General features: G+C 56.2%; 2 protein-coding genes across 2 annotated transcripts; one reads left to right on the forward strand and one right to left on the reverse strand.

Annotated features, from left to right (window-relative positions):
• Nucleotides 1-9,792: 9,792 nt before the first annotated feature.
• ENG (endoglin) lies at nucleotides 9,793-43,153 on the forward strand. Its single transcript, XM_075560748.1, is given in 17 exon segments — nucleotides 9,793-9,880; nucleotides 9,883-9,996; nucleotides 9,999-10,214; nucleotides 20,526-20,677; nucleotides 31,182-31,322; nucleotides 35,715-35,880; nucleotides 36,485-36,653; nucleotides 36,955-37,081; nucleotides 37,304-37,478; nucleotides 37,690-37,832; nucleotides 39,669-39,806; nucleotides 40,015-40,050; nucleotides 40,522-40,638; nucleotides 40,954-41,205; nucleotides 41,357-41,411; nucleotides 42,219-42,320; nucleotides 42,416-43,153. Coding segments are annotated over 17 exon segments (2,301 nt in total). The 5' UTR covers nucleotides 9,793-9,807; the 3' UTR covers nucleotides 42,541-43,153.
• A 752-nt stretch (nucleotides 43,154-43,905) lies between these two features.
• On the reverse strand, nucleotides 43,906-52,383 carry FPGS (folylpolyglutamate synthase). The gene is made up of 15 exons (XM_075560749.1): nucleotides 52,207-52,383; nucleotides 51,126-51,254; nucleotides 50,963-51,016; nucleotides 50,816-50,880; nucleotides 49,562-49,676; nucleotides 49,370-49,447; nucleotides 49,212-49,273; nucleotides 49,019-49,121; nucleotides 48,631-48,708; nucleotides 48,316-48,463; nucleotides 48,155-48,244; nucleotides 47,316-47,466; nucleotides 46,305-46,380; nucleotides 45,617-45,683; nucleotides 43,906-44,799 (listed from the first exon to the last, which is right to left on the reverse strand). Exons 1-15 carry the CDS (start codon nucleotides 52,342-52,344, stop codon nucleotides 44,390-44,392), a joined length of 1,764 nt encoding a protein of 587 aa, XP_075416864.1. The 5' UTR covers nucleotides 52,345-52,383; the 3' UTR covers nucleotides 43,906-44,389.
• Nucleotides 52,384-56,593: the final 4,210 nt, after the last annotated feature.

A 56,593-nucleotide genomic window follows, 5' to 3' on the forward strand; every position in this document is an offset into this window, starting at 1 on the left:
TTGCGGTTTCAACCCGGACCCCTCTCCTCTCTGAGTCCGTGTTCTCATCATTGGTTCCAGAGCGGTTCCGTCTGTAGCGGCCTCTCCTCTCGCCCTTGGGCCTTGCTGGGCTGAGTGGGCCAGGCATGGGTGTCCTCTTAGCCTGGGTTCAGGATGCTCCAAGGGTCTTGGAAAGGTAATGGTGATGGAGTGGCGGGGTCATGGCCAGGGGTGAGACCAGGAGGAGTCCACTCACTGTCTGGCCGCACAGTAACAACAGGATTCCTCCGAGCCATTTCCAGACCTGCTCGTGTCGGCCTCAAAGATCGCCCCATCTGCTCTTCAAGGTTGGAGCGGGAACTCCCCCAGCGAGGACTGGGCTGTCTGTCCGCTCGCCCACTGGGAGCTGGAGGCGAGGGTTGGGGCCAGGGATGTCTCAGGGTTGCCGCGAGTCCCCTGGTGGCCCTGGTGAGAACGAGCTTCCTCTTCTTCCTCGTGGGCCTCATCCTGGGGCAGGGGGAGCCCCTGGGTGCTGCTCATGTGTCCTTCACACCGCTCCAGGGCTCCCGTTACAGCTCAGGACCCAGCCTTGTCCTCCACGCCGCCCCTCAGCGGCACCAACTCCCGAGATTTGTAGGTGATTAGACTCCTTTTGTGCTTGCTTCTATTCTGACAGGTGGGACTGGTTTTCTATTTCCATTAGTGATCAGAAATCTCCTTTAAAATAAATCTACTTATGTTATATGAGGTGAGTCAATTGGACACGGATCATGGAAGCAATAAATTAAGTCCAGGAAGCTAGGAGAAGACAGGCACCGTGGTGTGGGCGGTAGGGAGTGGCCACGGCCGGGTCCTGCCTGATCCACCTGACCCTGTGAGCAATCTGTCCTGGGAAGCTGTCACCCACTTGCTCTGCAGCTGATGTGTCTGCTCCTCACCGAAGCCTGGGGCAGGGTGAGGGTGGAGTGCAGAGGTGCAGCAAACTCAGGAGCCACTCTGAGTTTCCATGTGTGAGCTGGGCGAGCGCACACACACACACACACACACACCATGCACACACCTCCTAGCTCAGGCTCAGGATGGGGACTAGTGGAGGCGGAGGTCCAAGGTTAGGAAGAATGAGAGAGATTCACCTGGCCAAACGACTCTGATTTTACTTTTCATGTATGAATTCAGGCATATTCAGTGTGTGAAAAACCTGAGCTAATCCAAACTATTCCCTGCAGTGTAACTTTCTCTATTTTGCTAAATACGAAGAGCATCCGGTGATGGTATCACTCCACTTTCCCGTGATGTTTTGGAAGCCCCTTTACATCGATGCTAAACTCACTGCCATCGGCTCTGTTCTGGCCAGAGCAACCCTCTACGGAAAGGAACCCCTTGGCATCACGTGGAGGCTGTTGGAGAGAGGAGAACCCCCCCTGGGGTCTCTGAGGTGGTCAGTATTTATGGGGGAGACCGCTGCTGCTTCCCAGGGAGACCGCTGCACTTCAATGGACCACTTTGTGCTAGCAGCCAAGTGGGCAGCCTGTCATGCCACCAGGACTCTCCAGTGATATACAGGGTAGACTTGTTCCCCCAGGTTCCCGAGGTGGCAAATCAATCTGGAAGCAGACAGCCTCGTCTTTCTCCCCCAGAGTGACTGATGGGTTCAACCCGCTGTCCCCCAGAGCTCCCGAGAAAGCAGGTGAATGTATAGGTATGCACACACTCAGCATCTTTGCTGAAAAGCTGCACGAGGTCTGAAAGTGTGAGGAAACCCTTGCTCCATCCTGGCCACCACAAACCTCCCTCTGAAAGTTCCCTTCCTGAGCAGTTCTGGAGGACCCACCGTGCGCCTGGCCCCTGTTGGTGAGACCCGGGAGCACAGCCCGCAGCTCTCTGTGATTCGGCTCCCGCTGGCATACACGACACAGTCCCGGTGCTCAGAGCAGATGCTGCCAGATGGGAGCCGCTTGCCCTGCGGCTCTGAAATGGGGTCTTGAAGATACCCAGGGGCTTGCCACCAGACAGCGCGCGCAGGGGACAGCTCGGCCGAGCTGTGGAGGCAGAGAGTACCTCCTTGGGACAGGCAAGGTGGAGATGACCTGGGTGTTGACACGCAGGCCGGGAGCTGCAGCAGCAAGTGGCCAAAAAGCGGCAGGAGGTAGGGGCCTGAGTGCCAGTCCAAGGAGGTGCCCTTTCTCCTGAAAGCAGCGTGAGACTCAGAAAGAAGCTTAAAAAAATCATGAACATTTTCAAACAAGCTGAATGCTGGAGAGAGTACTCTGCCCATATATATCCATCAGTAACACCCATATTCCCATCAGTAACATCTAGCAATTGCTATATTTCCTTCATAATTGCTTTTCTCTTGCCTGTCATTTATCTATCTATCCCAAGTATTTTAAAGTCATGAGTGTGAAGAAATTTCACCCTAACTCTCAGCAACAGGGCACTTCCCTATATCACAGCTGTAACTCCGTGGCTCAGTGATACAGCCAACAAAATTAACAATAACATCATAGTAGCTGATACCCAGCTCACATGCAGACTTTCCCCAGTTTCCCCCAATGGGCCGTGACCTATGGCGATCTGTGACCACACTTTGCATGTGGTTGTATTTCCATATGCACCACTTCCCTCCTCCTCGTCCCCCTCCCCCTTTGTGGGACATCCGGCTGTGAAGGAACCCATTTTCCTAGAGAAAGTTCCTCCTTCCGGATCTCCTGGTGTCCTTTAACTTGACCCTCCCATCTCCTAAATCACTGATAAGCTGGGAAGTTATTGGAGGGGCTTCATCCATGTTGGTTGAGCCTTTGGGGCAAGAATACCTGGTAGGTAATAGTCCTGAGTGCTTTAACCCTGGTGGGCGAGGCCCCCCTGCAGTGTTTCAGCGTGAAGGCACTTAATTGCCTGGGCAATTCTGATTCAGCAGGGCCAGGCTAGGCCAGCGAGCAGTGCCCAGGCTGAACCATACTTTGGGTAGCTCACGGAGAGAGCCTCTGGTGTGGAGAGAAGTGTGTGTGTGTGTGTGTGTGTGTGTGTGTGTGTGTGTGTGTGTGTGTGTCCGTGCACAGCAGGGATGGGAGGAGGGGCTGAGCATAGGATGGTGGGGCCATCTGTAGGGTCCTCTCCCACTAGTGGTCTGAGAACTGAGCACAGCATAGAGTGGTCGTGCTGTCGCTTCTTCCTCTCTAGGGACACTCCAGGCAGTGGCTATGTCCCAGGGGTGGCGCTTTCTATCTAGGAGATTAGTGCCTCTCCAATTTAGGGCTCTAGAAAGGGAGTGCTCCCTGGCAGCCCCCCCCAGTGGTGGCCTCAGCTGCCCCCTTTACTGTGCCCCATGTCTTGGCCCCGGGGGGCCCCCAGGGGCTGGGGCTGGAGGCACTGAAGTGGGAGAGGAAGGAAGCGGGGAGCAGAGGAGGCCAAGGCTGCTGCTTCCCAGCCAGGAGAGGGGCTGTGAGTAAACAGGAAGGTCTGGCGGCTCCACTGTGGGGGGGGCTTCAAGGAGCTGGGAGGCAGGAGCCCTGCAGGACATGCACAGGGGAGAGCATGGGGCTCTGTCTCTGGGGAAACAGGCCCAGAGAGGTTGTGAGTTTTGACCTGGGTCACACAGCCTCCTTTCCTGGACTCCGGTGCCACCTTTGGCTGAGTCTCTTCTCAACAGAGGCTGCAGTTTGCCCCTCTAAGTGCTTGAAGCTCTGCCAGCTTAGAGACAGGAGAACCGGGGCCCAGGCAAAGGCCGCCTAAGTGGCTTTCGGGGCTCTGTAGTCTTTGGGAGGCAGGTTTCATCAGGAAGACCAACATGATCAGCTCTCAGAGCCCTTTCCATGAGGAAAGAGAGGGCGGCCTTCCCTTCCAGAGGAAGAAGGAATAGGCTATCGGCTCCACAGGAACTGGCCACGCAAACCCTTGCGGATAGCCACGGGCCCTGCCAAGCACTGAAACTCAAATGTAAGAACATGCTGGTGAGACTGGTACAGGAAACCCCGAGTGTGTGTGTGTGTGTGTGTGTGTGTTTTGTTCTATGGTATGTCATCCAACTCGCCAGCACCTACCAACTACCTTTCTAGAACAGAGCAGTGATCAGTGGAGCCACTGGCCTCTGTGCCCACTCTCTGTCCTTGAAAGGTCATTTCCATTCCTCAAAGGCTCTAGGATCAGCATACCCCAGAACCCACGCCCTGGGGATTCAGAATCACTCGAATTCTCGAGTCACATTGCCCACGGATCAAGTCCACCCTCTCTCCCACAAGCGTTGATTGTACCAGGCTAGGATGCAATATTCAGCAGCCCCAGGGCCAAGGGGGTCGGCAGTCTGCACCTACCAACCACTCCACCTGGGGAAAACAAGGCTTTCTGCTCCCCTAAAGAGCGACAGGCTTCGTCTCATGCACTTTGGACATGTACTCGGGAGAGAGCAGTCCCTGGAGAAGGACATCGTGCTCGGTCAAGTCAAGGGGGAGAGAACCAGAGGGAGGCCCTCGAGGGGATGGACTGACACCTTGACGGCAGCAATAAGGTCGATTGTGGGGCTGGCACAAGGCCGAGCAGTGTGGCCTTCAGTTGCCGATCAGGCCGCTAGGCGTGGGAGCCACCTTGACCTCCTCGGACCACCTGGGGGCTGCGCCACCCTGTCTGGTAGAGCCACCAAGCCTTGGGATGGAGGAGAGGTACCTAGAGAGACAGAGAGAGAGAGAGAGAGAGAGAGAGAGAGAGAGAGAGAGAGAGAGAGAGAGAGAGAGAGAGAGAGAGAGAAGAGGGGGAGGAGGAGGGGAGGGAGAATCAAAGCAAAAGCCTGGACCTCGCAGAGCTCCCATGCCAGAGAGGAGTACAGACAAATGATGGAGCAAGCAGCAAAGCTGCTGTCTAGAGCCCTGGACAAGCCCCCGGGTTACGGAGTTGAACTGCTCCCTGAGGGGGGGCCCTGGGAGCAAACCTTCACCACCCAACTCTTCCCGCGCGTGAAGGCTGCTGGTGGCCTTCAACCCATCATCTCCAGCGTCCCCGCCCCCGGGAGCAGATCGAGGATGCTGAGGTACCCTATTTCCTGGCCAGGAGTGGCCACTGGGAAACCGACAGAGGGACTTGGGCTGGGCATTTGAGAGCAAGGGCGGCAAGGTAGACGTTCTCAGCTGACATGCGCACACGAGTGGGCTTCAGAAAGACCCTGGACAAGTGGACTAGGGCGGGAATGGGACGTTCCCAGACACTCACTCGTCACAGCCCCTTCCCACTGCTGGGTCTGCTCCTGTGGAGACAGGTGTTGGGCCTGAGCCAGTGCCCCAGTGCTTGGGTCCTAAAGGTTTGGGAGAACCTGACTTGAGCACAAAGGAAGCAGAGAAGGAACGAGGCCGAGGCACAAGCCTGGGAAGAGGATGGGAGGAGAGAGAGAACCCGGAGAACTGGGATGAGGTTTTCTGGAAGCTGAGGGAGGAAGGACAGATCTGGGTTTGAATTGCTTGCTTCGCTCGAGGCTTGTGGTCTCCCACACCTGAGCCTCCATTTCCTCAGCATGGGGCTATGGAACAATTTCTTTATTTTTAAAATCATTTTATCGAGGGCTTGTTCAGCTCTTATCACAATCCATCCATCCATTGTGTCAGGCACATTTGTACATATGTTGCCATCATCATTCTCAAAACATTTTCTTTCTACTTGAGCCCTTGGTATCAGTTCCTCATTTTCCCCCTCCCCCACCTTTCCTCTCTCCCTCATGAACCCTTGCTCATTTATAAATTTATAATTTTGCCCCCATGTCTTACACCGACCACTGTCTCCCTTCACCCACTTTTCTGTTGTCCGTCCCCCTGGGAGGGGTTAGATGTAGACCATTGTGATCGGTTCCCCTAGAACAATTTCTTTAAATGAATTTTTCATTGTGAATCAGACGGTGGTACAGTTTACCTTTCAGACCATTAGCTCTGTGCCCAAAAGCTCAACCCACCCACCAACCCACCCCCATGTCCCCAATTCCTCCTCTCCCTCCCTCCCGTGGACCTCCATCCTCCATCCTCCATCGCACCCAAGTCAACACCTGTCAGCCTGCCAGTCTGTCTCTCCATCCTCCACCACTGCCCTCCTTCCCTGGGGAGCCTCCAAAGTCTGTCCCCTTTGGCCTGCAAGTCCTTGTCTGGTTTTGTTCTACCTGTCCTTTTGTGATGGACTGACTCCAATCGGCATGCCGTCATCCAGGCCCATCTGTGACCTGGGGCGTTGTGTGCTTTCATTGTTGGTTTTTTGGCGATGCTGTGTAATGCATCCTGTGTACGGACCAGTGCTTCTTTATCTGTTCCACTGTTGGAAATTTGGGCCTTTTCCGACTTCTTGCTAGTATGAACATGGGCATGCCTACACATGTCTGTGTGGCACGTCAGACGGCCTTAGGGTAGACATCCAGGAGAGGTGTTGCCGGAACACGTGGGATTTCTATTTCCAGGTTGAGGCGGCACCATGTTGCTTTCCAGAAGGGTTCTACGTGCAGAGCAGTTTTGCTTCTTGTACTGCTCCTTTGGGCTCCTCCAGGCTGGCGGTTGCCCTCCCATTGTGCAGATGAGGAAACTGAGGTCCGGAAAGTAGAAACATCTTGGATGAGGCCACTTGACCGGTGAAGGGCAGAGCCTGATTCCTGACCCACGGCTTCCTCCCTCCCTCTGCGTTCCCTGTCTCCCCTGCCTGCACAGCTCCGGGTCCTGTTGTCTACATCAGTCCCTGGCTCTAGGCCGGAGCTGGATGGAGCCGGAGAGCCGCCTGGGGGGGTCCCTGGAGGCGGCCTGAAATTCCTCTGGTGGCGAGCAGCCAGGGTAGACGTGCTCCGACCTTTCCTGTAGCCCTGGTCTCCCCATCAGCCAGGAGGGGGAAGGAATCCACTGTGGGGTTGAGGAACAGTGACCTGGCCACCAGCCACGTGTCTCTTTGGCGCGTGGACAGGAGGCGCCTATCAGTTAGGGCCCCAGCAGGAAACAGATGGCACACTCAAATGAGAGAAATTGAGGAAAATTTGATGAGGGATCTGTTTATAGCGGTGGGGGCCAGGCTAGGGGCACAGCGCAGGGTCCCTGCGCTAGAAACGTGCGCCGTGGTCACCCTCAACCAACACAGGGAGAGCAGGGTCACTTCCAGGGCTGTGTGGAGGGGCCTGGCTCAGGGTAGTGAGGCTCCGTGCCCTGTCGGGAGCCGAGCAGAGGACTGGATACTCAGCTCGCTCTTTGTCCATTCGTGCAGGAGCAGCTGTAGGGCAGTGTGTGTCCCCTATCAGCCTTGGACTCGTCCAAGCAGAGTGCAAAGGACCTGTGCAGGGCCAGTGAGCTTCCCAGGCCGGGGACTGGCCTCTTCCACTAGGGGCCAGGAGCAAGACCCAGAGATCCGTGCCTCAGTTTCCCTGTGCCTCCATTCCTCCCTGACCCTGCTGCATCTTCTAGCACACCTCATGCTTTTAGTTACTCAGACAAGGGTCAAAGACCTGGGCTCCATCCACCCGGATTGGGGTTCAGGGGTACAGAGGACAGTAATGTGCTTGCCCTCAGGGGGAGGGCACAGGGTACATGCTCCCCTCCCCCCTTGGGTGGGAGAGCTAGGGAATCCACAGGGCAGCCCTCCCACTCCATCTCCCACCTTGACCCCCATCTCTTCCTTCGTCCAAATGTCTCTGAGCTCAGAGTTCCAAGCCCTCTCCAGGTTGCCTGCAGGGCTGTGCTGCCCTCTCTGTCGCGTCTACAAGATCTTCCCTGTGTCCACCTGGATGCATTCCTACTTTCTAGAGAATTGATTGGTTTTGTTTATGATGTGATGGGAATACTCACAGTGGAAAGAAGTTGGAAATAGTTGGGGAGTGGGGGTTAGAAGAGGCTCCAGTGGATTCTCTATGACTGCCTGCCTCCCCTGCGCCCCTACTATGAAATGGACAAAATCACCCCCACCCCTGCATCCCCTGTCCCACCCACAGTCCCATGTATTCTCTCACTTCAAATTCCTCTCAGGAGATCAGTAAGGAGCAGAGTTTGGGGCCCAACCCAAACCCTCACAGGGCTGGAGGTTCCGCTCTGTGAATGAAGGTGTAACAATATCAACCTTCCCGGGGTGGCTGTGAGGACCCCAAGCAGATAAGGGGGAACGCCTAGGGTGGGGCCTGGTGCAGAGCGAGCACTCGGCCCTTATGGCTGGGCTCACTCTCCCTGGGGCGCAGATCCTGCTCCCTCATTGTACCTCCCACCTCCCCGACTCCTCAGCTGCTGGAAACAACAGAGGATAGGCCTTCGACATCACAGCCTTCTCAGCCTGCCAGGCGTGGGTGGGTCTGCCTTGACCCCACGCCCACGCTTGGCTGGGAATTGTCCGGTGGCTGTAGCATTGACCAGCTGACCCTTCCCTGAATCCCCACCCAAGGAGCCCTGACGCCCTTCCCATGGCTGGGTCAGCTCCTGTGGAGACAGACACTTGGCCCGGCGCTTTACTGGAGCCGCCTGCCTACAAGACCTAGGGGGCTTTGGGGCTTAGGCCTTGGACCCCAGGACCACAACCTCTCCCCAGAGGTGCCCCAGGGCTCCAGTTTACTCCTCCCTCTCTAGTGTCTAAGACCAGTGGTTCCATCTCCTCCCCGAGTCTGGCCAGAACTCGCCAACACTCCTCTTCGCGTGGTCTATTTCTGCCAGCGCCAAGAAGTCCCCTCTGGCCTTCAGAATAAGGGGCCAGAGCCCGTCTTCAGGTGAACTGTCCTGACCACGCCCCTGCTGTCCCATGGTGGTCTGACTGCGTCCTGCCTCTGCATCGGTCCACAGGCTGGACCCCCTGCCCAAATGCCCAGGCTCTCAAAGGCCAGTCCTAAAGGCCACCTTCTCCAGGAAGCCCAGGCTCTCTCCTCTGAGCCCCCTTGGCACCTCCACGCACCGAACCCATGTTGAGCACATAGTTGGTGTTTACAGTTTGCAGAATAAGTCCAGCTCCTTCTTGGGTTCCAGAATTATCTATGTTCAGGATCAAGGTCAGAGAAGAGATGGGGCTTCCTTAAAGGGTTGCTGTTTTGGAAACCCACGGGGGCTGTTCTACCCTGTCCCACAGGGTCGCAATGAGTCCGGGTCAGGGGCATGAATGTAGGAGAGCTTAAGGTCCCCTTCAAGGGGCACTTCCTACATGCCCGGCCGAGGACTCGGTGCTGTAGAGTCAGACAGGCTGACTGAGGTCCCGTGGGCTCACCAATCTCACAAACCACAGAAGCGTTAAAGGTCTGGCCCTGCTCCTTTGTTCACCCTTTGTCGCTGGAGGATTCTCCCTCCGGAGGGGGCACAGTGCCTCTCTGCCCTCTCCAAGTCCAACTGCTTTGCTGTGCCCCCTTGGGGGAGTGCCTCCTCCATCCCAGGCCTCAGTTTCCCTGTCTGCAAAACAAGGTACCAGCCTGAGGAGTCAGCTTTGGAACTTGATGAGCATGCGTTTAGATTCCAAAGCCACCACCTTCTGGGGCCAATGAGCTCACCTCACTGAGCCTCTGTTTTCTCATCTACAAAATGGAAATTCTGAGTTCATGGAATATTAGTCCCACATGGACTGTCTCAGGGGGCCAGGCCCTCGGAAGGCCCTCTCCCCAGAGGCCTCCCTTGGTGGGCTAGTATAATGATTGTTTTCATCTGGGCCTGGGGTTGCCACCCACCAGCTCTGGAGGAGATGGGCTGAGAGGGTGGGGTGGGTGGGGAGACAAGCCAGGAGCCTGGGTGCTTCCACCCCCCCTCTGTCCCCTCTAGGGCCCCCCACCCAGCGACAAAGTCCGTGGCACTTCCTCTACCGCCTGGCAGGCAGCCTGGCCCGGCCCCCTTTTCTAAGGAAGCGCATTTCCTGCCTCCCCAGCCGGGCTGGATGAGCCCAGAGCTCCCTGCCACCGACCGTCAGACCGGCAAGACCCCGGTCTCCATCGGTGTCTCTGGCCTCCCTCTCTGCTGTCCACAGGAGCCAGAGCCCCCTCCCTATCCACAGGCGGCCGGCTGGCCTGTGGCCTCCAGCCCATACCCAGGTCCCTGTGCCCACTTCTCTTGATCCCTCAGCCGCCCCCGCAGAAGGCTGGAGCGGGGACGCCATCGCTCCGGCCGCCTGCTCCCTTTGGGTCCCCACGAGAGCCCACGCCAGCCCCCGCACCCAACCGCAGCCCTGCCCCTGGACACCGGATAAGGCCCAGCGCACGCCCCCCCAGGTGGAGAGCATGGACCACGGCTCCCTCCTCCTGCCTGTTGCCCTGCTGCTGGCCGTCTGCAGTCTCGGCCCCACAAGTAGGTATCCGGGAACCAGGGGGTGGGGGTGGCGGGATGGGGGAGACACTGTCTAGGCTTCCAGGGTCCGGAGCCCAGGCCTGCTGCAGCTTCTCTGGTGTCTTGACTGGGAGGGCTAGGGGCTCTGGCTCTGGACATGAGCTGGATGCTCTGGGTCTGGAACTCTTGGTTTGGGACTAAGGCATTCTTGGAGCACAGAATTTTCGGTGATAGATGGTCAGGGTCGACCTTCATCTTGGCCTGAGCCTTACCCAGCGTGGATGTTCTCCTTAGGAAGCCCAGGTTGCAGCCCCGTCCTGCCCCGTCCTCCCTGTCCCTGCTGTGTGGCCCCAGGAGAGTTCTTTGCCATGCCTGGGCCTGGCCTTTTCCACGGAAGGCCTGGTGGAAAGGAGCCGTGTGCACATGTGGTCTCGGGTTTCGAGTGTGAGCTCTCTGGAGCCAGATGCGGGCGGGCTCTTCCTTGCCATGTGACCTTGATCGAATGCTCTCCCTCCTTGGACCGTGGACAGGATGAATCGCCCGGCGGCTGAGTTGATGGGCCCAAACATCAGCACCGTTATGGGGCGGCACAGGACCGCAGCGTTCCGTTCTGTTGTACAGAGGGCCGGGATGGAAGCACGCTCCCCGCGCCCCCCCTCCACCCCGCCCCCGGGGGTTGCTGCTGGAGGTGAGGTCATGCAGGCAGTGTGCATGTTAGGGGAATCTGGCTCCACAACCCCTGGCGTCCCCTGCTTCTCACTTCCCAAGCAGTCGAGGTGGCAGGTTAGCTGAGGCTTCCCACCCCCACCCAACCCCCGCTATAGGCTCAGGTTAAGGGGCTGAGGAGGGGCCTCTTCTCAGCCTGGTCTTTCCAGGTGGTCTGAAACTCTGGCCAAGGCAGGGGCCCTGTGTACTGTTCCTCATCCACTACTGCCACAGGGCATGGCTGTGGCCACCCCTTTGCCCACCAGGGGAGGCCAGGCAGTCCATGAGGGTCTGGTGCAGAAGGAGAGGTTGAGGGAGCCGCTTGTGGGGGGTGGGGGGGTCAGAGCAGGAACAGCAGTAGAGCCTCGACTCTCCACGCCCCACGGCACCAAAGCCGTTCCTAACACTTGGTCTCGGCACTCTCACCCCTGCCCCGTGGATCAATGAGAAACTCTAAACCGCTTAGCAGGGATTTGTCCCCAGGCCTGGGCTCCTGAGGACACTTGCCTCTCACCACATGAGAGATGGCAAGGCTCTGTGGGTTGGCTCAGTCACCTTACAAGATGGCTGCTGTTTTCACTTCCATTTTATGAGTCAAGGAAATGGAGGCTCTGACCTATCCAGAGAGGTGGATCTCCGACCTACCTGACTTCACGCAGGGCAGAGCCCCGATAGCTTAACCTCTTGGCCTGCTCTGGCTTTGTTCCCCAGGCATCTCGTCTCCTCAGGGATCTTGCCACTGGAGGAAGGTCCGTGCCGACATTTGGGGCGGGCTCTAAAACTGGCAGGCAATGAACTCTCCGCCTAGGTTGGGAGCCTTGACTTGTAGAATTTTCCGTGTCCGTGGCGCAGACTCCCACCTGGCTGGTTTCAAGCTACCAAGTCCCTAAACAGATCGGGAGGAGACAGGCTCATGATTAAAGAGCGTTTCACCACACCATACATTGACCCCGAGCGGCGAGGACAGTCAAAGGGAGCAGAATAGTTGGGAAGTGATGAGTTTTGAGATTCCTTTCCATATGTCGTTTAGCAATTTAGCGTGAATTGGTTGGGCATTAACAGAGCAGATCACCGGTTCTACAATGGACAGCTGATAGACATTCTGTTTCAACACATCCATTGCCATCCTCTGAATATCCCATCCCTTATCCTGCTTGCTCCCAGTGTTTCCCATTTCCATCCCTCCTTCTTTCTGAACTCTCTGTGCTTCCTCGCTACTGGGTGACTGCTGCCCTTTTGACCCTAAATGGCTTGCTTATTCTCACATGGGGTGAGCTCAGTCCCTGACCTGAAGGGTGATTAGGGGCCATGGTCTTGGGAATCCACCGGCCTCTATCCCAACAGTAAGCGTGGTCTCATTTATGATTTGGGATTTCGATCCACATTTCCCCCCCTGTATTCTAGCCAGGACCTTCTAATGTGATCCTTTTCAGAGCAGTTTGGCAGTGGTAGCCGGGCACCATCTAGTTCTTCTGGCTTCAGGCTTGAGGTAAAGGTTTCATCACTGCTCTTTCCCCAGATGGGAAAAACACTTGTATCTTAGACGGCTGCTCATGAGCTCACCAAAGGAGGATGCAGGACAGAGTCTTTGTGAGCTGAGTGTGACATCGGTGTCCCCCAAGGCTAGGGTCCTGGTTCTCCAGGGCCAGCAACTCATTCCATCAGGGTATCTGCTTATGTCTTAAGAAGTTCTCATAACTTTGCCCCCTGGGTGGCCCACCCATTCATGGGTATATTTGCAGCGAAAGTAAATACACATATACAAATATTGTCGGTCAAACACATAGATCCGGAGTATATACCTGTTCTCTCTCCTACCTGTTCAGCCTGTATGCCGCCCCAAGCATCTCCTTGGAGACCATCACTACTGCAGGACTGTGAGCACAGTAGTCTTCGCCTCCATTGCCTTTAACTCTGTAAACCTCACGTTGTGCCCGCTGCCATCATTTGTCAACCTCCCTCTTATTGCGTGTCGCCTTCCCCTGAATGAACACTTACAACATAATTGCTCGGAAATGATAAGTGTCTATAATTTAATGAATGGCTTGTAAGCAGGTACCAACTGGTTTCTGGGTATCATTAACTGTAAGACCTTACAAGTCATCCAGCCCAACTCTTTGGCATCCTGGGAAAAGGGGTCCCGGGGCGGGCAGATGAGGGCACAAGCCAGATGCAGGCCGGGGCGGGACTAAGAGAGAGGCGGGCATCTTCACTCAGGATGGGGGGCACAGAAACAGCTGCAAGAACAAGTCCAGAGACAGGTCCAGGCTTCTGCGGGCACAAGTTGGTGGCATCTCTCAAAACAAGAACTGTGTGTTCAGAACTCTTTACCCAGTAATTCACCTTCCAGAAAGCAGCCCATGGAGATGCTTGTCTGTGTGGCCCATGAAGCACGGGCACCTGCTAGGTAAATGATCACCTAATGAAAATGCCACACAGCCGTTACTAAGGAGAAACGCTGAGCTGCTGACTGCGAGGTTGGCCGTTGAAGGCCAGGAGCCGCTCTACAAAGAGGCGGCAGCTGCCCTGGGAAGATGGGTCGTCCGGGCGATCCTGTGGGGGCTCTCTCGGCTGTCCGACAAGGTCCCTCTGCGTTGGAACAACCTTGATGGTGGTGGGTTTGGTTATGGCCTTCTTGTGCTTATACTGCTGTGGACAGATGTCTGGGACCCACCCTGCGCCCAAACAGCAGCGATTCCATAGGTGAGGTAGCAGGTGTGCAGCGTGCTCAGAGAGAACTCTGGAAGGGTGTAGCCTCCCGGGATCGTTTCTCAGGTAAGGCTTCCTATAGGGACTTTCACATTTTCACACCTCAAGCCACTCTTCCCCTGGCTGTGACGGATTGCTGGTGAAGAACCAGCACATTTTAAAAACAGCAGTCTAACGATAGATTTGCCTCAGCCCATGACCCACTCGAAGAAATCCCAAACAAAATCCAATCCACTGCCACCCAGTCTATTCTATCATGGCACCCCTAGAGGGCACCATAGAACTGCCCCAGAGGGTTGCCAAGGCTTAAGCAGACTGCCACATCGCTTTCCAATGGAATGGCTTGAACCACAGATCTTCTGATTAGCAGCCAGACTGCCTTGACCACTGTGCCAGCAGGGATCGAAGGAACGGGGGCAATTCCCCCAACCCCCACTCTTATTAATATGGACACCATGAGCTCTTGGCCTCGTTTTCTTCTTTTTTTTTGCCAAGTAATTTAAATCCAGTTAGATGAACACTGGCTTTCTACTCCCACGATGAAGTACAGTCTTGGAAGGCCACAGGGGCAGTTCTACCCTGTCCTATAGGGTCACGGGGAGATGGCATTGACTTGCTGGCCGTGAGCTGGGGAGCTTGCAAGATCACATGGGTCTTGAGTACCCTTCTCGGTTCCAGAAGTTTCCATGACCATCCCCCTGGGAGAGCCTCTCCCTCTGCAGGATGAATGTCCCATTGCTGAGCATTTAGGCTGCCCCCCTTCAGTGCTTCTTAGGTGCTAGTGAGTTGGCTCCGACCCACAGCAACTCCAGTACAACAGAACGGCCCTGCACCCTCCTCACAATTGTCCCTCTGCCTGAGCCCATAGCGACGGCCACTGTGTCGCTCCATCTGGCTGAGGGCCTTCCTCTTTTTCACTATCCCCCACTTTACCAAGCGTGGTGGCCGTCTCTCCCTTGGTGCGGATCCTAAACACCACCCTGAAGCCTGTGTGGGGAAGGCGGACTGTGCCCTTATTTGGCATTGTTTACTTTGGCTAGAGTTCCGGAAGTCGGGGTGATGGTGGTCTGTTTGGGGTGCCTGGGACCGAAGGGTGCTCCTGTGTGCTGCTTGCTGGCCTGATGAGGTGTGGATCTAGATTTCTAGCCACCGGTGTGAGGATCTGGGACTCACTGCCCATGTGCTAGTGACATGAGACACAGACCACCTAGACCCATCTCTCAAGGCTGCACTCAGGAGGAAAAAGAGGTTGGAGCAGGAGCAGGGTGAGCCAGGGAACGCGGGTCCCTGGGGCCAGTGGGGACATGAACATTAAGAGACAGACCATTGTCTCAGCCAGACTGATGTCGACATTGAGACCTGGAGGGAGAGATTTGCTCGAGGTCACAGGTGGGCCGGCCTGGAGCCTCTGAGGACGGACCCATCCATTTGCTCTAAGGCCTGAGTGGCAAAGGGGAGGAGACCGCTCTGCAGGACATCAGGCACCCTGCTGGCTCTTTATCATCTGCTATTCCCAGTTTACGGATGAGGAAACTGAGGCTCCGGCCAAGTGATTGGTTAAGATTTGAATCCAACCCTGCTCCTTTTACCTACACCATGCCCAGGTCCTTGGGGACTAGGGCTGCAGAGGCTTGAAGGGTCCATTGGCCTGGCCCCACCCAAATGCAGCCCAAGTTTGGGAGGTCAGGCCTGGAGGCTGAGCTGACTTTAATTCTTGTGTGTAGCAGGGGCTGAGGCAATAAGAAGATTACACCTGTTAGCATTGACTCGGTGCCTGCCGGATGCCAGAGGGCCGCTCTAGCGGATTGAACCCCTCAGAGGCAAACCGTCCGAGGCACTGGCCGGGGATGGAATTTGCCTGCGTCAGCACAGCTCTTTGAGTCACAGGCCTAACTCCTGCACCATACTGCCCCAGCAGGGATGATGGGAGTCTCCCTGTGGCCTTCCCATCCCAGGTAACCAGCCCCTTCCCTGCCCCTATAGCACAAGCCCTAGGGCCAGCCCCTATCCTCAGGAGCCCCATCAATGCGCTGCCCTCTCTCCCTGCCTCTAGTTCCAGGCAGACCCTCAGAATGTCACATCTTCCATTGTCCTGTCCACCTCTCTTCCCATCACCAAGTCTCCATGGGGAAACTGGTCCAGACTGATGGAGGGTCTGAACAGGAGCGAGTTAAAGATGGGCCTTACTGATGGACTCCACGCCTGCCTGCTGTATCCTGGGGGCTGGTTCTCTGCATTCTCGCAGCGAATGACAACTCACCTGTGCACATGCAGTCCCCGAGGGCCATCCAGCACCAGAGCCCCTGCCAGGGAAGGGAGGGGTTCTGATGGGAGGATTTCCAGAACAAGGTTCTGAAGGATGAAGAGAAGTTGGATGGTGGTCAGATCAAGGAAGGCCATTCATCTGGGTCCAAGCATGGCAGGGAGAGAGGTGTAAGGGGGGGGGGGGGCGGGAAATGCCCTATTGTCTTCCCATTGACAGCATTTGCCAGTTCCTGAATAATCCCCACAGGTCGGTGGATGTGTTGTCGACACTTCCCGACTCTCACCAAGTAGATGACGAAGAATGTATTAATGTATTAATATCGCCAACCCCTCATGTTTTAGATAGCACCGAGGGAAGGGGACGCTGGGGCTGCGGAATCATGCCGGACCCCAAAGCCTGCCCCTTCCCACACCAGTCCGGGCCGTGGGGTGTGGACTTGACCCTGTAGGCAGTAGGGAACCATGGGAGAGGCCTGAGCAGAGGAGTGTGAGGGCTCCCGGCGGGGGCAGGCCCAGGTGGGGCTTTGGGGCTGGAAGCTGGGAGATCTGGAAGGCTCCTACTGGATCCGGAAAGAGGCAAGGGTTGGGGAGTAACAGAAGGAGGGGCAGCTTTTGGGGAGAAAAGGTCCTCGTCAGAAAGCATCTCCCTCCCCCCACCCCCCGTATGAAATAATACAGCACCACTTGTTGGGTGCTGGGTGCTTTGCAGGGGTGACTGCACCCAACTGACACACAGCCTGTGAAGTGGGTGCTAGGTTCCTCAGGGAACCCCTGGGTTCAGATCCCAGTGGGACCCGGTAGCTGATCCCCGTAAGCCAAAGCTCCCAACATTCCTTGCATGTCTTTGTGTGTCAAACGGGTATGTAAGGGTAGGAGCCCCCCAGAGGGCAGCTGAGAGGCTAGGACATGTTCACTCCTGTAGAGCTCCCAGTGAACATGATGGAAACATTTGCCACGATCTTCCTGTCTTGCAAATGGGGAAACTGAGGCTGGGTAGCCCATTGGGACCGACTTTCCAGGGTCAGAGCCGGGCTGTGATGTGAGCAGGCTGCCTGGCTTTAGAGCTGCTTTTCTTGATCATGACCTTGTGTGATTAGTCTCCCTCCCCCCACCCCCACCCCAAGATGCTAGGGGTGGACATTTGGAAAGCCCCAGAGGCAACTTTGAGTTCATGGGGGGGTCCATGGGAGGGAAGAAGGATGATGGGTCAGTGGTGGGAGCTGGCTTGGAGCCCCCTCTGACCCTGACCTGGGAGGCCCTGTCTTTTCCCTTGGTGCCGGGGTGTGGATAGGGGGGGGGTGCTGGGGGGATTGTTTTCAGCTCTGTCTGGGCCCCACCTCCGGCTAGGCTCCGGGACGGCCAGCCCGGGGCGTCACACTCCCTCCTGTCTCCCCATTCTAGTCTGCAGGGTGGAGGCAGCCAAGATTCGAAAAGGCCCCAAAATAAATGGACCTCTTATCTGATCTCCCAGCCAGGCCTGTTATCTGATCATTACATAATGGCCAGGCCTATGGCCTCTCCCTCTGACGACATGGAGGAGGTGGCCCCAGGCTGCCCCGGCAATCCGGGAGGAACTGGGGTTCCTGGAAGTCTGGGGAGGGGGGCTGGGGAAAGCCCAAGGGAAGAGAGAGACCCAGGGCTAATCTGCAGGCCAGCCTTGGGTCTCTGGGGGGGAGCGGATGTAAGGCAGTGAGCGTGAGCATGGCTGCGGGGTCACCCCAAAGGCCATTTGTGCATGGCTGGACCAGGTGACAGTCCAGGAGTCTGTGTTCTCTGATAGAAGAGACCAGAGGGCCTGGCGGGGAGAAACCAGGTGGCAAGGGAGGCAGCCTCCTCCTGAAGTTTACTCGCATGAGAAAGATGGGCTCTTCTCACCTGCACTCTGCCCCTTCCCACCCACCACGTATCACACCTGAGTCTTGCCCCTTCCCACCCACCACGTATCACACCTGAGTCTTGCCCCTTCCCACCCACCACGTATCACACCTGAGTCTTGCCCCTTCCCACCCACCACGTATCACACCTGAGTCTTGCCCCTTCCCACCCACCACGTATCACACCTGAGTCTTCCGTCCTGACAGGGTTCTGGGTTTCACGACCGTCACCATAATTTCAGTCGCTGTTGAGTTGGTGTCGGTTCATGCGGCCCCTGACCGTGTGCGTCAGAGTAGAGCTGTACCTTGAGGGCTTTCATTGGCTGGTTTGCCAGGCCTTTCTTCTGAGGGCCTCTTGGGGGATTCCGAGATGTCCATCCTTTCGGTTAGTAGCTGGACATGTTCCCTGTTTACAGCCCCCAAGAACTCGATCATACCACATTCCAGGGGCTTCAGAAAGTTCCCAGGGAAATCGCGCAGTCTTTTCATGTCATTCTTCCACAAGCTGTTTGAAGCTCTCTTGGTAAGGAGTCCTGGTGGCCTAGTGGTTATGTGTTGGCCTGCCAGCTTCAAGGTCAGCAGTTCGAAACCACCATTGCTTCTTGGGAGAAGAAGAGGCTTTCTACTCCCGTAAACAGTTTCAGCTTGGAAAGCCACTGGAGCAGTTCTTGGAGGGTCACAGAGAGTCGGCGTGGACTCACGGCTGGGGCTTGGGTTTTGTTTGATCAGATAATCATTGGCTTAAGAACTGCCATGCACCCTGTCTGGTGGAGTCCTCCCAGTACATTGTGAGGTGAGTTTTACTCTCATTTTTACAAATGAAGAAATCGAGGCCCAAAGGGGTGGCATTTTTCACCTAGGCCTCATAACGAGTAAATGTTGAGCCTGACATTCAAACTCAGGCTGGCCTGGCCCCTGGAGAATTTGCTTGGGAGAAGAAAAGAAAAGAAAGAAAGAAAACTTGCCGAGGTAAAAAATATATACAGTACATATGTAATAAACACTTTCTCTTTCGGCCGCTCTATTGTGGATGCCCACTGTAGTGACCTGAATTGTGCTCCCCAGGCTGTGCCGCCATCACCACGATGTATTTCAAAAGCTTCCCCCATCCCACTTCTAACCGCGGTGCTGCGTTGCCCGGGCACGCTCAGGACAGAGCCAGGAAGGGGGCTTATAGAGGGCCAGGGCCTTCCTGGATCTTATCTGCCCTCGAGATGGGGCTGGTGAGGGCCCATCTTCTGTCCTTCCCTGGAGCCTGAACCCCACAAGGGGTGGACAAGTGGGGAGAAGGCAGCTCAGGCTAAAGAAAGTCTAGGGTTAGGAAGAAACCTCCCCGCCCCTCCTCTAAATTGGCGTCAGCCACAGACGCATGTGAGGCTGGTCACTCGCTCCGCACCCATCTTTGATCTCCAAGAAAACAGGAAGGGAGCCCGACATGATGGAGACAGACTTCCAAACAGTCTCCCCTTCCCTGTCCTCCTTCCCTCCTCTGGAGGCCCCCCTCACTCCCCCGGCACATTCCTGAGGACGAGGTGTAGGGCCTCATTTCCTCTTCCTCTTCTGCTGGGTCGGGGTGAAATTCCAATGCCTTCTCTCAGGATGTGCGGGTGGGCTTTTACGGCTGGCCGCCTGTGTCAGCTTCCCTTCTGAAGTGAGCTGGCCTTTTGGCTCACCCTGTCCCTGGGGCCTCACAGCCCTCTTCCAATGACAGGGCCACTCTTCCCTGAATCCAGGAGGCACAAGACGGGAAGCTTCACTTCCACATCTCAGCTCCACCTCCCGTTGGAGGGAACCAGACTGGGAAGCTTGGCTTTGCATGTGGGCCCCGCCACATCAGCAAGGCTGCCGGATGTAATGAAAAGATGCCCATTCAATTCGAATTTCACATAAGCAATGCACACACACACACACACACACACACACACACATACATTTATATAGAGAGATTTTTAGCAGTGAATATTTTCTTAGTATAAGTATGCCCCCAATATTGCACAAGCTATGCCTACAGGAAACAACCATGTATGCTTATCTGGAATCAAACTGAGCTGGCCACTCTTATCTGTCACACTATCATGGTCAGGATCATCGTAAGTAGTAATGTGACATTGGGCATGAAACGTTTTCTCTTTGAGCCTCGGTTTCTGCATCTGGTGGATGGACACACCACTTGTGTGTGACTTAGAGCAGTCAGGCTACGACGCATGGCACTGACGCCTGTCTCTTTTGGGGGAGGGGTGGGGCGTGGACACCTTGGCACCGGTAGGACGGCCGCAGCCCGCGATTTGCCGGTGCCATTTCTCTGTGTTCATGCAAAGAAGGTGTCAACGTGTGGAGTTTCTAGACCCCAAAGGCCGGATCTGTAAAGTCACGGCTGACACAGGCAAGACTCATAAAAACAACAAGAGCACAAAGATAGCTGACATGTCAGGAGCCACTTCAGACTGAGGTGTCGGGACGGAACCCCGAACCCCGTCTGGGTGGTGGCTGGGGCACTTCTGTTACAGGTGCGACCCGGTCAGGGGGACTCGGCAGGACCTCCCTCCTAGAACTTTCCCAGGGGGTCTCCTCATGGAGGACGCGCAGACTCCCATGTCTTTCTTCTGTGGCATCCTGCTGGTGGATTGCAACTGCTGACGTGTCTCTTGGCAGCCACGCCCTTAACCACTGTATCCCCGGGCTCCTTCGTGGGGGGCTGCCCGGATTAGACCTGTGAGATGCGGTCATTGTCCCCGTCACGCTCCGGCTGGTCCTCTCACCGGCTCTGCTTTCCCAACAGGTCTGGCAGAACGCATCCACTGTGACCTACAGCCTGTGGGCCCCGAGAGAGGAGAGGTGACATACACCACAAGCCAGGTCACCGAGGGCTGTGTGGCCCACGTCCCCAACACTACCCTGGAAGTCCATGTCCTCTTCCTGGAGTTCCCAAGGGTGAGTGTCCCCTGGACAGGTCAGGTGGGAGCCCAGGACCATCTCAAGGCCACTGGAATGAAGAGGGTCTTCCCAGTGCTGCCCCTGGGAGCAGTGGGCATCTCAAAGGACCGAAGGAGATGTGACATTTTTGGGGGGGTAGGGCCTGGGATGGGGACAATATTCTGGATGCCAGAGTGGGTGGGAGGGGCTGAACTTGGCTTGCTGTGCAGTGGAGCAAAAGAGCCAGGTGGATGGCAGAGGGCGTCAGGTGATCCCCTGCTGGCAGGTGAGCTGCTGCTTGCGCACTCCTGATAATGGAGCATCTGCTGCCCCCCCAGGAGACCTGGCCCCTCTACAGGGCAGCTGAGATTCAGGGAGAGGACTCCCATCAAGGGAGTCCACCCCTTCCTCCCTGGATGGCCCCCAGGGAACACGCCCAGCCTCAGGGACTGCAATGGCAGCCGGCAAGACCTTCTCCCCTGTGCAGTCCCCCTTGAGGCCCAATATCCACTCGTCTGCACTGCCTCATAATAACCCATCGATTGAGCTCACACTATGGGCTAGGGACTGTACCTGCCTTACGCTGTGCCGGGAATCACGTGACGCCTCCCAAGGGCCACTTGGCAGTGTCTATCATCATTGTGAAGGAGGGAAACTGAGGCTGGCCAAGACAGGCCATAATGATAACCAGATCCCTGAGAACCCCAGAGCCAGGCTGTCCCCCGGCCCCACAGAGAATCTCAGAGTTCACGTGGGATCTGGCTGGCCCAGGCTGGAGGCCGCACAGCTCAGCGTGGCGTTGGCTCAGGGTAGCTTTGAGGTCAGCCTGTCTTCAAAACTGTTAAACTGCCCTACGTTTGTGCGGTGATAAGAAGGTGCCCAGACCACCAATATCGGGGGGCCTTGCTCCCCACCGCCCTGCCGACTCGGAGGACTGTAGACCTTGATAACCTCAAACTGCAGATAGCGCCAAACACATGCTCAGTGGTTTCCACGGGCATCTTCCTTTCTTTCACATTTGGTAATGCTGTGAAATACACAGTTCCCCTCAGGAAGTTCACTGTCTCTTTCTGATGCTCTGGTCCCTCTGCCTCCTTTGTTGGGGCTGGGACCACCCACCCTCATTTTTCAACAGCTGGCCCAAGCACACAGAGAGGCGTGGCACCTACCCCGGGACAGGTGTGCAGGCAGCCAGGATCCAGGGTACAAATGCACCTGGGGTTGGGGTGGGGGCAGCTGGCGGGGCACTCCGGCTTCTCTGGGTCTGGGGTTAGAACTAGAGCAAGCAACACCTGCAAGGACAGCAGGGACCCAGCCGTTATTATGGGAAGAGAAGGGGGCTGCGTGGAAGAGCCTAGGACACGGTCTACACAGAGGTAGGGGCAGGGGCCTCCGCAGGGTTGGCAGGAGCTTGTAGCTCCCTAGGGCTGGAACGATGGGAGAGCCCCACTCCTCCATTTACTGAGCGGGATCTTTATCCTGGACCACTGGCAATGGGCTTTAGGCAGAGGCATAGCTGGGTGCCGTTAACAACATTTTTTCCTTTTGTTGTTATTGCAAATACGAGCACACACCGAGAGTGCGCACTGACGCAGCAGTGCCCACATCCAAGTCCGTGACAGGGAAGGCATTCGAGCCGTGCAGATGCTCCTGCCTCCGTTGCTGACCGGGTCCTCCGCCGTCAGCACCGACTGACTCCTTGCCTCCAAGGTTTCCGAGCTTGCCTCCCACGTTGTGGCTGTCTATGCTTTGAACAAACACAATGCTCAGCGAAGACGTTGTCTACTAACCAAGCTAAACTACTGTCAGACATAAGAAGCCCTGACTGACATAGCAGTTACTCGTTGGGCTGCTACCTAGAGTGAAGGCCAGCAATTCGAAACCACCCTCTGCTCCATGGGAGAAAGATGGGGCTTTCTGTGCCCGCCCGCCCACCCGGGGAGAGTTAACATTCTAGGAATCTCACAGAGGGAGTTCTACCCTGTCTCCCAGGCTGGCTATGTGCCAGCATTGACTCAGTGGCAGCAAGTGGTTTGTTTCTTATTGTTTGATGTAAGGGGCCTGGCAGTGCGGTAGTTACAGGCTGGGCTGCTAACCACAAGGTTTAAGGTTTGAAGCCACCCGCTTCTCAGAGGAAGAAGAGGCTCTCTAATGCCCTAATGAGTTACAGACGCAGAAACCCACAGGCCCAGTTCTGCTCTGTCCTGCAGGGTTGCCGAGTCAGAACAGACTCTAGCAATGAGTGTGGTTTTGGTCTGTTACTGCTGGACCAAACCAAGGCTTTAGGGGGTGTTTTCGGTTTAAAGGATTATCTCAGGGGAGCAGTTGCAGGGCCTCCTCTGGCCCATATGGCTTCAGAAAGTCAGATCCCATCAGCATGTAGAATTCTCCTATTGGAGGTTGGCACATTTTTTTGGTTTTTTTACATCACCGTCACATTTTTTACACATTTTTTACATCACCGTCCCTCACTCCACGACCACTGAATCTGTGTCACCCTCTGCCTTTCTGGATAGCTCAGTCCACGGACCAGAGCATCCAACTTCCGATCCAAGGAGCCAGCCTTCAAGATCCAGGACTGCTAAGGACATTTGTTTGAGGAGGGGGTGGAGAGAGTTGTAGAGTCCCATGCCCACCTGTCACCGGGGTGCCCACATAACAGCTGCTCCTCCCGCTCTCGGAAAGACACATTTTTTGTCTAAGAATCCCGGGGTCTTCAAGTCTTCCCTATCACCTGGCACAGGCTAAGGTGCTGGTTGGACCGATGAGATTACGAATCAATGAACACGGGCACTGCTGCCGGGCCAAGACCAGAAACTCCGGAACCAAAGATCCAGATTTGGGCTCCTCCGTGGACATCGCCAGGAGGAGCCACTCCACTGAGCCCCAGATTCTATGCTGGGAAAATGGTGTGAGAATAGTGTCTATCTCCTGGGCTTGCCCCGAGACTGTGGTGGGATAGTGCAGCCCACCCTGGGAGCCCAGGCCGCACACGAGAGCAGTCTCTGGGCTCCGGGTCCCCGTGGACTGACGAATTCCATCCTCAGAGATAATCACCAGTGTATAGATGCACAGGGGTGATGCATTTGGCTGCTACCCACAAGGTCAACAGTTCAAAACCACCAGGTGCTCCATGGGAGAAAGACGGGAATTTCTACTCCTGTCAAGAGTTGCCGTTTCAGAAACTCACAGGGGCGGCTCCATCCTGTCCTGTAGGGTCGCCCACCATGAGTCAGAATCGACTCAATGGCAGTGAGTTTGATTTGGCTCAGGCAGATGGGGCAGGGGCCATTTTCAGAGGGGCCAACCAAAACCCACCCCAGGGTGGTCACTGCCTGATGCAAGGTGTGGGATTGTGCAAGACAGAGCCAGTTCCCCCGCCCCCCACCAGGTTATTCTCCCAGCCTACTGAACAAAAGGGTTGAGCCTGTGATCTCCCTTGTCCCGACTGCTGTGACCACTGAAGCCCCCAGATTTCTCTGAGAGACACCTTCCTCCCCAGGCAGTCACCCCAATCAGCCCTTACCAGGTTCCTGCTCCCTGCCCAGCCAGCCTGGTTTGGACAGGCCAGTGTGAGGGCTGAAGCGGTAATAGGACAGCCACTCCTGGCTCCCTGCAGCAGAGGCACCCAAGCAAGCACTGGGTGTGCGGGGAGCACTGGGTGTGCAGGAAGAGGCTCTCAGTGCTCAATAGCAGGCAGAGGGGGGAAGGGCTTTCCAGGAAGGGCCACTGAGAGGGAAAGCAGGGCTGGCAATGGGGGAAAGATGTGGGGGTGGCGTGGGGCTGGCTCAACTCCCGCCCTATGGCCGCCTTCTGCCAACCCTGGCAGCAGAGAAACCGCTTTCCCGCTCATCCCAGTGACCTCAAATCCTCCGATTTCCTGTGGGTGGTGGCAGAGGGGCTGTGGCAGCCAAGTCTTGGGCAAAAGATTCAGAGTCCTGTGTGTGTGTTGGGGAGGTTTGCAGACAGAGGAGGGGGCCGCCGGACAGGGGCTCTATCTCGATGGGTCCCCGAAGGGCAGGCAGGAGCCTGGATTCCGGGAGGGGGCCCAGGGTCACATCCTGACCCACAGAGACAGGAAACCGGCAGGGTGTCTCAGAGATTCCTGTCAAGCCAGGGCTCTGATCCTTGCCCCCTCCTCCCCCTCCCCCAGTAAACCTCAGCAGGTCAGCTTCGCAGAGCTGGGGCAACCACTGATTCAGCCTGCTCTGAGGGAAATTGGGGGGAGCCGCCAACACCCCACCCACGCCTAGACAGACAGAGGCGGCCAGTCTGGACAGAGGGGCTGTGGACAACAGTGTGACATGGCAAAGGGCTCCTCTCTGCCCCTCTGGCACTGCACCCCTGCCCCGGCCACGAGGAACCCCAGCACTAGGGACGGTGCCCACCAGGATGCCATGACCAGATGTGCTCCTGTCCAAGTCAGCTCTGCCCCACGCTCTTGGCGACCTCCTCCCCATCTCCGGAGCCTGGGCCCCCTCGGGAAGACTGGGCGAGGAGAGAGTGGGAGGGAGTGAAAACCAACTTAGACCTCATTGCCATCAAGTTGATTCAAGCTCCCAGCGGCTCTCAGTGGGGCTTTCTGAGGCTGTAAGTCTTCATGGGAGCAGGCAGTCTCGACCCTGGGAGCAGCTGGTGGGTTGAACTGCCCGTCTTGCGGTGAGTGGTTTGGTAGCCTAGTGCTACCGAAAACTCACCGTCTCTGCCATCGAGTAGAATCCAACCTGCAGGACAGGGTAGAGCTGCCCTCGTGGGCTTCTAAGACTAAAACTCTCTGCAGGAGTAGAAAACCTCATCTTTGTTCCACAGAGCAGCTGGTGACCGTGAGGGGAGCAGCCCGATGCCTATAACCCGTTACTCCACTGGGGCTCCGCCCAGGAAGCCCAAAACCCAACCCCAAACTCAGCCCCAACCCACAGCGACCTACAGGACAGAGGGGACTGCTCTGGGGGGTTTCCTAGGCTGTCAATATTTAAGGGAGTAGAAAGTCTCCTTTTTCTCCTGAATTAAAGATGAAGTCGGGCCCAATGACCAAACTGTACAAAGCAAACAGCCTGGAAATTTATAGAACAGTGAAAGTAGCCTATCCCCCGCCCCAGGCAATTCTGTCCTTCAGTGGAAATTGCTGTGTTTTACCGACACAGCCACCTGCTTCTCTGGGCACTGGGCAGCCTGTTTCTGGGAAGCATCTTACTGAATGTCCACCACTTGGCCCCGGGGAGGGTGCCCAGTGAGCACAGCAATAGGAATGATTTCACATTTTCCTCCCACACTAAAGATTCTGTTGCCACACCGGGCCGCTCTCTGTGTCTCTCTCCTAACCTCTCAGCACCTTCCTACAGAGCCAAAGCCCTTTGCAAACTTCCAAGTCCTGGCAGGCATGGTTCCCATGCGGGGACGTGAACCCACGCCTCCGTGATGAAAGCCCCAATCCTAGCACACCAGCCCTCCTTGGGAGGACCACGAACGCGGCTTTCAACTCCTGTTAGGGGTTCCAGCCCGGACGTCTCCAGGGCGGTTCTGCTTGGCACTGTCGCAGGGAGTCCGAATCGATTCCCGGCGGTGAGTTTGGGGGACAGGGACGGAATACCAAGTCAGCAAAATAAGCACGGGTTTGCCGGTGCTTTCTTACCAATCTATTTTTTTCCCTTTTCTTACTTATCTTTAGTGAACCGTTTCATACTTTTTCTTTTTAAAACTACAGATTAAAACATCAGCCCCAGTCAGTCTGTGCCTACTTTGCTTATTGGGTAACCCTCCCCTGTCCCCCCCCACCCCATAGTTTCCAGATCAGGAGGCTAAGGCACAAAGAGGGGAGGAGACTGCCCAGGGTCACAAGGGCAGTCTGGTTTGGACCCCTTGCCCTGCCGTCCTGCCTGTGTGCAGCATCTGAGGCTGCTGGGATGGACAGAGGGAAGACTGGCTCCACTCGGGCCGGCTCCGGTCTGGCCCTGGGAGGGTGGGGGCTGCTTGCCGCCCCGAGACTAGGCCCTAGAAGAATTGCTGGAAGCGACTTTCTATAAGTGGCTCCTAGCACTCGGGCCCTCCACACCGAAATCCCCCTTCCTCCCGCTACCCGCTTGGCCAACAATGGCATTTGTGGAACACGGGCACAAAAATAGAAACTTGGGCTCCCCCTGCTCCCCCCCCCCCGCCCACCTACCTGGGAAGGAGACCAGGACGGGGCCAAGCTCAGGGCAAGGGGCTGGCTGGCTGGCTGGCCTGCCTGGCATGCCCACCTCCACTAGGTACCTTCAATTCCCAGGATCCCATTCGCAAGACTGGAAGCTTTGGGATGGGGGGCAATGAAGCCCCCTTTGCCTTTGGGGCGCAGGCCTAGCAGTAAGAAGGAAACTGTGTGCGTGTGAGTGACTATGTTGGTGAGTCAGGACCACGGGGATGGAAAGTTTGCTGTGGAAACCCAGAGGATTGTTTTTCTGAGAACTGGCTGCCCTTCGGCCAGCCCCCAGAGCTCCAAGGGCCCAGTGCTCCAGCCTCCCTGAGTGTCTGAGCTGCTAACTTGGCCAGTAAAGGCTCCTTTCTGGATTTTAGCCCTCCGCCCGTACCCCCACTCCCATCTCTCTTGGTTGGATTTGGTGACATCTGAATGGTGGGTTTGGTTGCAGGCCTCGAGAGAAGAGCCGGGAGCTGTGCGTCCTGACAGATGTCCCGAAGGACTGACCTCCAGTGGGACTGGACGCTGCCCCTGCTCCTGCCTGTTTAAACTTGCTCTGCTAGAGCCCCACCTACCATTGCTTCTAGAGCCTCTCTTCCCCCCATTTCACAGCTGAGGAAATGGGGGTGCAGAGGGATAGGGGCCCTTGCAGAGAAACAGTATAACAGGGTTCATGCCGCCCAGCTCAGAGCCCCGGCTCCCAGCTGCTCTCTGGCCCTTCATGGTGGATGGGCCTCCACCAAGGGCCGGGAGTGCTCCTTGTCTTCGGTGGCCCGGCCACCTCCACCCACCCATAGGGCCCGTCTCTTCGCTGGCCACGGGCCTTGCAGTTCACTCCAGTCCCATCTGGGGACAAACAGTTCAACAGAGACCTCTGGGGAGTGGGGGTGGGGGGAGCGTAGAGAGGACAGGGTCCGTGCGCTATTACTGCATTGAGGTCCGAACTTTACCACTCAGTGGTGTCCTAGACAGGCACCCCATCTCCCTGAGCCTCAATTTCTGCATCTGTAAATAGGAGACAACCCCCCCCCCCCCCGCCGCCTTAACGAGCGAGATCCACGCATGCAACATAGCTCTGCACAGGGCCGCACACCGATGAAGTTGGCACAGGTGAAGTGACTGATTACAACTTCGATTGCTGTTTTCTTAGCAGCTTGATTGAGATCCAATTCACCCAGTTACAGCACATACCGAGTGGTCAGTCGTGGTGAAGCCATGTCGCATTGTGTTTGACTTGCAAAAGCAGCCCTGTCATGTGGCTCAAGCTAATCGTGTCACGGGATGAGGGCAAGGAGGCTGCGCAGGCCCGTTCTCCAGGACCCCGGGCACTCCGGACCCCACTGAGGTGGGGCTCCACTCGCTCTGGTCAATCCTAAGGAGCATTCACCGTCCTAGATCAAAATGTTGGTTCTGATATTTAGGTAATTGTTAAATATTTTACCAAAACATCAGTATTAAATCCAGAAATAATGTAAAAATAAGGCGCCCTGGTGGCATGTGGCCGCTTGATCCAGCCCACTCAGCGGCTCAGTGGGGAAAAGGGCTGGTCATGGTGCAGCTTAAACTCACCAGCAAGGAGTCGATGCCAATCCTTAGCCACGCTAGAGGGCAGGGTGGAGCTGCTCTTGTGAGTTTCTGAGGATGTCATTCGACAGGAGTAGAAAGCAGTGTGTTTCTCCCGAGGAGTGACTGGGGGTTTTGAACTGCTAATCTCGCAGTTAGCAGCCCAACACGTACCCACTCTGCGGCCAGGCCCCCCACCCCTCAAGCATAGGTTTAAGCCTGGGAAGCCGTAGGGGGCAGTTCCGCACCGTCAGAGGTCAGGCAAGTCAAAAACAATTCAAAGGCGGTTCACACCACCACCAGCACTGCGTATGCATAGGATTTCTGAGAACTAATGAAAGTTGCTTCAAAAACCATAATTCACAAGCATATTAGAAAACAATAAAATATGAATTTACACACGGAATTTAAAAGCACATCGTTCTACGCTGTCCCCGTTGAACGTAATTATAAAGACTACTTAAAAATAACCAAGCTGGGTAGTGCATTGACACCTAAAAAAATATATGTGAAACATTGAAAAATGAAATCTTACTTGCTCTTTTTTTTTAATAATAATTTTTTAAAGAACAAAAGCACACACTTCAAACAACGTGTGGTGATGGCGTCTGCACTGAGGAGCGGAAATACTCGTGGGCAGAATTTTCCAGAGACTGGAAGGCAATCTCTGGCTCTGTGACTTCAGTGGGGAAATGGCTAAATGATTTGACGGGAACTCCAAAAATTTTCCACTACTCTCCTCAGCCTGGATTACACGTTGGGCTGCCGGCACGGGATCAGCAGTCGCAGGAAAACGAGGCTTTCTACCCAGCTGAAGAGCTATGGTCTCTGAACCCACAGACCTGCTGGGTAGACCCTGTCCTACAACGTCACTAGGAGTGGGAGTCAGTGCAGTGGCAGGGAGTTTAATTTTTCGGTTTGGGTCTTCATGCTTCAATAGTCCTGTCCTTGGCGCCCTGGTGGGGAATTGGGCTGGTAACTGTAGTGTCAGTGGGTTCAAACTCATCTACCTTCCCAACGGAGAAAGAAGAGACTGCTGTCCCTGGAAATGATAGAGCAGGTCTACTCTGTTCTGTAGGGTCGTTGTGAATCGGGATTGAGCCAATAGCAGTGGGTTTGGTTTGCTAATCACGCTGAAGGTGGTCTTTGTCGGGCCCTAAAGAAGTGGTTTGTTTTTTTTTATCATTTTATTGGGGGCTCGTACAATTCATATCACAATCCATCCATCCATCCATTGTGAAGAAGTGTAAATTTTTGTTGGGAAGCAGGGACAATCTGTGTCTCAGTGAAGTGTTTGCCCTCAGCTGGGTCCTCCCGTGGGTGGCATTCACCTGTTGGCATTCTATTGGTCCAGAAAGACTTTGGGCAAACTTTTGCTCTCTATTTTTTATTCCATTGGCTTCTACTTTTATGAAAGCCATTGGGAAGCATTCTCCCTTTTTCTTTTGTGTGAGATATATTTAGCACCGTGTAGAGAGAAAGACTGGGCTTTCTACTCCCGTAAACAGTTACAGGCTCAGAAGCCCACAGGGGGTCGCTGCGAGTCAGCAGTGACTGAGTGAATGAGGGAATATATATTCCCTGATGGTTTGGTAAAACGTCCCTATTTAGAAACAACCCCCTCATCGATGGAGGCAGGGTCTGTTCCAACTCCACCTGCCTGGCCACATAGCCTCCTTCCCTCGGTCTGCCTCTGGGTGTCTTCTCTTTCAAAAGGACTGGATTAGGACCCGCCCTCCTCCTGCAGGACCTCATATTGACTGAACATCTTCAAAGGTCCTATATTCAAACAAGGTCACAGTCACAGGTACCAACGGTTAGGACTTAAATTTATTTCTTTTCCGTTTTTCTTTTTTTAATTTTTCGAGAGACACAATCCTATCAATAACAGCCACTGGTGACTTATTTTTTTTATAGTGCAGTGGGTACTTCTCAAGACATAAATGATTTTAATTCCACATTCTCCCAAAACATCAAAATTATGGTATCGTGCCAAGAAAAATATGGGTACAATAGTACTTAAAAATAGTAAGGCAAATGGGAATGCTGAACACTGGCAGAGAAATTGTGGACAAACATCTTGGAGTGGCTGGAAGGGGCGTTGTCACAAAGGGGTAGCCTGTCAGGGGTTGACGGGTGATGGAGGAGGGGATGTTCCAGCAGCAGAGCTGCACAGAGACAGAGAAAAGGCCCCGGACACTCTCTCGGTCACGGGGTGCTCACAGGCCCGGTCAGTCTACAGCCAATGCGCCATAAAACTCACCCACCTTGATTGACCGTTGGCTGTTCCAGCTCATCCCCTTTCCATCTCTGCGTTTGTGGAGACGGACCCGTTCGTTCAGCAGATACGTGAGGATGGGGAGACGTCATCTCAGATGCTCTGGGGCACGGGATCAGGAGGGACTGGTCCTTGGGAAAGGGACCTCATGCTTGGTGTAACAGCGGGCCTGCAAAAAAACCAGGGAGAGCTTCCAGGAGATAGACTGACCCCGCAGCCGCAACAGCACATGGTGGCTCAAACAGAAGCGCATGTGTGAGGAGGGCGAGCGAGGGCCTGGGCCGTGGGTCCTTCTGTGGCACGCAGGGCCGTTATGGGTCGGGACCGGCTCCATGACAGCACCTCACAAGGGCTGCCCTGAGAACCAGCGCTGTGGGACTGGGGCATTGAGAGGGACAAGCAGGGCAGGGTTAGTCCCAGGGAGCTGCGAGTGGAGCCGCTAACAAGCTGGGTGGCCCAGCCAGCGTGACCCAGGTGTGTCTGCCTCTCTCCCTCTCTCAACCTAGGAGCTGTCAGACCTGGATTTGACGCTTCAAGCGCCCAAGCAAAACAGCGCCATGACCCGAGAGGTGCTCCTGGTCCTGTGCGTCAGGAAGGCCGTCTTCCTGCGGCTGCAGGCTCCAGGGATCCCCCTCCACCTGGCCTATGTGAGTGTGCCCGTCTCCAACACTGTCCACCTCTGCGGGTCAGGGCCGTCCACCCCGGGGCGTCTGCTACCCCTGGTGACACTGACCGTGTCCTGCAGGCCCGGCCTGTGCAGGAAGAAGCCAAAGGGCAACAGGGCCTAGTGTGACGTTTAGATCAGGAGATGGAAATCGGGTCAATACGCAAAGCTGGCGAAGACCATCCTTTCTGTGTGCGCCCTTTTGCCTAGTGGGAGCAGGGGCCTCGCTGACATTCCAGAAATCCATCTTGGTGCTGTCCTGGAAAAAGTTTTTGAAAATCTGTTGAGAAGACCCAGGTGCTGTCTATCCTGATAGCTGGGAGGTGGGGCAAGGAAACGTTTTAATTTTGTCTTTGATACTTTCCTCCACCTGTAAGGTTTGCTGCTCACCAGCACCGACAGCCTGCAATGGAGAAAAGTCACTAAAAAAATGCTACTACTTAGCCATCAGAGAGGAGGACGCGGGCTGCCGACAGAACACCCCAGATGCCAACAGCAAGAGAAGGCAGCGGACCCCAGACAGGAGGGCACAGGGAGAGCAAAGCCAGGGAGAGACACGGAAGAAAGACTTGGAAAGGAGGAGAGGGACAAACAGACACACGGAGGATGCTTCTCCAAGAGGCCCACAGACCAGGGGAAAAGAGGGGGTCAGGGAGGGAGACACACAGAGCCACAGAGGATGGGGGCAGGGACCCAGACTGCACAAGCCGGCACGGAAATCCCCTGGCAGGGAGGGCGCCGGCCAGTGCAAACACAGGGCCAAGGCGGCGGCGGCGCTGGACCCTCCACGCGCCCTCGAGGCGGGGGTGGGGGCGTGGAGGCGGGGCTCGCCGTCGCCCCACCCCCTTCCCCGGGACCTTGGCGGTGCTGGCCGGAGATCTGCGTCCGGTGGCGCAGCCCTGAATGACGCAGGGAACATGAACTGTGCCCGCCGGCCGGAAGGCCGCAGCAGCTGCTGGCCCTGGCCTCCGCCGCGCCTCCCTCCCTGGGCGAGAATATCCGGGGGCGGGGTGAGCGGTGGGTGCCCGAGCCGCTCACGGGCGCAGGGGCGGTGTGGGCGCAGCGCTGAGCAGCTCCCTGAGCAGGAGGGGCCGGTCTTCTGCAGCCTGACACCACCTAGTAGGCATAGCAGCAGCTCAGCACCAGGCTGTGGACAAAGGTCAGGCCTGTAAATCCTGTGATGTGTGTAGGCACCCCTCTGTTACAAAAGATGATTTTAAAAAAAAATCATCTTATTGGGGGCTCGTTCAATTCTTATCACAATCCATACATCAATTGAATCAGGCATGTTTGTACATAGGTTGCCCTCATTCTCTTCTTGACATTTACTTTCTTTGTCTTTTGGTTGGTTTTTTTTTTTAATCATTTTATTGGGGGCTCATACAACTCATCACAATCCATCCACCCATCGTGTCAAGCACATTTGTGCATTTGTTGCCATCATCATTCTCAAAACAGTTGCTCTCTACTTGAGCCTTTGGTATCAGCTCATTTTCCCCTCCCTCTCCGCTCCCTCTCTCTCATGAACCCTTGATAATTTACAAATTGTTATTACTATTTTGTCATATCTTACACTGTCCAGCATCTCCCTTCACCCACTTTTCTGTTGTCCATCCCCCAGGAGGGGGTTATATGTAGATCCTTGTGATAGGTTCCCCTCTCTACCCCATCTTCCCCTTCCCCTCCTGGTATGGCTGTTCTCACCACTGGTCCTGAAGGGATCATCTGTCCTGGATTCCCTGTGTTTCCAGTTCCTATCTGTACAAGTGCACATCCTCTGGTCTAGCCAGATTTGTAAGGTAGAATTGGGATCATGATAGTGGGGGAGGAGGAAGCATTTAAGAACTAGAGGAAAATTGTATGTTTCATCTATGCTGTACTGCACCCTGACTGGCTTGTCTCCTTCTTGCGACCCTTCTGTAAGGTGATGTCCAGTTGTCTACAGATGGGCTTTGGGGCCCCACTCTGCACTCCCCCTCATTCACAATGATAAGATTTTTTGTTCTTTAATGTCTGATAACTGATCCCTTGGACACCTCGTGATCACATAGGCTGGTGTGCTTCTTCCATGTGGGCTTTGTTGCTTCTGAGCTAGATGGCCGCTTGTTTACCTTCAAGGCTTTAAGACCCCAGATGCTATATCTTTTGATAACCGGGCACCATCAGCTTTCTTCACCACATTTGCTTACTTACCCATTTGTCTTCAGCGATCATGTCCGGGAAGGTGAGCATCATGGAATGCCAGGTTATTAGAACAAAGTTTTCTTGCATTGAGGGAGTACTTGAGTAGAGGCCCAATGTCCATCTGTTACCTTAATACTAACCCTATAAATATCTGCACATAGATTTATTTCCCCATTGTCATATGTAAATATATTTACATATGTACATGCCTGTATTTAGACTGTATTTATACTTTGCCTCCTAGCTCTTTCCTCTATTTCCTTTTACCAAAAGATGATCTTGACACAGCCCAGTTCCAAGTCGCCGCCCAGCCTTACCCACAGCGGGGACTGTGTTCCTCCCGTACCCCCTAAGTGAACATCACTTGATTCCATTTTGCATCCCAAACTGGGGAGAAAGACAAGGTGTTCTACTTCCGTGAAGCTTACGGTCTTGGAAACTCACTGGGACATGTCCACGTCCACCATGTCCTTTGAGGCCACTGTGAGTTGGCATCGATCCATGGCAGTGGGCTGGGTTGGGTTTTGGGTTTGGTACCAGTTAGGGATATAGCCTCCTGGGGGGCACTAGAATAAACCAGTGGGGCTACAGAAGCAGATCCCTACACTTGATCCTGGATTCTGAGCTAGCGTGGAGGAGCCTGAGTGGTGCCCTGGCTACCCAGTGGGCTGCAAAGTATAGGGGCAGCAGTTGGAAACCCCCAAGAGTTTGACACCACCAGCCACTCTGCGGGAGACAGGCGGGGCTTTCAACTCCTGTGAAGAAGCTTACACTCCTGGAAACTCGTGGGCCAGTTCTACTCTGGACTATAGGGTCGCTATGAATCGGCATCGGCTGCATGACAGGTTTTTTTGTGTGTTGTTTTTATGGGGTATGGTACAAACCTTTTTAATTGTCAGGAAGTGCGGAGTAATTTTTTTCCCCCTGAAATGGAGGAGCTGGGCCAAATAAGTTTGGGAAGCTATGTTCCCCCCTACTTGCTAAATATCTGCAGAGGAGGTGGGGCATTCTATCCTAGGGGGCCATTCCTTGGTGGCCTGCATGTCCCAGCTCACTGCCATCTAGTTGATGCCGACTCACAGCGACCCCATCTCAGCCAGGCAGTCCACACCTAGCCTGAAGCTCGCCCTGTTGCTGCCCTTGGCTTTGGAGATGGGACCCAGAGGGACCAGACCTTGAGCTTGGCCCCAACCGTTTCCTCTGAGCCCTCCAACCTCTCCCAACTGCCTCTTCCAGGACCCCTTCTCTGTTTCCTCCCCCCAACCCACTGGGTTTCATAGAGCTAGTGGGCAGTAGGGGGGGCCGCGGGGCTGGAGCTTCCAGGTCCCCATCCTTGCCCATACAAGAGAGCCTCTCTTGCTCCTTCGTTTCCTAAGTACTATTCGCCTCTGTTGTCTTGTTTTGAATGACTTGGCATACACCGTCATTTATCTTTTTTCATATTTATTTCATTTATTCATAAATGCATCGAGAATTCTTTATATGTACAATGTATGTTTATGTACCTTGCATAGCTGCAAGAGTTCATATTGCACAACACAACACAATTCACTATATACATTTTTTGTCATGACCTGAGTTGACTCTGATGACTTGCACTGAATGGAATGAGTCAGGGATGCATCTTCCAGACAGTAGCTGCAGCCACCCAGCCTCAAGCCAGCTGAATGTCGGCATTTTTTTTTTTTGCTGTCATTTATCCTTGCCATCCATCCATCCATGTCGCCTTTCCTTCTCCCTTCTTTGCAATGTGCAAAGAGAGAAAGCACCCACCTGCAGGAAGGTGGCATGTCAGGAGCCCCATGCTGGGCCCAGAGCTTAGCACCACGTCAGGCAAACAATTTCCCGACCCCTCCCATGCGTCAAGCACTGTGTGGTGCTACGCAAAGCACATGTGTTCCTCACAGACCCTCAGGGTATAGGGGAGACAGGCATTAGCCATGGGATGTCATTTAATGTGGATCGTGTATGACTTAGCGAGGCTGGGAGGGGTGCTTGGACAGGCACCCAGGAAGGGTGTGGAAGGGGACCTGAGGCACCTGTGTCCTGGGGGAGAGAGGACTCATCGCCCTCAGCCCTGGTCTCCTCTTCTCACCACCTCGGCTGCTCCCCAAGCACCTCCTGATCATCCACCGGGGACAGGAGAGACTAGGCCTGGGAAGCGCATCCTAGCCTCCACATGTCTCCTCAGAACTCCAGCCTGGTCATCCTCCAAGAGTCCCAGGGCAGTAACACTACACAGCTGCCGTCCTACACCACGAAGAATCAGGTCCTGGACTGGGCAGCTACCAAGGGCTCCATCGCCTCCATCGCTGAGCTGGACGACCCCCATGCCATCCTCCTCCGTCTTAGCCACGGTCAGCTTCCCGCCCGCCCTAATGCCCACTCTCTGGGCTCGGAGGAACCTGAGCTGCTTTGGCCAGTTCCTAGCTGTGACGTGAAGACTCCAAGGGGGCCCCAGGTCACACCACCAGCCAGCCAGCCAGCGCCCTGTGTGAAGAATAGTTAGCCCTCCGTCACAGAGTAGATGGGACTGTGCGAAATTGCTCTTGGACGCCAGGCAACAACACCTTCACGTCATGTCTTGAGCACTTACTATGTGCCAGGCACTGGAGGACACGGCCCTCCTGGAGGGGGCACTGCAGTGGGGTTGATGACAATAAACAGCAGCACAAAGAAAGCGATTCGATCATTTCAGGAGGCAGATGAAAACGGGAAGACAAGGCCAGAGTGGCCCGTGTCCTTAGCCCTGGGTTGACAGATGAGGAAACGGAGGGAGCGGCCGGGGGACTTGCTCAGGGTCACACCAGGAGTAAAGTGGGAAGCCAAGGCCTTCCAAGTCTAGCCCCCACCCCCCACCCCTTTGGGCCCTGCCCTGTCCTTTTAGGCTGTAGGAGGGTGGGGCTCCTTGCTGGGCACCCAGCAGCTGGGAGAGGGGACTAAGGACGCTTGTCTCCGCAGCCCCGCAGTCTTCATCGCGCTTCTGCCTGCCCCAGGAGCACATGGACATGAGCAGCACGCTCGACTGGCAGCCGCGTGACCCGGCCTCCAACCGGGGCTGCCGCCTGGAAGGCGTGGCTGGCAACAAGGAGGCGCACATCTTGAGGGTCCTGCCGGGCACAGACAGCAGGTACCAGTGCCTAGCCACACCCTCCCAGCCGGCCTCCCCAACGACAGGCCCCGCCCCACAGCAAACCATGCCCCCACCCGCTTCTGCCTCGTCCTCAGTCTGGTGTGCACCCTGTCGCCCTCACTTGACTCTCGGCCTGGCCCTCCCTCTGGGTCCCTCTACTAATCACTGCCCCGCCCAAAGCCCCCGCAGCCCCCCATGCACACAAGACAACCGCTGTCCCATCCGAATGCCAGCCTGCGTCCTCAGTCTGGCCAGTCCCCTGCCTCGAGGCCTCACTGATGCCGTTGTCTGACCGCAGGCAGTGGACTGTGACGGTGAAGGTGGAGTTGACCTGCAAGTCGGGGGACTCTGATAACATCCTCATCCTTGGGGGCCCGCCGGAAGTGTCCTGGCTTATCGACTCCCGTCAAAGCATGCAAATCATGGTGAGTCTCTGCGGGAGAGCAGCCCCCACCTGCCCCACACCACAGGTCAAGGGAGAACGCCCCCCACCTCCACCTTCATTTTGCCTGTGAGCCCCTGGCCATCGCCCCAGACCCTTCCTACAGCGCCCTGGGAGAAGGTGGGCCCCCTACAGATGAGCCTCTAGGTGAGGGAAAGCCCCCCTCCGCCATCCGCTGACTCTGCCTCTTGCTCCCTGCCATTAGACCACTGGTAAATACTCCTTAAAGATCTTCCCGGAGCGAAACATAGCTGGCCTCCTGCCCCCTAATAGTTCTCACAACCTGCTGGACACGGCCCACAAGTTGAACGTCAGCGTGGTGGCGTCCTTTGTGGAGATCCCTCTGGCCACTGCCATCTCACTTCGGACCCCTGGCTGTGGTGAGCACCCCCCACCCCCCTTCCCCTCGGCTCAGCTGGTGAAGCACCGTCACCAGTGTGTGACCCTGAACAACGACGCCTGGCCTCTTTTTTATGCCTCATTTCCCGCTGACAAAATGGGGACGGACAATGCGGGGAGCTAAATATAGAAGGACTTAGTGCCCCCTGAGCTCCAGCGACTGCTCACCCCGCCCGCCTCTGCTTCCCACAGGTGCTGAGCCACTGACCTCCCCGGCACCGGTCCAGACCACCCTTCCCAGAAACAGCTGCAACCAGGGGCTGCTCATGGCCCTGATCCAGCCCACGTGCTCCAATGATGTCATGACTCTGGTACTCATCAAAGCGCTGGCCTCGGTAAGGGAGTTCCTCCCCCACCCCCTGCATCCCAAAGAGCCGCCAGCACTGGGGCTCCCTTTGGAGGGTCAGAGAAGAGTGACTCCTGGTCCCGGGCGAGGGAAACAGGCCCTTTACTCGTGGCTGGTGTCCGGTACAGACTCTTGGAGGACAATGTGACCATCGTTTCTGTAGTCTGGGTGTGCTTTGATCGATAGCCACTAGAGTTCATCATCAAGATTCACCTTGTAATGCTACTTTATGAGCCAGTAATTCTGCCACCCTGTTGCCTGTTGGATAGGATGATCATTTATAAGAGAAACACTGGAGGCCTAAATGCCTAGCGGAGGTAAGTTCCTAGATGGATAAATGATCATCTACTAATCGCTGGAGCCCGGCTGGTGTAGTGGTGACGTGTTGGGCTGCGATCCGCATGGGCAGCAGTTCAAAACCACCAGCAGCTCGGCGGGAGAGACATACTGTGTTTTCTACCCCCGCAAACAGTCTCAGAAACTCACAGGGGTCGCCATGAGTCGTCCTTGACTCGGTGGCCGTGAGCTCATCTTCACAAAGAGCCCTAATGACACAGGGTTAGGGGTTGGGCTGCTAGCCACAAAGTCGGCAGTTAGAAACCACCAGGTGTTCAGTGGGAAGAAGATGAGTCTTTTTGCTCCCAGGAGAGTTACAGTCTCGGAAGGCCACGGGGCAGTTCCAGTCTGTCCTACAGGTCGCCGTGAGTCAGAGCCACCTCGAGAGCAGTGAGGGCTTTTTAAAGGACAGGAGTGGACAGCAAGCTCCCTGCAGATAAAACAACAACAACAACAAAGAACAAGGGTTTAAGTCCATACATACCGACACAGGAAAATGTATGACGGCTTGTATTGGTGAGAAAACGAAGCTGCAGAACAGTATGATGACATTTGTCAAAAACACAACAGACTCTCCATCTACACATTTCTCCAAGTACATATACATGCAGCGAACACCAGGAAAGGGGTCTGAACAGACCCACCGCAGGTGTGGAGCACCTGCCTTCAACCACTCCCCTAGGAGGACGAGGCTGCCTGTGCCCATAAAGATCTATAGCCTCAGCAAGCCTAGACAGGGCTGCTGGGCGTCAGAATCCGCTCCATTAGGCAGTGGGCGTTACTGGGATTTCATTCAGGGCCCTTTTATTTGGGGGGGCTGATGTTTGCTCACATGGCCCTAGGCAGCCACTGGGGCCAGTAGCAGGCAGGGGTCGTGTGGTGGAGGAGTGACACCTGTGATCCCCAACAGCCCGCTGAACTCCAAGACTCTCTGATGCCAAGAGGGACCATGACATTCTAAAGACAGGGGTTACAAACCATGGCCCGCTGCCTGTTTTTGTAAATAAAGTTTTATTAGAATACTGCCAGAGCCATCCTTTGCTAAATAGTATCTACGTTCATGCTGTGATGGCAGAATCCAGTAGTTATCAACAGAGATCACAGGGGCCCACAAGAACCTTCTGGCTCAACGTCCACGAGTCTGTGGTTCTGAGAGTGGGTTATTCTGAGGTCTACATGCCCTGGAGTGGTGAGTAATACTTATATGTGGAATTTGAATAAAGGTTTTTACGAGTTGTGTGTGTGTGTGTGTGTGTGTTAGAAAAAACAAGCAAGGGACAAATTCAACTTATAATATCCAGGATAATGTTGCTTAGGACACGACCAAGTACATGCCAAGTCCAAGTTCATGCGTAGGATGGTGAGATCTAGCGAATGGCGAGAGGAGCCAAAGAAATGGCTGTGACAGGCGCCCGGGCTATGCCCGGTCCTTGGTGCTGGAGTGACACTCCGGATGGTCCTTCCCCACCCCCACCTTCTTCCTGTCCAGGCTGTGCAGTGCACCATCAGCAGCCTAACCTTCCTGGACCCCAGCTGCCAGGCTGAAGATAGCATCGACAAGTTGGTTCTGCGCAGCGCCTACTCCAAGTGTGGCATGAAAGTGACCGGAAATGTGATCAGCAATGAGGTAAGAGCTGGGGCGGGAAGGTTTCACAGAAGCTTGGTGGGTGCCACCCTGCCAGGCTGCAGGTTGTCCCGGAGAGCAGGCCGTGGAGCTCAGTAAGAACACAGACAAGCAGAGCTGTTGGTTGGCTCAGTTTCCCCATCTGAAAACTAAGGGCTTCCCTCTGGGGTCCCTGCTGGCTCTGACCACTTTGGGGGCTTTGTCCTTGCAGGTGATCATCAACTTCCCGTCAAGCTCATCACAGCGGGTAAGATGGGACAAGCAGCTTTGCTAAAGCCACCTGGTTCCCAGATGTGTTGGCTGGACCGGGGGCTCTTTCCGGTATGGGAGGGAGCCGACCTTGGGAAATTCATGCCCTGATCCTGACATACCTCAGTCTCCCCTTCTGTGCAATGGGAGCAGTACTGTGTAACATGACATACTTAGCCTCAACTCAGAAGGTTCTAGCACATTCTGGCTCTGTGTGGCCTTGGGGTCCTCACTTAAGCTCGCAGAGCTCAAATGTCCACCTAGAAGCAATGCCCTAAGAAAGGCCCCCAGCCCATGGGGCCACTGTGAATAGCCCCTGGAATGATGCCTGAATGAACAAGGGGATTCCGGGTAAATACTGGTTCTAAGAAAAGAGCAAAAGATGCCCTGGACCACGCGGCCTGCTACCAATTCCCCACCCCCACCTTCCAGACTTCCCAAGAGCCCTTCCTACCCCCCTCCCCCGCAGAAAGAGGTGCACTGCATCAAGATGGAAAGCCTCTCCTTCCAGCTGGGCCTCTACCTCAGCCGGCAATTCCTCCAGGCCTCCAACACCATCGAGCTTGGCCAGCAGGGCTTTGTGCAGGTACCGGCTCTGCCCCACCACCCCCTCTGCCCCACCAGCTCCTGGGATTCCTCATGTGCCTTTCTTCCCATCATGAGTACAGACTAGGTGACACTTCCCAGAGCAAAGTGGGCACCAGCGTGGGGACAGGGACAGATAGCCAAGGCAGAGCTTCAGATAGGGATGCCACTGTCTCCTCACTCATTCCCGAGGTGTCCCGTGCCTCTCCTGCCAGGCCTCAGGGCCAGGGACTCCCCTTTCTTGTCTGTTTCACGGGAGCAGGTGGGGTGAGAGGTTAAGAGTGATTGATCAGGCATCCTCTCCTGGCCCGTGCAGGTGAGCATGTCTCCGGCCATCCGAGAGCTTGTGTTTCAGCTAGAGAACTGTACCCTGAGCTTGGGGCACGAGGCAGAAACCATAGAACTCATCCAGAACCAGGTAGCCAAGGGCAGCTGTGTAAGCCTGCTCTCGCCGAGCCCTGCCGGCGACCTGCGCTTCAGCTTCCTCCTCCGTGACTACATGGTGCCCACACCCACGACGGGCACCCTTGCCTGCACCATTAGCTTGCATCCCAGGACCTGGTCCCAGGTGAGTGAGGCCGGGGGCTGGCTTGCCCAACTGAAGTGGTGGCGATGGGATTCAAACCCAGGACTCTGGGTGGGCTGTAGTACTCAGAGCCCCTGAGACTGGCACCTGCCTCCCAAAGACTGCCACATGCCACTCTCCTGTCCTCCCACAGGAAGTCCGGAGGGATGTCTCCGTGCACCTGAACATCATTGGCCCTGGCCTGACTGGTGAGTGTACTGCACTTCTCTTGGGCTTGCTCAAGTGGTGAAAGTCAGCGGGGCGGAGGGGGCGGGGAATAGGCCCTGAGGCACATGTGAGAGGGGCAGTTCAGGGAGGGCAAGGGGGGAGGTCCCTAGAGTCTCAGCTTGGATCCACAGCTGCTGCATCTCACAGCCCATGACTGTTTCTGCTCCCTGTCTGGTGCTCTCTTTGACCCCCCAGGATTAGCTGGGGGTAGAGGGTGGCAGGTGATGCCTCCTGGGTGGGGCAGAAGGCTACTTGGAGGGCTGCCCCTTTAGCTCAGTGCCCTGCAGCTCTGTTGGTTCAGCTCTGTCCCAGCTTAGGCCCCCACCAGGCATGAAGAGTCCCTGACACTAGGGGACTAAGGTAGGGGTCACCCACCTCTTAGCCACCCCAGCCAGGACAGGATAGAGCCCTGCCCCCAGGCCAGGAGCAGCAGAGCAGGGTTAATAACCACATTGCACAGATGGGAACTTGGAAACCTAAAGGGAGGCCGGTCTACTGTCCCCAGGAGGCAGGAGTGTGGAGTAACAGCGAGGGCTGGGGCAGGCCCCACGGCCCTGGCCCACATTACACCACCCCTTCTGCCTGAAGAGGCTTCTCTGACAGCCCTGGGTAGCAGAGGGCGGGCCTGTGATCAGAGCAACAGTAGCCGGGGGCGTGGGTGTGATTTCTAGATGGAGACTGGTGTGCAGAGAAGTCGGGGCGAGTGGCTGGACTGTACCCCAGGGTGGGAGTGGCCCGGGGCAGCGGGGAGGCTCGGTGCTGACCGCAGCTGGCCGCCCCGTCTGCAGACAAAGGCCTCGTCCTGCCCGCCGTGCTGGGCATCACCTTCGGTGCCTTCCTCATCGGAGCTCTGCTCACCGCGGCTCTCTGGTACATCTACTCCCACACACGTGAGTATCCCAGGTCCCCGCAGTGAGGCCTCTTGGGGAGAGGGGAGTCCTGGCTGGGGTCCTGACCTCCGCCCTGCCCCCCACCCCACCCCCAGGTCACCCTAGCAAGCGGGAGCCCGTGGTGGCGGTGGCTGCCCCGGCCTCCTCCGAGAGCAGCAGCACCAACCACAGCATTGGGAGCACCCAGAGCACGCCCTGCTCCACCAGCAGCATGGCGTAGCACCCGGCCGCAGCCCTCGCCCAGCAGGAGAGACTGAGCAGCTACCCGCTGGGAGCCACTGGCCAGACTCAGCCCTGGACCCCAGCCCCTCCACTCGACATAGGATGGACCACTTCTCCCACCCCCCTGTGAGACCAGCTGCCAACGGGGCACCGGCTTCGAACACCTTGGGGTCTCCCTACCCCACCCAGCCTCACCAAATCTTCAAACCCAGTGAGTCTGGGGTGCTGCTACCAGGGCCACCGAGAGACCACTGCCCTGTGCGCCCACGTTGTTGTGAGAGCCTCAGTCCCCGTCATTTTAACACGGATCCGGCACTCGCTGACGGGGACTGGGCGGGAGAGGACATGAACCAGAATTCAACCCAGCGCCACCTCGGTGGGGACAGAAGAGGGCCTGGCCGGGGTCACCTGGAACTGGTCCAGCAGTCTCTACACCTGGCATAGCAGGCCCTATGGGGCTCCCAGCCTGGGAGGCTAGAGGGTGCCACAGTCCCTGCCACCCAGAGACTTCCTCCCAGCCATCAAGTGGACAGCAGATGGGGAGTGGCCACGCTGCCTGCCCGGGACCCACCCTGTATCCCCACCACCAATAAATGCAACCATGAAACCCACCCTGGGCTGGGCTAGATCAAGTGGGGGGCATCAGAGAGAGGGCGTGTTGTGTTTGAGGGCACAAGAGGGATTGGGCACAGTGGGACAGCTCCTGCCCAAGCCCCAGTGGGCCAGCCCCCACATCTGGACTGAACCCTCTGCTGCTCAGTGACTTGGCAGCCAATCTCTGGGACCAGGACTTGTGAGGTAGCATTGGGTGGGTTCCGACCCATAACAGCCCCATGCCCAGCAGAAGGAAACATTGCCCGGTCCCATGCCAGCCACACCATGGCTCCTGTGCCTGAGCCCGTGGGGACAGCCACGGTGTCAGTCTGTCTCACCGACGACCTTCCTCCTTTTTGCTGCCCCTTTACCAGGCACGATGCCCTTCCCAGGGACTGGTCTCTCCTGACCACAGGGCTGAGAGACTGAAAATCAGGAGGTCCTGTAGACATTCAGGCTCTGGGGCCTTGAGCCCAGGTCCCCTCTGCGGCTCTCCACTCCAATCCGGGAGCTGTGTGATGGGAGGCCAGTCCCATGGTTACTTTAAGCGGCCACAGGCCACCGCTCTGCAAACGAGGGCTCCTCGGTCACCAGGTCTCGGGGGAGGGGTCCTCAAAGCAGGGCCCTGCGTGTAGGAAGCGGCTAGCAGACATCTGTCCAGTCTTGTCATCTCCCAGAGGCCAATTGAGGGAGGGGCCAGCTCCTACACTTGCCCCACCTGCAGCCCTCTTCTATTGTTTACGTCAAGAAAGTCACAAGGTCTACCAGCTTAAAAAAAAAAAACAACTTTTAATTTAACTACTGTGACCATCTTCTGGCCCCAGGCAGGGGTCCCCTGCGTCCCCAGAAGGCACTAGGAGGCTAACACCGGCACCAGTGGACCCCAGACCCAGCCAGGCAGCCCACACAATACACTGGGCCTGAGCCAGGAGACAGCGACAGGGTGGCGGGGACAGGCTGGGCCCTGGGACTGTGAGAACCGTCTGTGAGAACTGTGGGTTACTCAGTGCACAGGGGTGACATTCCAGGGAGAGGCCAAGGCACAACGGGGGCACTGTGGCCAAGGGCACCGCAGGCTTGGAGACAGAGGGCCGGCCTCTGCCAGCCACCCGCGTTCCAATCCCTCTGTCCAGCCAGGACAATCCCTCGGAGACAGCCAGGAAGGCAGAGAACAAAAGGCACCTCGCATAGGAGTTCGCGGCCAGAACATGGGGCAGGTGGGGCAAGGCCCACCTCCAGCCCCACTGCCTCAGCTACTGGGACAGGGAGGGCTCCAGCAGCTTCAGGACGCCACCCACCAAGTGCAGGCTACCCGTGACCAGCACGTGGATGGCCGCAGCCTCCCGGAGTACGCTGGCCCCACTGCCCACCACCGGGTGGGTGAGGAGGCCCCTGGGGGGACCGGGTAGCTGAAAGACGGGATCCCGGCCTTGGCTGATCCACTGTAAGGCGTGCGAGATGCAGCTGAAGACCAGGGAGCTGGTGCTATGGGTGTGAAGTGGGCAGCGTGGCCGCAGCAGGGACGGGGGGCCATCGGGATCCGGGCTGGGAGGCCTCCAGTGGCCTGGACTGGCCTGCTCCCCGGCCAGGGTGCTCCAGTGCTGCTGGTGTTCCAGGCAGCGGAGCAGCACCTGGTCCAGCGTCACCGTGAAGTTCTGTTGGTCTGCAGGGACAGGCAGAGATGGACAGCTAGGAGCAACCCTGGGGGTGTCCAGAGTTCAAATCCACTAGCTGCTCAGGAGAAAGATGAGTTTTTCCGCTCCTGTAAAGAGCGACTCTCAACCCACAGGGGACGTTCTCTCTGGTCCTGTAGGGCAGCTCCGAGTTGGCACTGACTCAAGGACACTGAGTTTGGGAGTGGGCTCTGCCCACGCTGGGGGAAGTATCTCCGGGGAAGATGGTTAAATCCGCACACTCCTGGGCTCTCTTTCAAACTTCTCTGACCTTGACCCACAGGTAAAAAAGGGCAATTTCATATTTTGCTCATAACCCTCTGAGGGCCCCAGGAAATGATGGATGTGAACAAAAGGCACTGGTGGGCGAGTGGAAAGCAAGCATCTTCACATCCCACTTGAGTGTGCCTGTATCACGGCGTGGGCGTGCATGTCTAGCGAGAACAACTCCCGGCCCCAGGACCCGCCCAACTCACACACTGTTCCCTGATGAGGGCGGGTTGGTGAATACTTGCCCGTTTCTTCCCACTCCATCTTTCCCCGAACTTTTTGATTCACAGCAAAAAATGTTGGCGAGACCCTCTGCATTGATTTTAAGAACCCCACATGGGTCATACAAACCCTGCATTTTAAAAAACGATTTTGCACATCACCCTTGGTTTAGTATCACAGCCACATGGCACGAGTCAAAAAATACCAAAGGGCATACTTTATCCAACCCACTGAAGCGCCCCATCCCACCCCTGCCCCCAAAGCTCCCACTGTCATCCAAACAGCCGTCTACCTGTGGGCCCTCAGCCACCTCACCTGCGTTGCCTGTGGGCGACACCTCTGTCAGGTTGGGGCAGAAGACTGCATAGTCAAACTGGCAAGGCTGGAAGGTCAAGGGGGCCAAGAGGGTGTCAGAGGCCAAAGAGTGCCCCCATCCCAGCCTTTCCCATGGCCCACATATGGAGATGTCCCAGCCCTGAGCCCAGGCTACATCTGTCCAGCTACCATCTTCAGTTCCCGACCACGACCATCTGGCTCCACCCCCATCGACCTGCCCAGCTTGAAGTCTAGGCGGTGAAGACAGGGCCCACTACACAGAAGGGGGAACTGAGGCTTGGGAGGGGGCCCACTTGCTTAAGGTCACCCAGCTGGTGAGCAGACCCCAAAGTAGGCCGGAGAAAAGGCTCTGCCTGTCCAGTGGGCGATGGAGAGGGCCTGGGCCTCATGGTCCAGGGGCCTCAGTTTTCCCAAGCAGGGGAGGCCTTTCACACTGTGCATAGCCCAGGGCACCCTCGAAGCTAACTGGAGAAGCAGCACCCTTAGCAACCCCACTGTACAGAGCTGCAAAGGGAGTGGTCCCTCCCTTTTGCTCAGGGTCACAGGCAGTGACGACACTTTGTCTGGTGCTTCTACATTTACTCCTCAGTACAACCACAGGAGGGGGCCCCCAATTTACAGTGGAGGAAACCAAGGCTCAGGACGAAGCTAATGGCCAGACCCTCACCTGCAACAGCTTGAGAAGGGCCACCCGGTCCCGGTCCCCAGTGGCATTGAAGAGCAGGACTCGCACCTCAGGCCCGCTGTGGGCGAAAGGGAAGGGTCAGAAGGCACCTCTACTCAATTCCTATGACCCTTCCAGCCATGCTCCCTGATGTGACGAATGGGGGTTTCACACACCTGTACAATGCTCCTTTTGGGGGGAAGAGGATGCGATTGAGACCTGACCTTACTGAGTAGGGTCTGTGACTCAGACTGCACTCTGTTTGATGGTCTTGCTGGCTACTCTACCTGTAACGGATGCAAGGAGTGCTAGCTATGCTGCAGCTGAGAGGAGAAACACCTGGTTTCAGGAGTGTCCTGTGACAAGTCTGGCTGATTAAGATCAGTAGGAGGCCTACTGGACACATCCTGCCCAGAGCCCCAGGTCCTATGTGCAGTCAGAAGGGGTGGAGCACAGTCCCGGGGTGGAGGAGAGATTCTATTCAGGTGAAAAGGTCCCGCAGAACGACCTTTCCCTGCATAGGTCTGGGAAGCAGATGGGGGAGATGCGGACAGGACACGAGCAGGGTGCCCTACAAGCCCACTCTGCGTGTAGAATGAGCGCTCGGAGACCCTGGGGTGCAAGCGCAGTGCCAGGAAGGACCAGGAGTGGAGTGCGGCCTCCGGCCCCAGCACCAGGCTCTCTCCTGCTGGACCTGTGGACTTTGGACTGAGCAGCACCCACCACCGTGCGAGACGTTTCCTCAGTGCGTCACAGAACCGTGCAGGAAAACATTCAAGGGAGGAGGAGGAGGGCAGGGGGGACGGAGCGCACCAGCATCTTGGAAGAGTTGGGCTTTGGGGTCTTTCAGTCTCAGTACTGAATCTCACCAAAGAAATGATGATCACAGACACACCCCACTCAGTTCTTCTCAGAGCCTGCCCCCGCTGCCCCCCCAACTCCACCTTTCCACTACCTCTCCTCCCAGACCCCACCCACCAACAGGGCCCAGTCCCACCCCTGCCCGGCACTAACCTGCTCAGCCTCTCCTGACCCCGCAGGGCCTGGCGGAACCAGCGCACACAGGCTTTCACGCTGCTGGTGGTATGGGCTCCATCCAGGTACCAGGTGAGGGCCCCACGCCGCAGAACCTGAGTCCGACCCGGCCACTCTGTGTCTCGAAGCCCTGGACAGGGGAGAGACACAACCCTCTTCTAGCCACCACTAGAATGCCCTCCCGTGACCTCTCCCACCTTGCTTTCCGCTTAGCTCGAAATCCAGAGCAGGCTCCCCCTAATCCTCAGCACCCACTGCTCAGAGGCTGCCTCCTACTGGGCATCACTCAGTAAGCTCCTCAGCTGCTTTATCTGTGGAATCTTCCAGACCACCCCAAGGAGACTGCCTGCACCCCTGACTCCCATTTTACAGGTGGAGGACCCGTCACTCTGAGAGTTGGGGTGGGAGTGGGGGGATGGGCTGGGCTGGCATCTGAGATCTGCCTGGTTCCCGAGCCTTATCAATAAACCCGGACACAGGGCCTGGTGCACTGCAGGTCCACTGACATCACGTGCTGACGCTGGAAGATGTCAAAGCCCATGACGGGACCTCCAGAGCCTCTCGCGTGGCCCATGAGGATGGTGTAGAGTGACAGCAGGAACAATGGACCCTGGCTGGGCACTCTGCCCCAGAGCCACCAGGTTCTGCTGGGCGCTGCACCTTCCTGACACCTCCCCAGCCCTGGCCGATACCCAGCAGGATCCCACTTGGCAGATAAGGAAACTGAGGCTCAAGGACAATTCAAAGGGACCCTCCTCTCAAGGAAGAAACCCCAAAGGGGCCCGAGAACTCAAGGCAGGGCGGGAAGAGGGCCTTACCGTGCCGCATGTGGGAGGTGGGCCGGAACACGGGGGCCATGGGCAGCTGCTGCAGGAGGCCTGAGCTGGACGCCTTCAGCTCCCCGATGCCTGTGAGAGCACAGGAGTGAGACGGGTGGGCGCAGGATGCTCACGGGCGGGCTCCCTGCCCGCCCACTCACCTGGGGAGTCCTGCTGCTGCAGCCAGCAGCGGGCCAGCTGCAAGGCCAAGGCAGCATTGGAGCGCTGATGCTCCCCCTCCAGGCCCAGCACCAGTGGTGGCTCCCCTTCCTCCAGGGCTTCCAGTGGCGGGCACACGTAGAGAGGGCACTGCATGGGTGACAGAGAGTGGCACCCCTGCCGCCTGGACCACGAGCTCCCATCCTCCCCCACCAACCGAAGCCCACCCAGGCCTGTTCCCTGTGCCACAGTGTGGCACAGTCCCATACTGCATAGAGGAGCCAGCTGAGGCTGGAACTGTCTCCCGTGAGACTCACCGAGACCTCCTGGGCTCGGTCCCTCAGCACTTCCAGGGGGCCTTCGGGCTGCAGCACAGTGAAGGCTGGAACGCCATGCTGGGGGGATGGGGGAACAAGCTGCAGTGACCCAGGGACCTTCAACTCCAGCCCCATATCCTGGGTGTGGCCCGTCCAGGCTGCTGCCCTCCACCCCGAGGACCATGGGAAGCCCCCGTGCCTCGTGCTATGATGTGGATCCAAGAGCCAGAGAGGAAGGAGGCTCAGCTTGCCCCAGTCACCCTGACGATGCCAGGACCTGGTCCCGAGTCAGGGCCCCATGATGCCTTGTTAAAGTCCTGCTTCCCTGAGCCCCAGGGCCAGGCCCAGGCTTCCGTGTTCCTCCCCTCAACCCAGCCTGACCAGTTACCTTGAAGATTCCCCCTTTCTGCCACGCAATCTTCTCCACTGTGTCCCCCAGAAGGCTGGTGTGGTCGATGCCGAGGGAGGAGACCCCACACACTACAGGCTTCCTGGGGAAGATGAAAGGGCCGTGACCCCCTGCGAGGGGTGAGGCCCGGGCTCTGAGTAGCCGACCCCTCACCCCAGATGGTTCCCCTTACCTGATGATGTTGGTGCAGTCGTAAGCACCCCCGATGCCCACTTCCACCACCGCCAGGTCTACCTGCCAAGGACCAGAGGTTCTGCATGACAAGGGGCGTGGGTGCCCAGGAGGCCCCCGCTCCCAGTTTGCTGAGGGTGCTGGGAAGCAGACACTCACCTTCTCCTGGAGGAAGACGTGGAAGGCCATGAGCGTGAGGAAGCGGAAGTAGGCGGGCATGGAGACACAGCTGCCGTCCTACAGCACAGGGACACATCAGGGCTGCGGTCCCTCAGGGACGTGGGATCCTCGGACGGCCACCACCCACACCAGCGCCCCTCCCTGCCACCCCAGCCCCGCACCAGGAGCTACCTTGGTCTCCTCCAGCCGGTGGTACAGATGCCAGAAGTGCTTGGTGAAGAGCTCAGGACTGATGGGCTGCCCGTTGATGCGGATCCGCTCTCGCACCTGCACCAGGTGGGGAGAGCTGCCGGGAGAAGGGGTCATCAGGACTCCCCTCCAACCCCACCAGCCTCCCCGGGCCTTGCCCCAAGTCGCAGTCAGACTTGTGTTTCAGAAAAACAAGGCTGTGCCACTCCTCTGCTGGAAACCCTGTTGGCCTCAAGGGAACCCAGCTCCTTCCCATGCTAGGCCTCACCCCTCTGCTGCCCACCGGTGGCCTCGACGCTCAGACATCACAAGTAAACCAACTGCCAGCAATCTGACTCCAAGTCATGTGACCCATGTATGCCAGGGCAGAACCCTGCTACATAGTTTCAGAAGTAGATGACCAGGCCTTTCTGCCCTGCCGGTGGGGGTGCACTCAAGCTTCCAGCCCATAGCAGCCGAGCACAAGAAGTGTTTATACCACCCAGGGGCTCTAAATCCACTGTCACTGAGGCAATTCCGACTCCTGGCCATCTTTAAGGCCAGGGTAGAACTGCCCCTGTGGGTTTCTGAGACTGTAACTTTATGGGAGTAGAAAGCCTCGTCTTTCTCTCACAGAGCGGCCAGTGGATTCGTCACCATTACACCGCCAGGACTCCCACAACATCAGAAACTATCAAGCCAGGTCTGGGGCTTTTTATCTCAAAGACATAAAGGCATGTTCATTTCTATGTGACTTAAAAATCGTATATGGAATTAAAAGTAATAAAAAGACCTCTGACTGTTCCCAGCTACACCAAGGGGGCTTCCAAAAGCACATGGGGAAAAGTGAGAGTAAATGATCACGGCACTGTGATCGCTGATGGCGCACTGAGGGGACTGCATCGGATGAGCTGAAATAAGATGCGTACGAGGAGTTCTGCTCTGTAAACTTCCAACCAAGTCCCGACACTAAGGGTTTTTTAAAAAGAGTTCTGGAATTGAATTTTTCCTCCTCAACCTTTTTTGGAGTCCCCTTGTGCTTCGTGGATATATCCAGTTATCTTCCAGCTTTTCTTCAAATTCATAAAGGACGGTCAGAAACGTGGGCCAATAAAGTAAGTGCTAGTTGGATGTTAGCTGGGGGAGTCAGCACCAGCAGGTAAAGGCGTGCTGTGGAGCTCCTGGGGGCAATCCCAGCCCTGCTCCCCAGAGAGCCAGGGCACACCACCCCACCCCACACACAGACACATCCAATACCTAAAGAATCCCGTCTTTAGGCCGTAGCTTCGAAGGATCCGCTCAGTGAAGGCGCATGTGGAACCCTGCAGAGAGAGCATTGTCTGGGCAGGCCTGCCCCCATTGTGCCCCCAAGTCCGTACCCTTTGCCCAGGGCCTGCCCCCTACCTTCCCCTTGGTCCCAGTGACGTGGATGATGTTCAGCTTGTCCAAGTCCTCCACCTGAGACAGAAAGACAAAGTCCTCATCTGAATCACAGGAAGGGCAGGCAGGCAGGCAGATGGGGTGTGAGGACAGAGTCACAGGCCCTGGCTAACCAAGCCCTGCTTACCTGCAGCCCACTCCGTGCCAGGTACAGCACCATTGCTTCCAGCTGCACCTGCGGGTCGCCCCGCTGTCGCTTCACCTGCTCCAGGTACCCAGCATTGGTCTGCAGGGTGTTGAGTGTTCGCACAGCATCCTGGCAAGCACAGTTCCCAGGTGGCAGGTTAGGGCTTGGTGGATACAAGGTACCTGGCACCCAGCCTGTCACCCCTAACTGCAGGTCAGGCAACGGGAAGACAAGCGGTGGCATCTTTCCATCTCTAGCAGAAATGAAAGCCTGCGGCAGCTCAGCCCCACCCAGGGAGTTCCAGGCAAAGCAAGTGGCATGACAAATTAGAGGCTTGCCTGGCTTTCCGTTCAGGGTCACCACCCTGACCCTCATCTCTCCTGTAAGGCCCATCTCTGGATGAGGGGGCCAGAGTACAGGAAGTAAGGGTGTGGTTGGGGGTGGGCGGGAGACTAAGGTGCTGGAGTTCATATAGGACTATTATGGGGTTCTGAGCCTACCTGAGGCCATAAGTGGGGGATGAGGGGAGGCTCAGGAGGGTGTACCCAGGGTCACCCTGCATCCGAAGGTTCTACACTGGGGGGTCAGGGAGGGGTGCTGTCTATTTCCCTCAGGCCTCAGCTCCAGCGTCTGACCCAGGAGACCTCAAAGTCTGGCTAGTGGCTGGTCCCACTCCTATCTACCAAGTGCCACCTCCCTCCTTCCCCCATCCACCCCACCACTAGCAGCTAGCCCCAGGCACAGCACCCTACAGAAATGTTCTATTTCCAAAAGTTTCGGGGCTCCCCACTGCCCCAGATTCCTGCCCGCCCCCAGTTCCGAGTAGTTGGCACCGGGTCACCCGGTCCAGTCACGGGAGCTCCTTCGCACCGCCTACTGTTGCGCACCTCGGGCTCGGAATGCCCAGATCGGGCGGCCCGAGCCTACTTCCCAAACCCTTATCTCCGCCCCAGGCCCCAGGGGACCCCCGGCCCTCACGCCCGGGTCCCAGGCCCCTCGTGCCCCACCCGCTGGGCAGGTGGAGCCCGGATGCAGGGGACGCAGGCCCGGCCCACGTGTCCCCGCGCAGCGCGCCACAGACCTGGTACTCCATGCCCGGCTCTTGCGGCGCGGATCGCGCCCGTAAGCCCTGCCGCGCTCCGACCCCGGTGGTTGCCCCGCGCGCAGAAACCGCTGCCCGGAGGAGGGTCGGCTGCAGGTAGCCCCGCGCCCTCGACATAGTCTCCGCGAAAGCCGCCGGCCCGCCCGCCCGCGAGGCTGGGGCCGCAGACGCCCCGCCCCTCTCGCCCCGCCCCCAGCCGTAGCACGCCCCCGCTCCTGGCCAATCAGAGCCGCCAAGCACTCCCCCGGCACCAATCAGAATTCCTTCCGTAGGCGCCATGCTGTTGCGGGGCAGTCCGCAGAACTGGCGGAATGGCTGCGCCCATGTTTATGAGGGGCACGCTCTCGGGGGACGTGAGTTACATCACCCGCCTAAGGTCCAGCTGTACCCAAAACAAACAAACAAAAATGGTCAGCGTCGGCAGCCCTCGATCTGGGCTTCCAGCCGGTTCGAGCCCCGAGGGAGAGAAGCTGGCAGGCTTGACAAATAACTGACCCCGGGCTACCCTGGCTACACGCAGAGACCTCAGACTGGTCCTCGTGTTGATGTGTGAAGAAAGGGCTGGCTGAAAACAAGGACGGCGCATACCGGGGCTGGGACACCTGTGAGTTTGTGAGGGATTGATGGATGGGGTGCGGCCTCTGCCATCTGAACCTGACACCCCAACTGCAGGAGCTGGACCTGCGTTCGAGCTTAAACTCTGCGCGTCTCGGATTGCAAAAGGCTGTGGATAGCTCTGACCTTCCAGAATCCATGGGCAGGGTCCCCAGATAGGTCAAGCTTCCATGGAAGTCTTTCTGAACATTAACCAAGGATGTAGATAATCTAGCCCTCAGGCAGAGCGCCCTGGAGAGTGGATTACCTCCACCCTTCTCCATCCAGCACAGGGAGGGGCAGTCTCTGCTAGGGGCTTGCCAGGGTGTGTCTTTGAGAGAGGGGAGTGCATGGTCATGAGGCAAGGTCTGTCAGTTGTGCCTTGGTGGGCAAGACCAGTCTTGTAAGCCTTTCTGTCTGAAATAAGCTAAGTGTCCCCGTCAAGGTCCTGTTGCTGCTCCTGAAGTTCCTCTATAATTGTGATGTATTGATCTGCCACAGATCATGAATTTGTGACAGTTCCCTTTGTGTCCCGGGCCTTACGTAAGCAGTTGTGGATGTGAATCCATGGACACCATTTAGACCTCCTGCAAATGGTCTCCCTCATCCTGATAACAGCTAATCCACACCACAGTATAGGGTTTAGTTCAACTCACTTTTTTTTAATCGTTTTATTAGGGGCCATACAACTCTTACTACAATCCATACATACATCAATTGTGTAAAGCACATCTATACATTCATTGCCCTCATCATTCTCAAAACATTTGCTCTCCACCTAAGCCCCTAGCATAAGCTCCTCATTTTTCCCCTCCCTCCTCTCCCTCATGAACCCTTGATAATTTATAAATTATTATTTTGTCTGACGTCTTCCTTCACCCACTTTTCTGTTGTCCATCCCCCAGTGAGGAAATCACAGGTAGATCCTTGTAATCAGTTCCCCTTTTCCACCCTACCCTCCTTCTACCCTCCCAGTATCGCCACTCACACCACTAGTCCTGAAGGGATCATCCGCCCTGGAGTTTCCAGTTCCTATCTGTACCAGTGTACATCCTCTGGTCTAGCCAGATTTGTAAGATAGAATTGGGATCATGATAGTGGGGGAGGAGGAAGCATTTAGGAACTAGAGGAAAGTTGTATGTTTCATCATTGCTATATCGCACCCTGACTGGCTCATCTCCCCGAGACCCTTCTGTGAGGGGATGTCCAGTTGCCTACAGATGGGCTTTAGGTCTCCACTCCACACTCCCCTTTTCATTCACTATGATAAGATTTTTTGTTCTGATGATGCCTTATACCCGATCCCTTCATCACCTCGAGATCGCTCAAGTTCAACTCACTTTTGTGGAACAGTTAATATACTGAAAGTCCTTCAACTCACGGAGGGGGCTTCTGTCCAAGGTCAAGGAAGCAGACAGAAGTCTTCCCTTAAGCACAACAGGCTGAGTCTGCCCAAAGGCAGCTGATAATAGGGTGGGTCGGCAGCAGTCAGCAGCACTGAGCTTAGTGGAGCAGGCCCAGATGGGATATGGGCCTCAAGGAATGCAGGACTACACAATCCACCAGCCTCAAGTTCAAGTGATATAAGCATGTCTCCAAGGAGTCTCCAGCTCAAGCAATACCATCCATGGTTTGGCTTGGCCCACAGGTATCGTAGCCCACAGATTGAGGCAGAGAACTAGCTAAAGCAGCAGCCCCCTGGTGGGATCACCAAGAACAACAGAGACGGGGTAGGCCTTGCTGAGCCATTTGTCACTTTGCCCTCCCATTAATCTGCGACCTGATTAACCTCTGCCCACATGTTCCTATTGGCCAGGTTGGCACAATAAACCTAACTATCACACCAGGCAAGGGGGCGTGGCTGTGGTGAGGTGGGGTTAAGTTTCCAGGCAAAAATTAAGAACCTACTGTTAAAAGCAAGAGATTGCAGAGATTAAGAGCTAATCCTATCCCGCCCTGCCTCAGCCCCACCTGGAGCTGGAATTGGGCCAGGTTGCTCCTGGATATAGGAAGGGCATGTCCTACTACCAAGTAGGCCTTTCTGTAGCTGGGTAACTGTGGGTTAAATCTAGATGACAAGAAAATGCTTTTCAGGAAGAGAAGCCATCATCAGATTTGTGCTTCAGAAGATTCCTCCCTTGGCTGTTGTGTGGAGAGTGAACTCCAGGCACCACCTCCCTGTGGGGAAGAGGGTCCCCGTTTGTTCTGCAGCCTTCAGAATATCCCCCTGTCCATGACCTTAACTCCGACTGCTTTGCTGAAAAACTAACGAGGTGAGTCCCTTCTTACAGCTGAGGAAACATAGATCCAGGACCCTACAGCCCTCACCCACTGCCATTGAGTCACTTCCGACTTATTATTGCTGATCGGTGCCATCAAGTCAGTTCCGACCCATATGGGCCCTAAGGAAACGCTGCCCAGTCTTGTGCCATCCTCACAACCGTGCCTGAGCCCGTGGTTGCAGCCACTGTATCCATCCATCTCCTTGAGGTCTTCCTCTTTCCATGACCCTCTGCGTGCCCGAACGTGATGTCTTCCTCCAGAGACTGGCCCGTCGCAACCCCATGCAAGAGTTTCTGAGACTGCAGATCTTCCCAGCAGCCTGTCTTCCTCCAGTCCTTTTGAGCAGCCGACCTCGTTGGTTAGCAGGCCAACGCCTAATCCACAGCCTCACCAACGTCCTTAGACAAGGGGACCTGAACCTGCAAACAGAGCTCCCGGGAAGATCCCGCAGATAAAGGCAATCCTTCAGAAGACTGATGGGATTTAGTATCTCCCTCTTCCCTCCCCGTCTTCATTGGGCGTTGGGAATAAACATCCAGCAGAGACGGTTTGCTCTTGAAACTCCTAAGGTGTTGAGAAGATGCCACCATTGTGAGTGTCTGCTCTTTGTAAACTGGAGGCAGCTGCTACCCCCGGCTCTCCTGCAAGAGGCACACAGCCCTTCCTTTTATGGGTTCTTCTACTTTGTCTTAATCGTTCCTTTTCAAGCTCTGTCTATCTATCTATCTATCTATCTATCTATCTATCTATCTATCTATCTATCTATCTAATCTCTCTATCTATACACCAGTCACTGCTGAGCTGAAGCCAACCCAAGTGTTTCAGAATAGAATTGCTTTCTATAAAAGACTGCATGTCTTGAGAGAAACGCTCCGAATTGTGTATGTAGAAATTGTTAGGGGGTTGGAGGCGGGGTAGTGGTGGCCGTGTGTATTTCCTTTAAGGTCTGCTCACATCCCTGAGATGAACTACTTTCTATTTGAGAAGCCACAGATGTTTGTAAAAGAACACCCCCTTCCACTCACTGCCATCAAGTACCAGCCCCACAGAGACCCCATGTGGGTCTCTTTCTTGAAGCTCTCCATCTTGGCGGAACAGGCAGCCTCCTCCTGCTCCCGTGCAGCAGCAGTGGAAACGGCTGGCCTTTCCATTCGCCGCAGCCTGAGCCTAACCCAGCACAGTGGCAGGGCTCCGTGGAAGAAAGTATAAAGCAGATCATCAGGGCATCCTCATCAGACACCTGGTGAGAACCACGGGGGCTGCGGAGCCACCAAAGAGGCATCCCTGTTCTAGAAAAACAATACAAAGCCTCTGTATGAATAGTCGAGCCAACAAAATTCATGTTAACTGTAATGAAGGGCTTCAGGGATGTATGTTTGGGGCAGCAGCACTGGGGGACCTGCTGGTGGAAGTGCAGCACTGGTGGGGCGATGAGGGAGCCAAGGCAGCAAGCATGCAGGATTCTACTTTCACCCACATCCCCGCTCCC

This window comes from Tenrec ecaudatus, chromosome 10 (assembly GCF_050624435.1).
Source record: "Tenrec ecaudatus isolate mTenEca1 chromosome 10, mTenEca1.hap1, whole genome shotgun sequence".
In the NCBI taxonomy this organism is placed as follows: domain Eukaryota; kingdom Metazoa; phylum Chordata; class Mammalia; order Afrosoricida; family Tenrecidae; genus Tenrec; species Tenrec ecaudatus.

Bases quoted from the DNA above. Each gene is read 5' to 3' on its own strand.
- FPGS (XM_075560749.1), bottom strand. From the start codon at position 52,344: ATGTCGAGGGCGCGGGGCTACCTGCAGCCGACCCTCCTCCGGGCAGCG. The intron at 46,381-47,315 runs GTTAGTGCCGGG...TTTCGCCCACAG, and splicing joins GGTCAGGAGAGGCTGAGCAG to CGGGCCTGAGGTGCGAGTCC. The intron at 45,684-46,304 runs GTGAGGGTCTGG...TTGACCTTCCAG, and splicing joins CCCTTCTCAAGCTGTTGCAG to CCTTGCCAGTTTGACTATGC.